General features: G+C 40.3%; 1 protein-coding gene across 2 annotated transcripts; it reads right to left on the bottom strand.

Moving 5' to 3' along the window:
* Window positions 1-18,777: 18,777 nt before the first annotated feature.
* Window positions 18,778-27,788, bottom strand: sdsl (serine dehydratase-like). Of its 2 annotated transcripts, XM_078289375.1 has the most exons (10): window positions 27,660-27,788; window positions 26,464-26,487; window positions 26,014-26,166; window positions 25,807-25,843; window positions 25,220-25,359; window positions 24,927-25,015; window positions 24,098-24,331; window positions 22,848-22,978; window positions 21,029-21,115; window positions 18,778-19,220 (listed from the first exon to the last, which is right to left on the bottom strand). In XM_078289375.1, exons 3-10 carry the CDS (start codon window positions 26,158-26,160, stop codon window positions 19,117-19,119), a joined length of 969 nt encoding a protein of 322 aa, XP_078145501.1. In that variant the 5' UTR covers window positions 26,161-26,166; window positions 26,464-26,487; window positions 27,660-27,788; the 3' UTR covers window positions 18,778-19,116. The 2 variants fall into 2 exon arrangements, with proteins under 2 accessions (XP_078145501.1, XP_071770387.1); XM_071914286.2 differs by lacking the exon at window positions 26,464-26,487.
* Between the last annotated feature and the right edge of the window lie 37,325 nt (window positions 27,789-65,113).

The following is a 65,113-nucleotide window of genomic DNA, read 5'->3' as shown; positions in this document are numbered from 1 at the left end:
ATGTTTACTATTATGTATTTTACTATTCTTGTCTTATTGTCTTTCTGTAAAGCACCTTGTGAAATCTGCTTTTGGATAAGTGCTATATAAATAAAGTGTATTATTATTTTTATTTTTATTATTTCCCTAGTATAGCAGTGTCAGCACATGCTAATGAATACAGATGCAGCTGTACTGGAGCTGGATATGAACTTTAAACATTAAATGATTGAGAAGTTGCACTCTGTAATTGCACCTTTTAAACAACATAATTACTTGCAAATATTGACTCACCCAGACAGTCTAAAAAAATCATAAGAACTATATTGTTTCTTTACTCTAGCATGACAGATAAAAGCAACCTGTTACATTTTTCTCCAGACAGTCCATCATGTCTGTACAATCTCCCCATCACAAGCCCAGATAGAAACACATCGTCCCACCGGTGCTGACAGCCCGGCCTCTGGATGCACTAAGTGCTGCCCGAGTCCTGGCAGCGCTGTATAAATCTCAGAGCAGCCGAACAGCATCCAAGCAGTCACCGGTGAAATATCGCTGACAGGGGCTGCCATCATCCAGGCCTTTTCAGAGACTGGCACTTTGCTGACTAATGCGGTGGGAAGTTGAAGCTGGAGAGTGGGGGGTGCGGGGTGAGATGATGGTGAGACAGTTGGTGAAGAGGCAGGGTGTGACTGAATAATTCAGGGGGAAAAGGGTTTCCTCTGAGGGTGCATTCACACCAAGCACATTTGGAGCGGTTTATTTAACTCTGGAGAGTTTACTTCTTTAGTTTGTTTTTTTGACCAGGTGAGAACAATGCCATTCAAACTCAGGTGGCACCAAATAACGGCACTGAGACACCTGAAAATGTGAGTCTCTGTCCACTAATAAAAGAACTGTGGCGCAGTTTGTTAGGAGTGAGAACATAATCTGAACCAACAACAGGAAACAACCCCAAAACACATGACTTTATGAGTATGAGATGCTCATATGTAGCTATTTCTTCATGTGTTCATACCAGGTAAGAACACATGAAGAAATAGCTACATATGAGCAAGAATGACAGCAAAGAAAGCAGACAAGTCCATCATGCTTAGCTAAAGTTACAGGGACTTCAAACCAGGCAGGATGACAGGTGACCAAAACTCTGTCCAATAAATGAGCTATGTGACTTTTGTTTACAAGCCCTCGTTCACTTGTAATTGGCCAGTGTAAACCTTAATGAACCAAACACAAATATACAACAAAGTCAACTTTTCCACTATGGTTCAGACCAAAACTAACTAAAACAAACTGCAAGTGAACCTGGGGTTCAGTTTTGAACGTTTTTCGAAATCCCTCCTATACTTTAGACTCATGATGAACAATGTGTTTTTGAATTTCACTTTGATAAGTGTGATTAACATAGCCCCAAGGCCCTAGGCAAGTGGGTGGTCTATTTGCCTAGTTTACATTGGGACAGTTCACATCACTGTGCTGTTTTCTAGAGGTGAACCTTGCTGTCCTCTATTCCTCATGTCCTCTTATTTTGACTCATTCTCCAAAACCCTCCAAAAATGTTGTATGAAAGAACACTTAAGATTTATTGTAGTGGCACCTTTTGTACAACAGCTAATTATAATTTAGTGAGAAGAGGAATATCAGGAGGTGTAAATCATATTAACTTTATTTCTCATTGAGAAAGTCTCACTCAGATAAAGCCAAATGTTATTTAGAATTCTTGGTTGATTTCCTTTTCTTTTCCTAACAAAAACACAGTGCTGTACGAATATTAGATCAACGTCCTATATCTCGCATGAGATGCAAATGGAATTTGAGGTTAACCAACTGGGTGGGATTTTGCTTTTCATGGTTGTTCCATCGAGATTTATTGAGTGGCATTCTGACTATTAAGGATTTTGAATAACCAGCACATAAATTACTACATTGTAGATGGAGTTATGGTGGTATATATATATATATATATATATATATATATATATGTGTGTGTGTGTGTGTGTGTGTGTGTGTGTGTGTGTGTGGTGGTTGCTGATCACAAGCCTCCCGAAGACTGTATCCTGCAGAGTAAAATCAAGATATTAAAACCTATATATCATACAATCTGGAGTGAGGCAGACTGATTGCAGCACTGACATTGGGGATATATTCCACTAATGCAAATTTGCATAGGAATTAGCATAGAAAACAGTGATGTCTGCATAAACACAAACACAGTGATATTTCACTTTGATATCACTACTTGGTGTGACTTTGTTAGCCATCCACCTCTTGTTCCAAAGAGTGTGTCTTCACACCGGTACTCATGCTTTTCTCTCTGTTTACTCAAATAAAGTAAGAACACACAAAGACTGTGTTGGTATTTGTGTTAGAATATATACTTTTCAGACCCTGATTCATTTTAAGCTGAATTTTCAAGATATTCATTTGATTTGCAATATTATAGCACCATATCTGGCTCAATGTTTCTGATATGTTAAAGAAAAGTATTGGCATTGTTCAATCTTTGTTCAATTGTTTTAGTTTTATAATTTGATCTTCAGAGGTTTTTCACTGTTTAGATCAAGGGTCATTTTATGATTTAATAGGTTTTCGTTTCAGATTTTCATTTCGCTTGGTTTCTACCCAGTAGGTATAAAATACAAATGTATAACTATCACATTCAATGTTATTTTCAATGTTATTTCTGTTGAGAGCATTGATTCAAATGCTATTTGTCCAGCAACTTACAACCAGTTATCTTAGTTATTATCCGAAAAGGGAAATGTACAGGTTGTTTCGATTGATTATGTTTTGATAATGAAAAACATAGACAGATGTCTGTCAGCAAGATATTTGATGGACTTTCACACTAAATCCTTAGTTTGTAAACTAAATCCTAGGATCCTTTAGTGGAAAGTAACATTGAACTTTATATCTAACAACATATGTATGATATGCACTGCAAGTAATGCATCATTTAAAATGAAAAATGTTCTTAAAGAGGTTGACCTGTAGATGGAATATGTATGTAGATGGATTTTTGGATTTTCTGATGGCTTTTTGGAATTCCTAATCCAAAATAACTCAAAATATCTACTCTATTCTCAGTGTTTATTAAAATGTACAAATATAAATAGATTTTATGGCCTGAAAATATATTTAAATCTCATATCAATCTGTCATATGCCAGCAATTATCAAACCATTATCACATAGAGATGTTAAATTTAAGGATTTAAGGAAATTACTTCAATCCAATAAATCAGTATGAAGTACACACATTAAAGCCAGGAGTGGGGCGACGTGTTATTCTCAGCCACATCTGATGAATGCTAGAGATTTTTTTTGCTTCACAACCATAGAAAAAATGATAATCAATTATCACTTTTCTCCCAATTATCAATATTGATATCAGACCTCAAAAAAATCTGCTTTGGTCAGCCCTATGCACCAGTGTTATTTCATGCATCATTTACCATAACCATATAATATTCCCTGGAAATGGCAGAGCATTGCAGAAAACAGACTTTCACTCTGGGTGAGAGGGCAAAACTGGTCATTTACTGTATGAGTGCGCTATAATATTTGCCTATTGGTACTGTGAACCCATGGACTCCATAAAAGATCATTCAAATCAATAAAAACAAAGATTACAATATGAGTCTTTTCAGTGACATTTACACTAATGCATTCCATTATTGTATTCAAACTGTGAAAGTAACTGTGCATAAGTGGGTTTTGCTGGAGGAATTTGAATTGGAAACACCAATACAGTTACAGCAAGGAATATACATAAGCATAGAAGCTGCATACAACCTACAAAGTTACATAAGAAGAGAAAGGTGAAGAATGAAAGCAGTTAGTCCTTAAGGCAATTTAGGAGACAGATGGCCAGGGAAAATAATCCACACAGTCAAACCAAAACACAAGCCTACATATACCTAAAGCCTGTATTGTACAGCAAATCCTATGCAAAACTTAGTGCTAACAACAGCAGCCCTACCTTAATTTCTCTAACAGGCAACCCATAGGCTACTGAATGATAACCCAAACCCATTCAAATCATACTATCATGGTCTGTAACTATGATTTCACACTCTTCCTTCAAATCAGCCTGGGTTACTAAGCTAATATTTGGACCGAATGAATATTCTCCTCGGTTTATGCTCTCCATAAACCAAGTTGTAAAGTATGAACAACACGCTGCGATAGGCTACATTCACCGTGAACCAAATGTCAGTCAGAGTTTGACATAATAAGCAGTGGAAACACAAGCAGCAAGTACAGAAATGACACTGTATCAGTGCCATGCTGTTTGAATCGCGGAGCTGTCCTTTCAGCACCGCGGCAGAAACACACTGAACAAACGCCGCTTTCAGATTCCTCTATTTTCTATCTACTCTAACCGACAGCAAAGGCAATTCACCGTTTTAAAAAAACTTTTAAACATTGCAGCAAAGAAAGCACCCTCCGTGTGAAATCGTTTGCACTTGTTTAAGGTAAAAAATGACACCTAGGACACGTACTGTTTCCAGTTGAAGTTAATTACAAGGAAAGGAGAAGCGTTATTGGCCTACTTACCATCAATCGCCATGATGTTCTGTTTTGGATTCAACCAAAGCGGGCGGTGAAGAAGGGGGATGGGCGCACTGCAAGGGTGAGGGAGGGGGGTGGGGATGATGTAACATGGTACAGTCCATAAGATTGTGAAGGAAGCTTAGGCTTCTGTATGATGCTCACTATCAGAGACAAAGCTTATATTATATTTTGTTGCTCTTAATTATGAGAACATATCTAGCCTCTACAACAGTCTTAAATTAAAAACACATCAAACAAATTTGTGACTGGTTAACTTTATTTTCATTTCACTAAGGAAAACCTTTTTTTTGTGATCAAGTTTTTATTTAATGTCTTTACTGGGTGTAACGATAATAAATCATATACACATACCTGCATGTATCACATTCATATGTGTCCATAAATTACATCTCCATAACGCATTGCTGCGGACAGTGTAGTTAAAGAGAAAAAAAAAGGAAAGAGAGAAGTCCGGTTACTCTTACCACCCACATTCCCCATCTTTACCCACTCATCCCTATTTCAACTGTACCCCAACCTAACCTTTTATTCTACCCTCCCCTCCACTTTGGATAACTCCCTATACATGCCTACGTAATACATAAGCATAAAAAGCATAGGAAAGAAAAAATAAAGAAAATTGAAAAAATAAAAAATAAAAATAAAATAAATAAATATATAATTAAATCAACTACTAATAATAATAATACTACTAATAATAGGACTACTAATAATATTGATTATATACACACATATACTGTACAGTATATATACATGTACATACACATGCCTACACATACCCATATACATATGCATATACATACACATACATCTATACATACACACATAACTCTCCGAAAAATACATTTAGCATGAGAAATAAAAAAAAAAGAAAGAAAAGTGCATTTAACAAGACCACAGAGCTGATACAGAGCATCTCTTTTTGAGCCAAACCTATATGTTGTGTATGTGTGTGTGTGAGTCTGTGTGACCATGCATATAGCGAACCAAACATTATTGGCCAACCTGATTCCTATAGACAGATTTGACCTTCTCCATTGCCTTGGACAAAACCTCAACTTTATTTGCCATGGCCCCATTTGACCAGGCAATAGAAAGCTCCAGAGAGATTATGTCATAAAACAGTACAATCCAATGAGTGATATGGAGTGTATGTGAGGGTTTCCACCTCCTTATTAGCATTTTCTTTGCAGCTGTCAGACCTAGAAGCAATAATCTTCTCTGAGAAAAATTAAGAGACAGTGAAGAATCATCATTTAAAAGTAAAATAATCGGAGTACAAGGTACACAGATTCCAATTATACCTCCCATCAGGGATGCCACTGAGACCAGAAAAACTCCACATCTGGACATTGCCACATTGTATGCAAGTAGGTTCACAATTCTCTATTATTACACAGAGGGCAAATGGGTGTAGAACAAAGTTGAAGTTGACAGCGCTTCCTGGGAGTGAAGTATAGTCTATGGATAAATTTGTAGTGAATCATTTGATGGTTTAAATTTTGTGATGAAACTGAGATATTTTCCCATACTCTCTTCCAATTAATAACTTGCTCCCAATCATGTAAGTCAACATTCCAAACTTTGGTCACACCCATTGGAGGACTTGTAGCTTCCTGTAACTTTTTATACAGATTGGATAAAAAAAAACCCACATTTAGGTTTGATACATAAAAGCTTAAGAAGCGGGTGTATAGAAAGAGGATTATTGCATGGGACTCCATAATTCTGAAAAGCAGCTCTCAGTTTTAAATACAAATAAAACTATGTTCTGGATAAATGATATGCGCTTTTAAGATCTTCAAATGATCTTAAGCCTCCATCATCCATAATGTGAGAGAGTGCAGATACCAGATCTAGACCATGTAGGAAAGGCAATAGGTTTCCCACCTAAACAGAGGAATATATTTTGGAATATTGGCATCTGAGTGTGCCACTGCATCTCCCAGTTACCTAATTTTTCCACTTGTTGCCAAGTCTGTATGGAATGGGCAATAATAGGGCCAAATTTTGTTTGACAATATTTGGGGGATAAGCCACAAAATACTTGTTCCTCCAATTTATAAGGAGTAACCATACTATGTTCAATCTGGAGCCAAGGCATGTTCACATCTTCAGAAAACCAATTTTTAAGAGGGTGGAGCATAAATAATAGATAATAGGAACTAAAATTGGGTAAGCCAAATCCTCCCAAATGTTTGCCCTGTTGAAGTATTGTGTTTTTAAGTCTCGGTCGTTCCCCTCTCCAGAGAAACTTAGATAAAAGGCTTTGAATCCTGTCCCAGTACCGAGGAGGTGTGGGTAAAGGAAGCATACTGGATAGGAATATTCATATAAATAACCGATATTCGACTACCTAATGATAATGATTTATGATTGAGCCATCTTTCCAGATCTTTTGAGATAGAGTCATATAAGCAATTGTAATTCTTGCTAACAATTTTATCGAGAGTAGAGAAAATATCTATACCAAGGTATTTGAATTGAGAAACTATTGGTATTTCTGTATGCAAATCTGAGTAACCCAATGCATTATTCGAAAGTAAAAGTGCAGATTTGTTCAGATATGCTGTATAGCCTGAAAACCTACTAAACAATGAAAATATTTCATTACTATATGACAACTCATGTACTGCATTATTCAGATATAATAAAATATCATCCGCATATAATGAGATAACATGGCGTGTGTTCCCCACGACTATAGGACCTATATTTTGAGATTGGCAAACTTTTTGAGCCAGGGGTTCCAATGATATGGCAAATAAGAGTGGAGAGAGGGGACAGCCTTGACGTGACCCTCTGCCTACAGGAAACGGGGAGGAGCAATGGTTTCCAGTCAACACTATAGCTGAGGGGTTACTATACAGAACTTTTAACATATGTATAAATTGTCCACCAAAACCCATATGTTCCAATGTAAACCACAGAAAACTCCATTCAAGACGATCAAACGCCTTTTCCACATCAATCGATAATATCGCAGGCAGAGAAGACATATTAGGTGCGGCATGTATAATATGGAGTAATCTTCTTACATTGTCTGATGCTAATCTATTTTTAACAAAACCTGTTTGATCAAGGTGAATGATCTTAGATATTAGTGAGGCTAATCTATTAACTTGGGTTTTGGCAAACAATTTAACATCAGAATTTAATAGTGATACTGGTCTGTAGCTCGTGCAAAGTGTGGGGTCTTTATCTACCTTACATAAAAGTGATATGATAGCTGTATTGACGTCTCTATTAAAAAAAGCCTTCTGGAGAGATGTATCAATCAAATCGAACATAATTGGTCCTATATCAGACCAGAACGCAAGATAAAATTCTGGCGAAATGCCATCTAATCCAGGCGATTTGCCTCTTCCCATTTGTTTCAGTGATTCAAATAATTCATTTAGTGTTATTTTTGTATCTAAGGAGTTGGCCTCGTCTGTTGAGAGCTGAGGTAAAGTCAAATCTTCAGAAAATGAATGAGTTCGGCTGAGTCATCTGTCTCACTTAGGTATAATTTTTGGTAAAATTTCTTAATTTCTTACTGAAGATATAACAGACAGACGATCGTTATTGTGGAGTTTACTGGCCAGTAAAAAACTAGGTTTGCTGCCATCGAAATAGTGGGATTGCCTAATTCTATGTATTAAAAATTCGGACCTCTGTCTGAGGAGAGAGTTTAGTTTTGATTTAATCATAGATAGCTCTTTCTCCCTTTCAACAGAAAAGTTATTGTGCTGCTGACGAATTAATGAAGAATGACAATGTTCAAAGTTATTTATCTCCTCAAGTTGTGTTCTATTTTGACCAGAAGCAAAAGCAATTGAATTGTTCCGTATAAAACCTTTTGTAGCATCCCACAGGATTCTAGCGTCAGAAACAGAGCCTTTATTAATGGATAAGAATTCCCTTAGCCCTTTTCTAAATTGATTACCAAAGTCAATGTTTTGCAGAAGACCAATATTAAACCGCCAGCGTGTTGCACGACTGGGAGATGCAGTTAGCAATAAAACACACAGATTAGCATGGTGGTCAGACAGTGACTATTTCTGCTTTATGCACTCGATGTACCAATTGAGAAGAGATTAGAATATAATCTATCCTCGAGAAGGAACGATGTTTACCAGAATAGAATGTATATTCTCTTGTAGTAGGATTATGTGTTCTCCATATATTCGAAAGGGCATAATCAGAAACTAACTTCGGCAGGGCAAGAGTATTTGAGGATACATTATTAGTCTTAGTTGTTTTATCCATTAAGGGATCCATAACTCTATTGAAATCACCCCCTAAAAAAACTTTAAATTGGTTGATTTTGTGAAGAATTTGATATAGAGAGGAGAAAAAAGAACTATCATATATATTGGGTGCATATATTGTATCTTTATTTTGATTTTTACCCCTTCAATAATAGTTTTCACATAAGCAATCCTTCCCTCCTGATCACTGCCTTTTCCTACAATATTAATTTTAAGATTGGAACGAAATAAAATAACTACTCCCTTTGTTTTATTACTAGCTGATGAGTATGATGCTACTTTAAAGATACTATTTTCAACTTTAGTTACATCTTGCTGCATTAAATGAGTTTCTTGTAGTAATGCAATATCTACCTTTTTTTTATTTAAAACATCTAAACAACTGCAGCGCTTCTTTGCTTCATTAATGCCCTGTACATTCCATGAAAGAATAGATAAACCTGCCACCATTAAACTACTTTAATATAATGGAGTAAATAGTAGTATTGTAACATAATAAGAAAAAAAATTAATAAATAAAAAAAATACATGAAGCACAACCCAACCTACTACCAGCAAACACCCAACCTCCCCTGCCCTCCCTGTCCTCCAGCCGGTTGCTTCCCCCTGAACCATACCAAACACTCTCCCTTGACTCCACCCCCCTTCACCACCCTAACACAAGAAGCCGAAAGTCAGAATTTATGTAATCAAAATCATTAGTTACCCCATCTTGTTGACTCCTTTTACTCCACATCACTTGCAGAGCTGTGACAGACAAGAACAATCCCCTTCACACGGTTCCTCATTCTTAACTCCCCACAACCGATTACAATAACCCTTATTGATTATGGAACATAATAATAACAACAACAATTATTATTATTGTTATTATCACTATTATAATCCCAATAACAAACAAGGTAATATGTAGGCCTATTTATTTTCCATCCCAACCTTTGTAAACCGTAAAAAGTGAGAACCCATATATTATAGTCAACTGTGCAGTCAGCAAACGACCAACTAGTCAGCTGCATAGAGTCACTTAATTGTCTCTCATATTTAATCATAGCCTAATCATTTGTGGGTATCTCTCATACCTGGTCGCCTGCCATAAGACAGTAGGCTATTCAAGCAGTAGTAGTAGCTTGTTTAAAGCTGGGAAGATAAACAAGTCTCGTCCGCTTCTATGCAAACAGCCTACTAGCCTGTTGATGTTGATTCTGTAGGGGAGCTGGAGTTAGTGAGAGAAGGCCTCACTTGCCTCCTCGAAACAATGCAGTTTGCACAGAGTGAAAGAGAGAAGTTTACAGATATCAATTATTTTTCTCATATCCACACACCTACAAGGGTGCACACGCACACACACACACATACACACACATACAGTACACACACTAAGATGGATATATTTTAATAAATAGCTAGGTTTTTTAACAGACTTCCATAGCCTCTGCTGTGCGAGTGAAGGAAAAAGTTTTGTTGTTGAAAGTGACCAGCATTTTGGCAGGGTGAATAATGCCGTATCTCAGATTAGCTTTACGTAGGAGTGTTTTGATCTCATTGACGTGTTTTTAATCGTTTTTTTTAATACAATGGAGTTCTATGGCTACTGGGACATGGCTTCATTGGGCATCGGCTACATGGATGAGACTTGTTGGCAAAACAAAATCATTGCTGATTTTGTTATTTTCATAGGATTTGTTGACGGTAAGAAATGCATTAAAAAACACCAGCGTTATCCTTTAAGGAATATCTTCTACTTTCTGTGGTAAATCCAATATAGGATGTTCATGTTTGCAAGCATTCAAAACCTAGAATCAACACCTAAAAATGAATTTAAACAGCATATCCCACTCAAACAGAGCCACACAACCTAATTGGGCAACAAGACTATTAACATAAAAATAGTTTGCATAACTTATCTCTCGTCTCTTACCTTTTCTCTTGTGAACTACTTTTCTAACTTGTTATCAACTAATTGATAGGATTTTAGAAATCTTATAAATCACAGTTTCAAAAACACTGTTTAGTGTTTTAGCATTTGAAAATACAAAATACCTGTATTTAAATTTCTTACAATTCTTCCCTCCAGAATTGTATTGTTTTATTTTAATGATTTTTGTTGACAGGGTGTAAGTAGTAGAGTAGTGGAACAATGACATGATTGTTCTATGGTCACAGGAGTATTGTCAAGGCACTGTGGCCCTGATGTTTGTATTTCTCCCAGTTGGTTGCTTGTAAATTTGGTCATCTAGGAATTTACTACAAGACAGTGACATCTCATATAATGATGACCCTTGCTAGGCTAATCCTTTAGCTCAGACCCTGCTGATGGAGTCCATGGACCCTCTACAGTTTGCAGTTTGCACAGCACCATCATATACTGCTCCAGAGAGCTTTCTCCCATCTAGACAAGTAAGAATCATGTTCAACTTCTCCAGTGCTTTTAACAGCATCCAACCCCATCTGCTTGGTACGAAGCTCAGAGCAATGCAGATGGCCAACTGGATCAGTATCCTGGAATAGAGATTACCTCACCGGCAGGCTGCAGTTTGTTCTTGTTCACTCCACACCTCGGATTTCAGATTCAACTCTGGATCATGTCACCTCTAGAAGTTTCTGATGACACCTCTATTGTGGGAAGCATCAGTGAGGGTAATGAAGAGCAGGACAGGAGACTGATGGAGAGCTTTGTTTGGGGCAAGGAGAACCATCTGCAGCTCAACGTCAGTAAGACAAAACAGCTTGTAGTGGATTTCCAATTGATTCCTGTCAATGCTCAGGTATTTCAATGTGTACAACAGACTACTTCACATAGTCTACCAGTCAGAAGAAGCAAATGCATTGTTCTTCACTGTGGCGTATTGGGCAGCATCAAGGTGAACAAACTGATCTGCATTTTTGTATGTGACCTGTACACATTTCTGTACATATTTCTGTAAATAAGGCAATACATGTGTGGACACATTTCTGTATGTATGCTACTTCCATCTATCTAACTGTGATAATGTAAATAGCTTACAATGCACATTTACACATCTGCAAATTGCATGGTTACACATTTTTGCACGCATGTCTGACATCTGTATATCTGATAATGTGAACAGCTCATGATGCGTATATATTTATTTGTTGTGGTATTCTCAACATGTACAGGTTCTCTTGTAATTCCTTGTTTTATTATCTTCAGTACTCCGTATTTATTCTATTCTGATCTATATCATTCTCTGTGCTGCTGCAATGACCCAATTTCCCCACAGGGATCATTAAACTTTCATTTATTTCTATCTAATCAAATTCTAATTAAGATTATCCTACTGTTGCACTCATTGTAAGTCACTCTGAAAGCGACTATTGCCTATTTGCATATAGCTCTCAGCTAAATGCCTAAAATGTAAATGTACAGTATGTTGCATCAAATATTTCAGTGCATTTTAACCCTCTCAAAACATGCAGCTGTTTGTATAGATGTTATTGAGAATGTGTTGTTACAATAGAATTATAAGATCCATTAAGTTTCATTTTGAGATTCAATTTAGCCTCCCCTGCCGTCATCAAGTTGCCATGGATACATACAGCAGCTGCTGTGCTCTACCCTGCAATTCCCTGTCAAAAGCATGGGCACATGTCAACCAATCATGGCATTTGTGACACACTGTCTCCGTATCCTCCTGGCTCTTTTTCCCTCTCTAATTTTAGAAACCCAATTTTCTGTCAAACAGAGCTGCATTTAAATTGGCCCGCATTTGAATTGGTTTATACATAGTAGACGGTGTACTTTGTAATACACTGAAACACATCCGATATCTGAGACAGTGCTTTGGTAATGTAATCCTCTCCACCCCAAACCTAACTTGGCAACATAGAAGCCGTCTAGCAAAAAGGGGAGGTGGTGGGTGTTCAAAGCTTTAAAAGGCTGGGGGAGGGAAAAGGAAAACATATGCCAAGGCAGTATCTTCTGCAATTTCTTCACCTTGTGAGTACAACACAACAGTGTGATATTCCTGTACAAACCAGGCTTTGGCTTAACAGAAACAGAAAGTGGAAGAACTGATATGCTGAGAACTAGTGTGACTAGCCAACTTGCTGAAGGTCAAGGTTTCTAAGCTAGTGCCTTGGTAGCACTTTGTTGCGGTTTTACAGCCATCCTCGTATACTTCTCATAAATATATTACAGCTAAGCCCAAGACAGAAGTCCTTGCTGTAGCCCAAGTAGCATGAGAGCCAAAAATGACTGATAATGTAGGATTGTTTCCACATGTAAACTGTCTTGTCTTTAGCTCTAGTCTCTCCTTGAGTTGTAGCTTGAGAAGAGTCCGCTCAGTTAATCTGATTTAAACCAGTTGGTTTTGATAGCTAGCTGGCCAGCAAGCTAATTTGCAAAACAACTAATCAGCCATATAATATCAGCTACTGTGCAAAACAAATGATCGGACAACAACATAGTGATGGTAAACTGAACAGATGTTATGATTTGCTCGCTAACAGGCTGATATCATCTCGACACAAAATTGCTCAGATGTATCAAGTGATGAAATTAATTACACCTAGCCAAATGCGCAGCTCAATTAGCCACCATGTAGCATGCTAGTATTAACATATGTAAATACTTACAAAGTAACATAGTAGGCTATTTATTCATACACAAATTATCAATGGAAAAGAAAAGAAAATGTCCAAGATTTATGTTACTACTCAGACCTTTAAATCAAACTTTATACAGGAGGAGTATGGACAGGGTTTCTCACAGTCAGCTGTCCTGACCTATTTGGAAACCGGTGATAAACTGATAATGGTGACTTTGTCTTGTCCAGATGTGGTGAGCTGTGCCCCAGGAAGGACAGGTAAGCTATCCAGAATCTAAAATCTGGTAACCAACCCTTTAAGCCTTGAGGACACATTGGGCAGAAACCAAAATAATCACAAATATGTATTTTTCATGGGTTGAATGATACAAAACAATAAGTATGATTGGATTCACTGGATGTGATTTCAAAGACAGTATAACACACCCATGAAAAAAACTCAAATAACATCATTTGGAATACGGTACATTTTAGGAAGAGAGCTGGCAATAGCATGTGGGCTGTATACTGTTCAATATGCATAAAAGCATGTGTGTGCACATGCAGTAAATACGCACACGTATGCACACATGCATGCCTAGGCGCACTCCCACCCATCCACCTACCCACAAACACACACACACACATGCACACACACATGCACAAACACTGTTTCTCTTTCTCTTCCCCATCCATTCTTGTTTACTTTATTTGGTCCTATTTTTAGCTGCAGCGCTCTGCTCAAATGCCCTCTGCTGGGCTCATCAAAGCCATTCCTTCCTGTTGTCATAGAAATGGGCTGGTGTGTCCATTAGCCTCTCCGTCTGCAGGCTGCTCCAATCAAACTCACCAGAGGAGGGAGCGCAGTGGCGCGTCACTCTGACCGCCACCAACATTTCAGATAGATGATATAGGCCATAGAGAGCAGAATAGATACATGCTCATGATGTCAGCACACCCCATAGTACATAAACACACCTGCTATTTCACCTTCAGTCCTTTTTATATCAAAATGTTCATCTGAATGGAGCGGGGGGACGTTGTGTGACAGTGCTACATGAGAGAACAGCTTTCAAGATCACAGTTCAATCATGACCAACCTGTTTGACCTTGTAGTGTGAACAGTGCTTGTGTTCCTGGGAATTGCCCAGTTCCCCCAGCCCTCTGCTGTGACGATACCACTGGGAAATGTGTTTATTCAGAGGAGCTGGTTTGTGAGTGACTATCATGCATCCTAATTTATACATTTGTTTCCAACCACACATTGTGATTGGACAGGAGGCGTTTCATGAGTACAACATTTAACTTAGTCACTCCGTGCCATGCAATCAAGGATGTTTATTGCTTAGCAACGAGGGACTACTCCTTTATTGGCAGAGGGCCAAAATAAAATTATTAAATTAAAACCCAAAGCTTGTGTCATTGCTGAATGATACAATGTTGTATGAAAGCAACGTTTTCATGATTGTGTTTTCAAATAAGCTATGGCTCATGGTTGATGGCTGATGTTTTGGAAATAAATGTAGTTGAGCTAAAAAGGTATTTATTGAGTAAATGTGAACTAAGTCCTCACAATACTGGACCCTGATTGGCTGACAGCAGCAGGTTCTCTAATTCAAATGAGATAAACCTGCTGAGTGGAGGCTTTCCAGTTCAAATGCTGCAAACCTGGCCTGATTGGACAGATTTTAGTCATTAGTGAGGGAGCCAATCAGGACCAAGTCCAGCTGTGAAGCGTTTACTGGAGTCTGAAACTGCCTGTAAAAAAGGGGTAGTGGTTTAAAGGGTAGTGTTTTAGATCAATTCTAATGAATGAAAACCTGTAAGTAGCGCTGACATGAACACCATTTTCTGTTTGTACTGGGTGTGTATAATCTAATATCTAATGACATTATTTTCTGTGGGTTATGGAGGCGAAGCGTATCAACAGGTTGTTAAATGCAACTCTCGCCACCCCTGATTTCCATGGCTCAGTGGAAACAGTGAGGAGCTGTTTCCATAGTAATAGGCTCCTACATGACACACACAGACTGTACACACACACACACGCACATGCATGCACACGCACACACACAAGGGCGGATATTTTATTTCACTGTTGGGGGGGACAATAAACAGAAAAATTTCTCAAGAGCAATTCCTGAAGGGGACACCAAAGGTGCCGCCAAAAGTACTGTTGTATTAAATGTATATAGAGGTCCATTATGAAACATTTCCATAAGCACTTCATTCCTTTCTTATGAAGATTTTATCAAATTGCCTTTGATATTACTGGGGTCTTTCTACTTGGCGTTTCGGTGCACTGAAAAATGATCGGATGTCTGTTTTTCTTTTCTCTGCCATTTTAACTGACTGGCTGGCTGACAAATAGGCACACACACACACACACACGCACACACACACACACACACACACACACACACACACACACACCCCCACACACACACACACACAGCATGCAGGTTATTTACAGTAGTAGGTGAGATGCAACACCCATTAACTGAACTAAAGCTAATATATGCCTAATTAGATTTAGTTTTCCCGAAAAAGCAGATCTCTAATGTTTTGCTGTCAATGTGTAAAAGTCCAGAACGCTATGAAGCCTGCCAGAAACTTACTTCAGGGTCTTTTTTAAGAATTAAGTCTTCATTTATTTCCAAAATTATAAACAAAATTACATAGTGGCAGCCATTTTACATGCAGTAAGAAAAAAAGAATATACTTAGAACCTAATTACGTAGGGTAAGTTAATCTTAAATATTATATTATAGAAATAATACTGTTACCATCTACCAAAGATAATTTTGGTATGAAAACCCGCATTTTCATTTAACCAAGTATCCTGTATCATAAATACATGTCTGGCATTTGTAACAAACCAAACCGCTTGAAAATCGGTCGAAAATTCAGTGAGTTATGATGATTTTAATTGTGGATAGACCTCCTGCCTCCATAGACATACGGTACATGCATTAGGAGACGCGGCAGCTCCGTACCAACACGTTGACGCACAAGATTCAACCGCGAGGTAATGGAGCGAACAAAATGTAGTCTAGGTTACAATTGTGAATGTGTTTTATTCTATTGAGTGGTAGCCTAGAAGTAAAGAAAAATGTCTGACACATCCTTTGTTTTAAGTTAACCTTTGCGAAGTAGCTACTTACTGGAGGTCTGCCACCACTGACACACTTCCAGAGATCCTCCACAGACACTCGTACCGAGGGCTAATGTGTGTGGGGGTTCGGGGAGGCAGGTAGGCAGTGGACCAAGCCACTGTGAGGTATATGGGGGGGGGGGGGGGGCGCAATCTTTAGAAACTTAAAAACGCATTGTTTTGTGTCTATAATTAGCACAAGTGCTTTCAATGCATATTATTATATTATTTAAAATTATATAGTTATGTTTACAATGATATATTGAGGGGGACAACTCTCTGTTTTTCCCAGGACGGGGGGGTCCGGACCCCCCTGTCCCCCCCGTAATTTCCGCCCATGCACACACACACACACACACACACACACACACACACACACACATACTCATATACTGTACAGTATATGTAGCTGACATAATGTAACACCCGTTATCAAATAAAAAGTCCTTCATTGATTTCACATAGAACTTATTGCTGCTGCTGTACTGTCACATGAATTCCTTGTAACTCTGATATTGGTATTTTTCTGTCTTTTTTTTTTTCAAGATTACATAGTCATTTATCTGCTGAGTAGAAACCCCAAAGCTTCTGAAACCATTAAAAAAAAATTAGAACTGCAAAATGCATGGCTTCAAATCTGACCACAAAAGGACCAAGTCTTTTGGTCTTCAAAAAACCATAGTCTTGAAAAATATTTTGTTATGCCTTAGACTGTCAGAGCTGCCCCACAGTCCTATTAATTTGAGAGTGGAAGCATACGATCACATCAATGATTTTTCAAAAATGTGGTTGGAAGCAGGAAAAGCTTATTTCCATCAAATGTTCAATATCTGGCCCAGCCTCAATGAATGTACAGTATATTAAATATATATTGTATAGAAGCGTGGACCATGACACCACCATGTGGGGAAACCTAGTAAGTGAATGATAACACTTAATAGTGAGTTGAGTAGGTGCCACTTACTCACTTACACAGACCTGAACAGAGATTGTAGGAGAGCAATCTGTGTTGGTTTTAATGATTAGTGTATTATTTAGTATGGTACTTAGTATGCCATATATCTCTCATTCATGTCTAGCTGAGTATGCATGCTCCTTTTCAGCAATTTGCAGTTTACACACATTCACACTTAATGACTTTAATAACAATTTATAACTGGAGGATTTTATAAGAGGAGTTTTCTAAGAAATTTTATTGCATTTTTACATTTTATGCATTATCCAGAGTGACACAGTGCAACATTAAAATAAACTTCAATTCCTAGATCATCACCATTACAAGCAACCAATAGTAAGGAGTGGAAAGGTTAGAACTACTTGACAATATACCTGTAACCCTGGAATGATCATGTAAGGAAGAAGAAATAAGAGCAATAAGACTTAACAAGAGAGAAGTATTTTTCTTCATTTAAAAAAAATCTGAGATAAGAGCGTATTAGAGTGAGAAGTGATATGATTCAGTGACGAGAGGGTGACGAGAGGTGCTTCTTGAAAAGCTGAGTTTTCAACCAGCATATTCAGATTACTAAATACGAAGGAATATAATCAGGTTAGTAAATGGTTAAGTAAGTGAAAAGTAGCCTAAATAAGTATATAGGCACAAAAATAGGTAAGTAAGTCAGTAAGGAGATGTGGGTGAGCAAGTAGGCAGCTATGCAAGTAATAAAATAATACATAAATTAGGCAGGGAAGTAAAAAGGTTAAAAAGTAATTAAGTTGGTAGGTAAGTAAGTAAACTGGTAAATAGCCTATAAGTAAGAGGTAGCCTATGTAGGTAAGATGCTAAGCAGGTAAGTTATTCAGATACTACATGTGATGTTCATGTAGTGTAAAAAAACTATGTATCAGGCACTTCAGGTTCTTTTTGACTGCTGACTTGAGAGGACTGGGTGAAAAACTGAAGGCAAGAAGACAACTTTCCGTTGGAATTGGAGTGGCAGCTATCAAATCATCACTGTGTTTGCAGATAACACTTGGTCATAAGTAAGCAGAAAATGTACTTATTTTTCTCACAGATTGTAACTAAGAGGAGTTTAGCTATGTCTGCTAGCCATTCTATTGGCTATCTTAACTAACATGGCACAACAAGGTTCATGTTAGCTTGTTAAGTTAACACTGATACAATGTCTAAAGAAGATAAATAGTATAGGCAAGAAAGAACTGTCAAAAACTAAGTATGTAAGTATGTAATAAACCTGAAATTAAGAAATGAGTTATCAGGTATGTAAGCAAGAAATAATGTATGTAAGTCAGCAGGTGAGTAAGGGAGCAGTTAAGTAGGTAGGTAATTTAGAAATGAATCAACACAATGACTGAAATACAACTCAATATAGAATATTATTTAATTCATTAGACCAATCTAAAGACGTTTGCTTATAAAAGAGACTATAGAATTTTGTTATCATTTTTCATTCCAGTGTTTCAAATTAATTCCATTGATCCATGTATTCATTCATCTATCCATCCATCATTCCAGGAATTAAAGCAGTGATTTTTCCTTTTGAGCTGTTACAACCCAACATTCTTCACATACATAGAAAAGTATGCATACTATGGACCCACATGCATGCACATACACAAAAACACACACACATGCACACACTAGTTCAAGTGTGTAGTTTATGTCTAAGGTTAGCAAGTTGTTCCATGTTGATGCTGCTGCCACCACACACTATCACCAACAGGGGGCCTAAGGGAGTCGGCAGACGACCTAAAAAGGAGGGATGTAAATTAAGCTGAGCATTTGTTGTCATCTCCACAACAAGATCACCAATAACAAGTTTCACCTCATTATAATAAGTGACTGACGATGTTTCAAAAAATCACTATGACTATGGGTACAACAGTGATGTGTCAAAGTATGAGGCAAAGCTGTGTATTGTTGGCATCACCAAAGTACCTATTACTTACAATTAAAGGTGCTAATTGTAGAATTTAAACATCAATAAATCATTACCACAAAAATTTTGTTCATTAGTATGATTATGTAAACAAACAAGACCATCGCTGAGAAGATTGTCAGCCTCTACCAGCCTCTAGACTGCATTTTACATTGTGAGCCACTGGGTCAGATTTGGAGGGAAATCTGCTGGATTGCTTTACGGCACAAAACAGGAAGAGGGCGCTGTTCTTCCAGAGCAAACTGAGCTAAAGCTTTCAGAGTTTCTGGCAACAGCAGATGGTGGAAGGAGTGAAAAGCAGATGGAAAAATCACTTCCAACATGTTTACCCTCTAAAGACAAACAGAAAATATTTCACCAAAGAAGCAAAATCCTCTTTGTGACAGGAAGCAACAGGCTTTATGGGAAATGTGGTATTAATTTTGAGAAACACTAGCACTAACAATACCACTGGCATATGAGATAGCGGCTACCAGCCGTCTCCACCATGGTCTCATTTGTTTATGGTGATCAAAACCAAGGTATCACCGTTAATTTGAGAATGATATATTAATGTTTAAAAATGCTAAACATAGCAACTTTAAGAACATCCTTATTATGGCTTTTATACAACGGTTACCAACACCTGTACTGTCAGAAACGTTTCCTACAAAGATATATACATGCATAACAATAAAAAACAGGAGAAAACAAAGATCGCTAACAGCTGCCTGGTTACAACAGTTAATACAGCAGCCATTAAAGCATGGCTATGGTAATTCTCAGCATTGTTGGGATGCATCTTTGACCAATCAGATTGCTTGGCTGAAACTACCTGTTGTATACAAGTTTATTCAGGTCTCGAACATGGCCAGACAGCTGACAAAAGAGTTGTAAATTATGTTACAAGAATTACTCCAGTAGTTGTGGAGAAACTGCCTACTACTTCTGCCATCGAGCTATGCCATCATATGACAAATTAAGATGAGATGAGACAAACTTGAACAGGGTTTCCACACTCACTTAGACATCAAATTCCACGACTTTCAAGGTCTTGTTTGGTGAAATTCAAGGACTCAAAATTGGCATGTTTTGGGGGTAAGACATCAATGGTCAAGATTAGACATCATAGAGGAGTAATTTTTTTACTCATGATCTCATCAAGTCAAGAAATCATGGTGAAATAACATGAAATTGCTACTATATCAATGCCAATATCCATCATAGGGTTTTCCTCAGTATGTGCATATTGATTAATTTGGTTGCTATATTTTGAAGAAAAATCAAGTACTTTCAAGGCTAAACATTCATATTCAAAAGCTTCTAAGGCCTTATTTTATTTTTCTCAAATCCACAAACTCTCAAGGATGTTCAAGGCCCGTGGGAACCTTTCTTTAATGATCCCAGTGTGGAATTTGGGTTGTTGCAGCTGCTAATAGTAATGGGATACAGCAAAGAAAACAGAATATAAAGTAGAATAGAGCAAATGATGGGTATTAAACATAATACAACTACAATTACTACGACAATTACAACACTAGAACGTATCAAGTAAGTAATCATGAGATGGATTTCCATACTTTACTAGTACATACAGGATAGAGCCAACAAGGTGATGACTGTATAATAGAGCAGTTACCTTCATCCTGTAATCTGCATATGACTCCGCTGTAGACGGCTGCTAGCACTGCTCCACACGCCAACTCCACCAACACTCGCTCCTCATCTAGGAGAACACACACACACACACACACACACACACAGGTCAGTGGCACACACTCATCTAAAGGGAAGACACAGATTAACAGGTAGGTTTGGGAACTTGTACGACAATGTGCACATAAATTTTAATGGTTGAAATGGAGGCAAAGACCCACCCAACCATTATAAAGGTTTATCGTATAGATTAAGACTAAAGAGTAACTAAACCCCAAACCCAAATCTGTGTAAAGCCTGACATCTAATGGGAAAAAACATGTTACTGAAATTGTTATCTGCTACTGGCTGATCTTTGGTGCTAGGTGATGTCACCACCTAGAAGGTGAGATGCAGATGGCAATTTCAGTAACATGCTTTTTCCCACTAGGTGTCAGGCTTTACACAGATTTGGGTCTGGGGTTTAGTTACTCTTTAAAAAACAACACCGCACTCTCAAGCATGCAAACACTCAGGGGCGGAAATTACGGGGGGGACAGGGGGGTCCGGACCCCCCCTTCCTGGGACTAACAGAGAGTTGTCCCCCTCAATATATCATTGTAAACATAACTATATAATTTTAAATAATATAATAATATGCATTGAAAGCACTTGTGCTAATTATAGACGCAAAACAATGCGTTTTTAAGTTTCGAAAGATTGCGTCCCCCCCTCATACGCCTCACAGTGGTTTGGTCCACTGCCTACCTGCCTCCCCGAACCCCCCCACACACACATTAGCCCTCGGTACGAGTGTCTGTGGAGGATCTCTGGAAGTGTGTCAGTGGTGGCAGACCTCCAGTAAGAAGCTACTTTGCAAAGGTTAACTTAAAACAAAGGATGTGTCAGACATTTTTCTTTACTTCTACCACTCAATAGAATAAAACACATTCACAATTGTAACCAGACTACATTTTGTTGGCTCCATTACCTCGCGGTTGAATCTTGTGCGTCAACGTGTTGGTACGGAGCAGCCGCGTCTCCTAATGCATGTATGTCTATGGAGGCAGGAGGTCTATCCACAATTAAAATCATCATAACTCGCTGAATTTTCGACCGATTTTCAAGCGGTTTGGTTTGTTACAAATGCCAGACATGTATTTATGATACAGGATACTTGGTTAAATTAAAATGCCGGTTTTCATACCAAAATACTTTATCTTTTGTAGATGGTAACAGTAATATTTCTATAATATAATATTTAAGATTAACTTACCCTACGTAATTAGGTTCTAAGTATATTATTTTTTTCTTACTGCATGTAAAATGGCTGCCACTATGTTATTTTGTTCATAATTTTGGAAATAAATGAAGACTTAATTAATAAAAAAGACATAATTACAACAAACATTATGTTAAAATATAAGTAAGTTTCTGGCAGGCTTCATAGCGTTCTGGACTTTTACACATTGACAGCAAAACATTAGAGATCTGCTTTTTCGGGAAAACTAAATCTAATTAGGCATATATTAGCTTTAGTTCAAAAACAGACATCCGATCATTTTTCAGTGCACCGAAACGCCAAGTAAAAAGACCCCAGTAATATCAAAGGCAATTTGATAAAATCTTAATAAGAAAGGAATGAAGTGCTTATGGAAATGTTTCATAATGGACCTCTATATACATTTAATACAACAGTACTTTTGGCGGCACCTTTGGTGTCCCCTTCAGGAATTGCTCTTGAGAAATTTTTCTGTTTATTGTCCCCCCCAACAGTGAAATGAAATATCCGCCCTTGCAAACACTCACATACACATACTCACCTAGGAATGTTTCGACAGCATGTAGAGCCTGCTGGTCAGTGACCAGTTCAGATATGATGATCAGGTCAGAGGACTGGCTGTATTCAAATGCTTTTGTGCAAACTGTCTTTGCTCCAAGACATTTAGCCTCACTGTGGAAAAACGGATTGGAGGAAGAGGTGAAGGTGAGGTCAGCACCTTACTGCACAATGCTGTAGCATCAAGACAGTTTTAGCCAGTGTCTGTAGTATCGGGTTCGGTGCCAATGCAGCTTCCATGTACTCATATTTGGATCAGCAAAATGAAGCTGTCCAGATATCAATACTTTAATGGCATGTGCTTTGGTGCATTATAAAACCTTTTCTGTTGGGAGGAAAAACGGCTCCTCACACATGAAAATGCTGAAATGCTGCTGATTTGTGAAGTTTGCAGGCATAGCAGTTATTATTTAGAAGAGCCTTGAATACGCTATTATATTTGCTAATATGCTAACTATTCTGAATAAACTGTTTTAATCTGTTAACTTATTCTGAATAAACTGTTTTAATTTGTTTACCAATTCTGAATAAACTGTTTTAATCTGTTAACCTATTCTGAATAAACTGTTTTAATTTGTTTACCTATTCTGAATAAACTGTTCTAATCTGTTAACCTATTCTGAATAAACTGTTGTAATGTGTTTAGCTATTCTGAATAAACTGTTCTAATCTGTTAACCTATTCTGAATAAACTGTTCTAATCTGTTAACCTATTCTGAATAAACTGTTGTAATGTGTTTAGCTATTCTGAATAAACTGTTCTAATCTGTTAACCTATTCTGAATAAACTGTTCTAATCTGACTGTTCTAATCTGTTAACCTATTCTGAATAAACTGTTCTAATCTGTTAACCTATTCTGAATAGACTGTTAACTGTTAAACTGTTAACTGTTTTAAACAGTTTGTTGGCAGATATACTTGTTTGAGGATGGGTATACAATGCTCTGTGTATAATTAATAATTTGATTAAATGAATATATTTGCATAATTGATGCACTTGTTCCTGTAATTGTTTCATAATATTTGACGGCATGAATGACTGTAAATTGTGTAGTACTTAGATCGGTACTTGTTCCGTCTGATCTACTTAATAAAATACTCATATTAGTTCTGAAAAATTGTCATCAGTCCACTTCTGGTGTAAATTTAACAAATAATTGTATATAATATATGATCAAGTATGGAAGAAAGCAGGAAAGAAAGAAAAACATTATAATTCCTTTAACCTCTGACCTGGTGATATCATCCAAGGTGACCACCCTCCCCGCCTTCAACGCGGCATTCAAACAGTCGGCCCCCACAGTCTCCATGGCGACGATGGGTACGTCCGTCCAGCCCACGTCCTTCAGGCCCTGGGCGACCCCGCAGAGGAGCCCTCCTCCCCCCACAGACACCAGGACAGCTCCGGGCTTCACACTGGGACCCATGGAGGCCGCAACCTCTGTGATCACACTGGCATGGCCCTGCCTGGGGTGTGTGTGTGTGTGTGTGTGTGTGTGTGTGTGTGGTGTGTGTGTGGAGAGAGAGAGAGAGAGAGAGAGAGACAGAGGGAGGGTTTGGATGTGTCTTTTGGTGATGAAGATGAACACGCAAGGGTGGAAGTCGAATTGCACTCACTCTTACTTTGTTATTGTACTTTGCTACAGTTTAAATCATTCCAGCAGAACCTGGTCAATTGTAATCGTGTTGAAGGACCAGTAGATTTTTACACCAGTACTTTTACTTCTACTTAAGTCAAGACAAATTTCTGTAAAGTGACAGTAGTTGTTCTTCAGCAGGATATTTTGACACTCTTTCCACCCTGGTAGAAATCAAAGCAAATCAAACTTAATCTTCTGCCTTTTTCATCCTTTGAATGGTGTTTAATCTCTAATAGAGTGAAAATGGATTACATCTCAATCATTTGTGAACAATGACACCAAACTCGTGGTCTAAGTTATTATATATTGTTCAGTATAAGTGATGGATCAGATAGGTGGGCTACTTCAATTTTGGCACTCAGATTTAGTATCAGCAGTGAGTGTGTGTATGTGTGTGTGTGTCTGTCTGTCTGTCTGTCTACCATAGCAGTGGGTGGTCAAATGGAGGAACATAGGTTAGTCCTTCAGTCTCTACCAGTCTGAGAGCCTCAGCATTGGCATCATCCCACACCTACACAAAAAGAAGAATATGATTTGACTTTTAATCCCTTGTGCCCAAGACATGATCTTCTCGCATCTTTTTTCCTAAAGCAAGGAATCAAAAACAGATTTTCTGTTTGCACAGCCATGGTTAGACAAGATCTGATCTCTGTGCCACAAAGTGATGAATAAAAACAGCCCAAAGTGACCAATAGTATATAACATTATCCCTCACCTTGCCTTTAATCTTGACAGTAGCTCCTTGATCCTGGAGTTTCTGAACCACCAGCTGAGGGGAGGAGGAGGGAACTACAATGGTGGCTGGTAAACCCATTTTTCTGGCTACATAGGCTGCAGCCATACCTGCATTACCACCTAGAAACACATTATGGGATAACATAAGATAACACTTTATTTGGATTGTCCAATGTTGATACTCAACCATCAGGTGAGAAAAAGTAGATGTTCAATAAAGGGTCACTTGCCTATTTGCTCTCTACAATGTAATCTAGACACTGAATAACTAGTTTTCTATCTAAATATAGTGGGACTAAAGTGGGACTAATATTACATAATCTATTATATTAGATGCTACAGGAACATGGGACCAAAACAAAAAGTTAGTTATGAATAATTTGGGGCCCATTGTAATCTCTCTACAATTTGTGACCCAGTCTTCGCAAACCACTGACCTACCTTAAATGGGACAATAACACATTAAATAGAGATGTTACAACAGATATAATAAAACTATGACATAATTGATATTCACTTGTAGCATATTGTAGTGTATTGTGCATTTTAGTGTGCTGTGTATGTCACCTGAAGAGCAGACAACTCCTTTAGACTGTTTGGCAACCTGCAGATTGGAGGAGACTTACTGGATTTGTGTATTGATGAAAAACTACTGACTACAGCTTTATTTTGGCTTGAGGTTCATGATTCCTTCATATGAGCAAGTCAGTCATTTTTGGATTGACTTTTATAAAGGTAAAACACAACGACACATGAAAAAATCTATGGTCCTACCTGCTGGCACAGGTGTCCAATCCCGCGGATCTTGAAGGAGCCGGAGGGCTGAGAGCTCTCCATCTTCAGGTAGACGGCGGTTCCAGCCCGCTTGGACATGCTGAGGCTCTCCAGCAGAGGCGTATTCAGGTGGAAATGCTCCAGCATGGTTCACTGAATGGTAAAGTGCAAGTGAACAAGGCAACAAAATGGTTAAAATATGGGAATTTACTGTAATACCCAATTTGAGAAATGCGACGTTTAGGGACCATCAGCTACTGATGGTTAAAATAGGGTAGGCCTATTCGATATTAAAGTTTATCAACTGACAGTAGAATAATATCATAAAGTAATGATATCAAGTTATTGTCTAAATTAATGATAAAAAGCAAATACTAATTAAAATCTCTTGCAAAATGAGATCTGAAACAAATTAGGGAATATTACTGAGAAAAATGTTGTCATACTTACCATGCAATTCAATGGACTGACCATCTATTTGTTTATTTACATATAATTGTATTAGTATATATATATATATATATATATATATATATATATATATATATATACATATATATATATATATATATAGAGAGAGAGAGAGAGAGAGAGATATGATTAGCATGTTATGAATTTTGTCCACATTGCCCAACCCAAGGTTAAAGTGATATATTTTATTATGTTGTTTGGCATGTTATGTGAATAGTTAGTATTTTTTTGTTTCTAATTTCACTCTTTGTTTAACTTTTAGTTGTCACACATTTGTTTTTAATAAATGCATTAAAACATGCCTGACACGTTTTCTCCTCTTCATTCTGCTTTTACAGCACAAAGTATCTCTGTGTTGCTTAATTTATAAAAATAAAACAACAGCCAGCAAAAACTACTCTTGTTACAGGGTCCATTATGCAGGTTTTCATTCCAACCAAACACTACAGCACAGCAAAACCTGCAGACTCTGGACCATGGTTGAGGAACCACATCACAGTTATGTAATCCTATATGACTAACAACAAGAACCTTATCACCTTATCTTATTAGGGCTAAATCTTATCAAAGGGTCCTTAACATGCCAAAAAAAACATGCTTCTGGTACATTCGGCATATAAATAATCCACCAAGCAGCAGTTTATTTCAATAGATATCAACTTTTAGAATAGGTTCAACACTGCTCGCTACAGCCCTCCAAAATGTATTTTGGTGGAAGAAGATTGTGGGAATAACAGACGAACCCGTTATAAAAGTTGACATTTTATTAAAATAGGCGCTGCTTGGTGTATTCAATGTGTGCAGAATTGAAGAGTGGTTCCTAACAATACATAAAAGATCTTACGTTACCTATGTCCTACATCAAACTGACTTTTAAGTGGAGTTTGGCGTGACGGTTTCTCCATGCAAGAGAACAGAATCGAATCGGGGCTGCTGTAATCCTCAACATAACCTTTGTCCTGAAATAAACCTAAGTGTGTTCATCAAGCTGGTTGACCAAGTCAGAACAACTGTAAATGGTGATTCGTTGTACTCAACAGGCAACAACAGAAACGCTGCAAATCCATATGCTTCATAGGCAAAACGTAATTTTAATGTTTACATATCTTGTTATTGTAATGTACATCACTGTCATCGTGAAACATGGAATTTTAAGGTATTAAATGTTGACTTACATTTGAATAAAATGTCTTGTTGAGTGCGTCTCTGGCCATCAAATGATGAACTGGTCGAGTAAATACAGAATGGACCGTATTTTTAGGCTACTTTACACTGTAGCGTACATGACAGTAGAATGTAGCAGAATGGCTAGTGTCGAGCTAGCCAGAATAAAACACTGGCACTTCCGATTATAACTTTCAAAATAAAAGCTGTAATGACAACGCTTTGCCGTTTTTAGAATAAAACATGTACCAAATTGAAAATGAGGAATAGATTATACTGACAGCAGACAGGAGTTGAAGTTTCCAAGTCCAGTTTTTTTTTTTTTTTCATTAGTCTGCATTTGCAATCGGGGAAGAATAATTTCATTTGGAAAGTAAAATGATAAATAAAAAATTAAAAAAAATAATAGCCTACTAGTAAATAAATTCAAGAAAAAAGGAAAAACAGAAAAAAACGACTTTGACAGCAGACAGGAGTTGAACTTTCCAAGTCCAGCTTTTTTTCCCCTCACATCTCCATCAACAGCGGCATTTCATGTCCAAATACTGTCAGAAAAGTCATGGAAAGACAACAACATTACATTTGCAATAGGACAAGAATCATTTTATTTGGAAATATTAACGCCCAGTGGGCTCAGCCGTGATATGAGCCATGATATAAATATGAATTTCATAATCCTACAGTCCTACAATCCTACTCTACCATCAACATGGCCTGTCCCAGGCATCAAAGATGTAAGGCAGCCATTTAATAGGGACAAATCCTGCCCTGTGATTGGTCAAGCTCACAGTCTTATGAATGACAAAAGAGGCTGGAGTCTGAGCAGAGGAGGGAGGGATGGAGGCTGGAGTCTGGGCAGAGGAGGGAGGGACGGAGGCTGGAGTCTGGGGAGAGGATGGAAGGACGGAGGCTGGAGTCTGGGCAGAGGAGGGAAGGACGGAGGCTGGAGTCTGGGGAGAGGGTGGAGGGATGGAGGCTGGAGTCTGGGGAGAGGGTGGAGGGATGGAGGCTGGAGTCTGGACAGAAGGTGGAGATATGACTGATGGATCTAAAACAATGGGACAAAATAAACATAAACAGTCTGTTATGAACCCACAGCATCCACAGCACATTATAAAATAGAAAGCTTAATGATGCGTCACTAGTGGAGCAAATGATTCAAATTCCATACCATGTTGCAATGATGTTGATCTCTGCTGAGAGGCCCAGGATGGGACCAGATCAAGCAGCTGTGGTGGGACAGGCACAGGGACTTTTCCCAGGGCTAAAGACAAAAAACATGAAACCGCAATCCTGTCTCAGTCAATTTAAAACTGTTGCCACATACTAATCAATTTCTCTTAAATGATTTGACTTAAAAGCAGCACATAAACTTAAGAATAATCAGTAGGGCATTATTAGATTTTTAAAAGCTTAAAAACAGGTTAAGTAGAGGGATAATTACCATGTGCAAACTAAATAGAATAGTGGGTGTGACATGCAATCTCACATTCCCTAAAATCTTATTTGGGAGTCCATTATCTGCTTTGAAATATAGGTTTCAAATTCAATTTCAATTATAGCTGCTGTGCAGCGGTGAGTCGGGGCCGGGCATTTTGAGGAGGAAGAGGAAGAAGAAGAAGAAGAAGAGGAGGAAGGGGAAGAAGAGGAGGAGGAAGAGGAAAAAGAGGAAGAGGAAGAAGACAAATGACAAATACATGAGAGTCCGTCAGCAGAACAGTCCAGCCCATAATTATCATTAAAATATCTTTGAAATCATGCGTCTCTAATTCACACAGCAAAATGTATGATTAGGCATAAGCATATGCATACTGCATCACCTGGGACTCAAACTCACAATCTTTGCCACCAATGGCAAGTCCCTATTGAGTTGAGCTACCTGAGAAGCAGGGAAATATGCGGTGGCTTCACACTATGACTTAGCCAACCACCAGGGCGCCCAATAACAGCTGTCCATGCATGTAAAGGCAGATTTCAAACTAGTGTCAAAAATTCAGCATTCAAGATAAAAGTCTGAGAATTTGTGTTCTCTCTAGACAACATAGAGATGTTTGTATGTTATTTTAACAAAGATTGATTGCTCCATAAGCCAAAAACTGATGTTTAAAGATGCTCTATTTCCATTGACTGCAATAGTTTACATGAGGGCAGAATTCAAAATACTATCAAAAATTCAGTTTTTGAGATAAAATTCTGAAATTTAATACACTTTATCTACCATGACTGGAAAATTTTGTCATTTATTTTCATGAACATTGGAGATTTATTTAGCGAGAATTTGCAGTAGCTGTTTACAGTACTGTTCACAGTAAAACTTTTTGATGTACTGTGGGCTCAATTTTTGATAATTCAAAAATCTGGCTGGATTGTTTTTGAGAAAAACAGAGTGATGGACTTCATAATTCCTGCCAACTTGAAGCATCTGAACATTTCTGCTCACTTGGGCCTACATTTTGGTGAAACTTGAAAAGCCATAGCATGTACGACTGATTTGTTATGAATTTTCAAAGTTTTAAACTTTAGATGGTTGCTGTAGGAGCCATGTATGCGTTTGTGTTGTGCTCACACTGCTTCACCGTCACTTACGGTAATTTGGGGCATGACGTGGGGGGGGGGGGGTGTTGGTAGCGAAAAGATATCACCTGTTTGTTAGTCAGTCTGGTTAGGCAGAGAGGGGGTGAGTGGGGAGTCCTTATTTTCTGTTGACCGTACGTTTTACGCTTTGTTTCTATACCAAAACCGGCATTGTTTCAAGTATGCATACCGGATTGTTTGATGCTACGGACTGCACAAAATAAACATTCAAAACTCAGCCGCGGAGTCAAGGTGTTTGATTGGAGCCAACGAGTCGGACAGATAGCCTCCCCTACTTAGCCTCTCAGTGGCTAATAAACTTTTTACGATAGCCGCTACAGTTGCTGTAGTGCCACCATCAGGACTATTGACCCCCAAAGCCAGTTGAGGAAGTTTGGCATGGGGCTGGACTTATGTGCAAAGTTTGGTTTATTTTCATGCATGGGAAGACAGATTTCCTTGTAGGAAGAAGAAGAAGAAGAAGAAGAAGAAGAAGAAGAAGAAGAAGAAGAAGAAGAAGAAGAAGAATATAGCGATTGAGGGGTCCAAGCACAATTTGATGAGACAGACAGATAGACAAAACATTACAGAAGGTAGAAAGACACACACAAAAACTGACGTTGTGAATTTCGGACATGCAGTCTAACACCAGCTTTTGTGTTGGACCGTGACTTCTGTCAAGTTAATCTGGATGGATGGAAAGTAATTGGCCAGAATGTAAAATTGTTTGCTAAAATTATTTGAATAGCAGTGATATAAAGGGTACTGTACTTCCTACATCACACAGTACTGACCTTCTGGCTTTTTCAGTGCCTTGGTTGACCCTGGCTTCAAAGTTAGAGCTGTTAAAGGAACTGAATTTTGTTGCCTCCAAAGACACTTGACATACCCACTGAGCCAGTGAGGGAATGACACTACTTTTGCGTTTCTCACAGTATGACTTTAAGAGAGCACGGTTTGAAAAGCCAGTGCATTTTAGAGATCTTTTTTTTGTCTAATGTCCATTCTTGGACATTGCCACTGAATCTGCTTGAACAGAGGAAGCAATGAAAAAGGTTTACAATTAAATTGAACTCAATTTGTCAAAATGGTAACCTGCAATACTATTCTCTGCTAACTGATTTATAATTATCTACTGCAAACATAGGGCGAACCTACAAACAGGGAAAACTTTCCAAATCACAAGTTTTCTGCTGAGAAGAACTAGTGTCAGCCACGGAATTTGAACTCATAATCTTTTGTATGGTAGACCTATTCATTAACCATTAGGCTACTGAGTACACTGGGGGACATGGAGGGAGCACAAAAAAAGTAGGGCCAAGTTACGAGAATGTCCAACCTGTATTTCGAGCCTTAGAAAGAGTATTTTAACTGTATCAGTGCGCTACATAATTTAAACATGGCTTTGCCGATATGATCTTGAGAGTCCAGACATCATTTGTCTTTAGTTTGATAAAGTTTGATCAAACTATCTTGAACATATCACATTATCAATTTATCAAACTATTTGCAGCTAGACATTGCGATTTACCATACGCTCAGTTTTCAAGATATAATTACAACTTTTTGTCTCCTTACTAATTAAGGTATGCTGATTTCAAAAATAATGTTTTTTTTCTGTAACGTACGGTGGGATCACAATCAGTTTTTGCTATAAACAGAGGGGGGCGACTTCAGAATCGGGGGTAGGTACCAGTATACGAAACATTTATCTCACTTCAGCCGACATGTCCTGAAAATTTCAGCTCTCTAGGACAAACGGTTGATTTTTTATGAATTTTTGAAGTTGTGACTTTAATACCTATGAATATTTGAGTATTATGCAATAAGCCACACCCACTTTAATCAATAATGACCAAATTTCATGGATCGACATGCATGGACAACATCCTAGAACATGTGTAAAAAATGTAATAAATATAGCCGCAAGCGGCGATTGAGGGGTCCAAGCACAATTTGATAAGACAGACAGATAGACAAAGCATTACAGAAGGCAGAAAGACACACAAAAACTGACATGTTGTGAAGATCAAACCTGCAGTCTATCACCGGCTTTTGTGTTGGCCCGTGACTTCTGTCAAGTTCATCATTTCATTGCAACCACATTATTGAAGTTATTCACAATGGCCAGACTTTATATTGGAACACATACCGCCTGTTCTTGACAACTAATGACTTCAGAAAGGACAAGCCTGGATTTGAACCCACAACTTTCCACATGAGAGGCAGACACTTTACCTAATGAGCTAATCTCCTGTTACAGGGATACAGAGGGGAAAATAACTAAGGGAGTATAAGGAAGTATTGTGATACTGCAGCCTATGATTGACAGCGCTAATCACTTTATAAAACATTGTAATACTCTCCATTAACGAATAAAACAATACTAAATCACATGGGCCAGACAGCCACTGCTGCACTGCTCTCTATGGGTTGAAAGGTCTGGCCACACCCCAATCAGTGATGCCATTCAGGTATTTTGCCATTGACAGATGATGTCAAACACCTGCCTTGAGTTTTCTACACTCTGTGATTTAGTGTTGATTTACTTTTCATGAAACTTCAAAAAAGTCACAGTTTATCAGGGACTTGAACTCACAACCTTGTGGTCCAAAGACCTGGGGCCGGTTGCACCAGCTGGACGTACACCCGGTCGTAAGACTAGGCTGGACGTAAAATGCGCCTTAAGCACTACGTAGAATTAATACCTGTTGCACCATCTAGGCGTAGTGCTACATCTGAGACTAAATCTTACGCCTAATCAAAGGTAGATGTAAAGTGAGAAGTCTTGACTAGTTTCCAAGGTGACAATAAAAAAGTTGATACAATGGTGCGTCTAATATACAGGCTACACGATCAGCGGGCTTTCAGGCGTGAAAGAGTAATGAGACTGCACCAATCCTCTGGCTATATATGGAGATAGAGAACTTATAGATAGTATTCGATTAGCGTCATCACGGTCGCTGCGGCCATATTGTTGACATAATAATAATAATAATAATAATAATAACCTTTATTTGTATAGCACCTTTCATACACAACATGCAGCTCAAAGTGCTTTACATCAATAAAAGGCAGATAAAAGACAGATAAAAAGATAAAATTCATATAAAAGAACAAGCAAGATGCATTGCATTAAAAGAATCAAATCAAGTAAAATAGAAAGATAGAAGAACACAACAAATACTCCCGCTTTTAGATGCACATTGTGAGTGAACCCATATGTTTTTCTTTAATTTACTTTTCCCCTGTCCTTCCTGATTCTACTCTTGATCCGATATTTACGTCAGATCTCACTGCCTCAGGCAGACGAGAATCATAGATTCTCCTCTTGGTCAAAAACCTCACCATCCACAGATGGATGAGAATCCATCTGATTCTACTCTTGATCCGATATTTACGTCAGATCTCACTGCCTAAGGCAGACGAGAATCATAGATTCTCCTCTTGGTCAAAAACCTCACCATCCACAGATGGATGAGAATCATACAGGGTAAAGCTCTGTCCCCCCCGCATATAGTGTTCACTTGTGCAAGTAAGCATTACCCGGACAAGACCAATGAAAATTCGTACTTGCCCGTGTCAGCTCTGTTGGGATCCTGAACAGAAACAGTTAAAATGAAGGCTACTTAAAAGCTGAAAAGATAAGTTTTTAGCAGTCGTTTGAAAATGCTTACAGAGCCCGCCTCTCTAATATTCTTTGGGAGGGTGTTCCACAGTTTAGGAGCATAGTTAAAAAAGGCTGCATCCCCAATCTTCTTTTGAGTGGGGTTTTGTACTTCTAAAAAACCAGCAGTAGAAGACCTGAGGGCTCTTGATGGAATGTAGAACAGCAGGGATTCTGTAATGTAGGCCGGTCCTAAGCCATTAAGAGCTTTGTATACAAGTAAAAGAACTTTAAAATCAATTCTAAAGGACACTGGGAGCCAGTGCAATGCAGCTAAAACTGGAGTGATATGCTCTCGCTTCCTTGTTTTTGTTAAAAGCCTAGCTGCAGAGTTTTGGATAAGCTGAAGCCTCTCAATAGACTTTTTTGGGAGGCCGGTAAAAAGGGCGTTGCAGTAGTCCAGTTTACTTGTAACAAACGCGTGAGTTAGCTTTTCAGCATCTTTCTGGGTTAGGAAGGGCCGCACCTTGGCAATATTTCTAAGATGAAAGAATGCTGTTCTGGTCACCTTGTTTATATGTGAATTAAAACTTAGATCAGAATCTAAGATAACACCCAGGCTTGTTACTTCTGATTTGATCGAGGGATTCAGGTTCCCAAGTCTTGTGGAGAGTTCTTCTCTTTTGGCTTTGGGGCCGACCAAAAGTATTTCTCTCTTATCTTCATTCAGTTTTAAGAAATTTGTGTTCATCCAATCATTGATAGCCAATAGACAAGTAGTGAGGGAGCTTAAGGCATCTGCATGATTTGGCTCTACAGAAATGTATAATTGTGTATCATCAGCATAGCTATGGAAATTGACATTATGTTCTCTGATAATATCACCTAATGGAAGCATGTACAGTGAGAAAAGCAGGGGACCAAGACAGCTTCCTTGTGCAACACCAGAAGTTAGATCATGTTTCTCTGATACATGATCTCCAAGACAGATGAAAAATACATAGCGCTGCAGCTGTCAACTATAGTGACAGCAGCGCTAATAGGAAGCTAGCCACTGTTAGCGTTATCTCTGTTGTCTATTACCTTTTCTGTTGCGTTAGGATCTATTACAAAATAGCGATGTGTCCTGCATTATACACAGCTGTAGTAATAACAACAATAAAACCCCCGGGGTTAGTTTGTATACCTCCCTGCTGTCTGCAGACGTGAAGGGAGAGAGGATCTGCAGCGCAGGAGAGATGTGTGGATAGTTAGCAGAAACAGGCCAAACTTTCAGCCAGCTCCTCACAGCAAAGTCTGTTCACCTCATTTTACCACAGGTAACAGTGAACTTCTCCAGCTTCTCCACCTCCTTCTCTGACTTTTATTCCTTATGGCGGATCGCAAACAGGTACACCACACAACTGTTCACTGTTAACTTAATAGCTAAGTTAACATTATTGGTGTTGGATCACTCATGACCAATCAATTTACAAACTCTTCTTCACTTAGCTAACGTTAATGTCTACCTGTGGTAAAATGAGGTGAAGAGACTTAGCTGTGAGGAGCTGGAAGCTGAAAGTTTCACCTGTTTCTCCTAACTATCCACACATCTCTCCTGCGCTGCAGATCCACAGTCTCTCTCCCTTCACGTCTGCGGACAGCAGGGAGGCATACAAAGCTGTTGTTGTTACTACAGCTATGTATAACGTAGGACACCATCGCTATTTTGTAATAGATCCTAACGCAACAGAAACGGTAATAAACAATAGAGATAACGCTAATGGTGGCTAGCTTCCTATTAGCGCTGCTGTCACCTAGGCTGTCACTAGTTGACAGCTGCAGAGCTATGTCAACAATATGGCCGCGGCGACCGTGATGACGCTAATCGAATACTATCAATTGAGAGATTTTGTTTCTGGGCTGAATTGTTTGAATTAATTGACGAGTTATCACCGCAGTTGCAACATGTAACGGATAGGAACGGGGCGCTGTCCCCAGCACTGCAGGTGCTAATTTCTCTTCGATTTTATGCCAGTGGATCTTTCCAAAATACAGTCGCTGATATGGTGAATGTAAGCAGAAGTACAGCAGTTTCTCTGGCCCTTCAAGATCGGGCTCACCAGTATGTTCGTCTACCCACCCAGCAGGAGGCCACACACACCAAGGAGAGATTTCGCAGAGACTCCGGCATACCCGGTATTTTTGGTTGTATTGATGGTACTCATGTGCGCATCCAGGCACCATCTAAAAACGAGTACCTTTTTGTGAACAGGAAAGGCTTTCACTCAATTAATGTTCAGGTTGTGTGCGATGCAGACATGAAATTAATTGATGTGGTGGCGCGGTGGTATGGGTCTGCCCATGATGCACGCATCTTGAGGGACAGCGCACTGGCAAGAGTGTGTGAGGAGGGACGGCTCTCTGGCATAATGCTTGGAGACAGTGGCTACCCTTTAAAGAAGTGGCTGATGACACCTGTCATGGTACCCCGGATGGAGCAGGAAAGGCAGTACAACTATGTGCACTCACGGACGAGGTCTATCATTGAGCGCTGTATAGGAGTGCTCAAGCGCAGGTGTGTGTGGCTTATGTTTAGGTTAAATATGAAACATGTCCACCCCCTGTTTATTTTAGCCTACACTTAAACTGGTATAGGTTATCAGAGAGTAATGTTATGGGATGATGCATAGCTACTGCATATAGGCACACTAATGACTTTTTTTTTTAGATTCAACTGCTTGCACTGTGAAATCAGGATGGAGCCAGAGAGGGCATGCACCATCATTTGTGCAGCAGCTGTGCTGCACAACATTTGCATAGCCAAGAGAGTGCCTCTCCCAGTGGAGGATTTGGGACCAGTGGAGGCAGAGGTGGAACATATCAGAGAACAAGCCGCAGAGGAGGATGTGACAGCTCGTCTCATCAGAAGCAATATAATTCGGCTGATCAGCCTATAAAAGAACGTGGCTAAATCCGGCCTGTCTTTTCCCTAAATCAACCCATGCTCCAAATGAAGAAACAGCAACTTGTATGTTCTGGCGAAAAAATACATGTAAACAGCTTGTAAATAAATTATTTATTGATTAAATTGTGTATGTTGAGAAATAAAATAAGATTGCTGATGTAGATGTTTAAAAATTTTGATTTAGATGTATGGGATTTATTCAGGGATTTATATTTATTTAGATGTATGGGATATATGGGATTATTTAGATGTTCATAAACACACTGTCATTCTCGATTGTGTAGCTAGCCCTTCGCTCTAATAGCTGGATTTCTAAGGCAAGTTTCTGTTTCTCAAGCTCAAGCTTCTCCTTTTCCACCCGTAACTTCTCCGTCTCCATCTCCACTCTCATAATTTCTTTCTCCAGTAACACAGATTGGAGGTCTGGATCTCTTGCCCTTCGAGCAGGTACAGTTGCCGTGTTTTCCGGAGCTGTCCGCGGTGCAGTTGCCGTGTTTTCCGCTGCCTGCGGTGCTGAAGGCGGGTTGGGATCCTCTGCAAGAGATTCTTCATTAAAATAAAACTTGCTTCATAAATTTACACCCAGTGGAAACAGGTTTATTACTATGACTATTTATTACTAATTTTAAGAGGCCATGTTACCTTCATGACTGGTGTCTGATGAACTTGCATTTGATGTGGAAGAAAAACTTTCTCCAGCTTCAACTGCTTTTCTTCCATTAGGTCTATATAGCTGGCAGTAGTGTCACAGCCTCTTAGCCCGTTGAAAGCTGGCGAGTCGTCTCCAAACACATCCATGATGATAGTGCTGTATGGTGAGATTTTAGGAGGGGGTCCCCCATCCGTTGGGGGGTTTTTGAGCAGGCTAGAGTCTCTCCTGGCTGCCTGAAGAAGGTCTTTCCATTTTTTCTTCACTTCGTCGACTGTCCAACTTCCTAATCCACCCTCTGCTTCATTGACTGCCGCTGTTATCTTCTGCCAGACGTCTTGTTTTTTCTTATTAGCTATGGCATTGTTTTGTTTGCATACTAAAATATGCATATACTTACTGTACAGTTCAATAATTTTTCTTGTTTCGCAATCAGAGTAATTTAATTTTCGTTTATTCGGCTCAGCAGTCATTTTTAATCTAATCGTTGGCGCAAGTAAATGTAAGTTTGTAACCATAGCAACGTGAATGGAGTGGCAACTATCACTGGTCTACTAGTCTACTAGACTACTACTCGTAGTTTTAGATGGTGCAACTGGTGTAAATATTTATCACCCGGCGTAGGGCTTACATCCAACTTTTTTATGTCCAGCTGGTGCAACCGGCCCCTGAGCTTTACCACTCTGCCAACTTCCACTTTGCTATGTGCCATAGTGGGGAAAACTGAGTAGTGGGTGGAGTTTGCAACCCACCTGCCAATTTTTGGTGTTTCTAGGTCTGGCGGTTTTTGCTGCACAAACACTTTTAGCAGAGAATAATAATAATAATAAAAATAAATTTTTACAGGGTCACAATAGGCAACCTTCGACTTAATATGACCTCAATAAGCACTTGAAAACATACCACATGCATGAATTGCTACATTGTTGGCAAGTAGGACTTGGCCACCTGGGGATTCAAACGCTGGACCTTTGTATCCCCAGAGAAGGTGACTTACTGCCTGCGCCACTAGGGAGAGATGGTTTCCACACACCTTCTCACAAGTTGAGGCAATGACATCATGTGCAAAACTGGGGTATTTTTGTCTATTTAAACTTAAAACGCTTACAAAAGTCAAAATGTTAGTGATAAAATTCAGAAAAAAATCACACATCATTCTGCTGGTTTCAGGTGTATTGTCAAATATTTTGGTGAAGTTTGATCAAATATTTGGCGAAATAGAAAATGATGTGCATACAGTACTAATTACAGTAAGATATTGAATATCACTGAGGACTCACAGTTTGACCGATCTGAACCCCATTTGACACATTTGATATCTACCTATCTAGAGAATGTCTGTGTCAATTTTGGTAGCATATGAATGAAGACTTGTGGAGATATAGATGTTAATTGATTTTGCATATTTTGAAAAATATAGAGTGACGGACTTCTGAATTGACCATAGGTTGGAGTGAGGGAAACTTTTGTCACAATTCAGTGGATGTGCTGAAAAAATTTCAGCTCTGTAGGACATATGGGTGATTTATTTCGATTTTTTGAATTTTGGAATGTGAATTGTCACTTTAATCAATCATTACCAAATGTTATGCATCGACTGAGTCATGACCCTAGATCATGCGAACCGAATTTCGTACGAATCCATGTAGCCGATTACGAGATATAAACTTTTTGCATTTGTAGCGCCCACTAGTGGTAGAGCTGAAAATGCTTTTGGGGGTGTGTTCACGCAACACTTCTCAACATGTGTTTAAAATTTTGGCTTAATTAGATGAATGGTTAATGAGTTATGGGCAATTTAGTGTTATGGCGTGTTTCGTTAAAAGTTTATTGGTCGATAAAAGCCAAACCATTAGACCTATCAATAACCTTTAAGCAACTTTGAAAGAGGACGGTCCCAAGATTCTGCACACATAAGTTTTGTGTGAATTGGATGAACGGCCTAGGAGGAGTAGCGAAAAAAGAGTTTCGGACAAAATTCAAAATGGCGGAAAAGCTTTACACCAAGCTTTAAGCATTACACCATATCATGCAAGTCAGTGTATTTCAATGTAATATTGTATGAACAATGACCAATAATGCCACTTTACTCTGTCTCTACAGGAATGTTCTGCCGCTTATGTAGGCAACATAAGCAGGCACCAAAGAGAGGAGGGGCCAAGCGGCCATTCATCGAGACAGGCTGCCAACTCTACAGAGTTGACTATTTAGATAAGCATATGACGACGGAGCACCACAAACAGAGTGTGAAGTCACATGCCTTACTGGCACAAGGTGAAGTTCCTTCAATTAGATATCATAATAGGACGTTATTTTAATTGATACAGATGTCTCAGGTATAACCTGCTTTTTGTTGCAATAAACCATCAAAGATAACAGATATTTGTACCTGCTTTGCATAGGTTCTTCAGTTCTGGTTGCCTTTGACCCGGTCATAATTTTAGAGCATGAGGCAATCATTGGGGGGTTCAAATGCCTCTACTACTTAACGAAGAGAGAGCAAGCACACCATACAAATTATCCAGCTCTTCTCGATCTAGCTGAGTTGCTGGGGTGTGACTACTTTAAAAATCTGAAGGTAAATAATTATCATGCTACTGTGTTATTGTTCATATTTGCATTTCATCACTGCAAATCAGCTCACCTCAAAATCTCATAATATTTAATCTATATTTAGTCTAATTTACTTTTAGATCAGAAAAAAGACCAACTACCGGTCTCATTTAATAATTGATGAGATGTTGGAGATTTTGGCCACAGTGGTTGAGGAGCCAATCCTCCGAGACATCCACTCCTCCGTGGCTATCGGGCTGGAGGTGGATGAAAGCACAGATGTCTCTGTGAAGCGGGTTAGGTGGCAGCTGGATCTGCATGTCCGGTATTATTCAATTGAGAGGACAATGATTAATGACTGAATCTGAGTAATACGTCTATGTTTAAGATCTGGTGAATGTCGCTGATGGGAAGGCAGCTACTGTTGTGGCAGCTATAAAGGAAGTGCTGCACAAAAAGAAAGTTCCAACCCAAAAGCTCTATGGATTAGGAACGGATGGAGCTGCTGTAATGACTGGTATGAACTCGCAACATAAGCAAGTAGAATGAATTGGGTTGGGGTTTTTTTTACTGCATGTTTTTGTTTTTAGTTGCTCAGTCAAAGACCTGAACATGAATTGGTTATTGCATGTCTTGATTTGATTTTTTTTCTTTTCTTGTAACAGGGAGGTTGAATGGTGTAGCGAAGCAGCTGCAGGATGACTTCCCCTGGTTGCTGCCAGTTGCGTGTGCTGCCCATCGCCTCGCCCTGGCATGTAGGGATGCCTCATCTGAGGTTCCCTATATGGCTACCTTCAGGGACCACTTGCAGCAGCTCCATCTCTATTTTCACAACAGCGCCAACAGAATGGCTGTTCTGAAAGCTGCAGCAGAGTCCTTAGGCCTTGAGGACTTAAAAGTGACATCACAGAAAAACATACTTGTAGCTTATAACAGCAATTCTGGCCATTATTATGTACTACAGATGCGCTTTCTGCATTATTATTAATCTTTTATCTCATGACTGAAATATTTTTCAGCAAGTGAAGGACACGTGCTGGCTGTCTCAGCACCTGGCAGTCATCACTTTGCAAAGGAACCTCAGTGCAGTCCTGGCTGCCTTGACTGAGGAGACTGAGGTCAATAAGTGGCCAGTAGCCAAGGGCCTGTATGGATTCTGCTGCACCTACCGCTTTGTCGCAGCAGTCTATCTGCAGGCTGATGTACTGCCCACGGGTCGCGTTAACCTAATATTTTCCGTCATTGATGGACTTTTTTTAACAATGACGGAAAAATCTGAAGGCCGTCCGTCATTTTGACAGATTACACTTAGGGCGATCTACCCTAACGTTAAGTAATTCACACGCAACACTGTCAATAACCACATGTAGACCACCTGTAGTAGACCCCCCTGTCCAGTTGGTGGCGAGTGTGCATATTAATTAGCTATTGTTTACTCATCTTGTCTTTGATCTCACTCTCCTTGGAGCGCGTCTGTGACCACTATGGGTCACAGAGGGGTGCAGCAGCCGCGCCCCTGGTGTAGAAGGAACGCATGCTGCGGGATTTCCTCCCGGTGAAGCGAGTGCTTGCAGGATCGGGAAATCCCACGTTCAGAGAGCCGAATTCTGATCACTTCCCTGGGAGAAATGTTCCCCGACTTCAAAACTCTGAAGTGGCGCTGGTAATTCCAGTCTCCAGTGTGGCAGCAGAGCGCGGGTTCAGCCTTCAGAACAAAATTAGTACGGCCATGACAAGCCGTCTGTCCGAGGCAAAGACGCAAAACCTAATGACAGTCGCCTCTGCAGCAATCTCCCTTGATGCGTTTGATTACACTCAAGCGAGCACCCAGTTTAAGTCCATGCAGACCAGGAGGAAGGTTTTAGTTCAGGCTAGGCTACAGCAGGTCAATTGAGTTCAATTTAATTTCTTGTCTAATTCCGTAAAATTGAATCGTTCATATTTGCCTGTTTAGGACGGTCAGTGTCTCCGTTTGTTCATCTTTTCTCTCTTACTAGTGCAGTGACTGTTCGCGCCGCTGCTGCACAGAGCGCTGTTCGCTTGTTTATTAAAAGTTTATTAATATTGAACGCGTCGCGTGTCCAAATTGCACAAAATCCGACACTGCACGTCCTTGGGTCCCCAGCAATGCACCCGCCAAGTGTCAAGTAGATTGGACGAATGGTTCTCGAGATAAGCGAAGGACAGACAGACAGACAGACAGAGATTCCTTGCTTTATAGTAGCCTATGATAAATGCATAATCTAAGTTTGTTCTTCTGTATATTAAATGTTATTGTGATCGATTGTTTTTGAAAATTAAATGCTATTAAATAGGCTATGTCTCATTATCATAAAAAAAAATTAAAATTAAAATGACGGGTAATAATAGATTATGACGGAATTTTTACGGCCCTGTCCGTCAAAATGACGGACAACGAGAAAGTCTAACGCAACCACTGGTACTGCCACATCTTGCTTGACTCTCCAAGATTTTTCAGAAATAAAATGTTAACTTTCTGGCCATCAAAGAGCAGGTACATTCTAAGAATCTATCACTTTTAACATGTTTCTCTCATAATTTTAAAGTAATAGAACCAATGGTAGCCTATTCAATCATTATTGATTGCATTCAAGAAAAAAGCTAAGCACTGTGTGACTGCCTTTATTAGGTCCCAGTGACAATGGCATGCCTGAGGACCATCAGAGATGCAGGTGATGCACAGCCCCCTGGCTCATTCTTGGCCCGGCTCCATGATGACCTGGATGACCCTGCGGGATTAGGTGCCTTTAACATCACCCATGAGGAGGAGAGGGAGAGGAGAGGCAGAGGCCAGGTGGAGCAGACTAGGGAGGTGCTCTGGTCCCGGTTCAGGACACAGGTACATTTGTTTTGGATGGCTGTTAAGTAAGTACTATTATCAGTCTGGGAAAACAAAACAAAATAACGGGTAGCCATCCCTTGAGCTCCGGAGGAAACAGCATGGCATTCTATTTGTGTATAAAGCTTTAATTGCAAAACTTCCACTATATCTATCCAAACTCATCTCTATTAGCTCATCTGGTTATCTTACAAGATCCCTGCAGTCTTCCACTGCGCTCACCTTGTCCACTCCTAGATTTAGAACGGAGTGGGGTAGTTCAGCGTTCAGGATATGGGGTCCTCTGATTTGGGATGAATTTGAGACTGTAGAGCTTCCCATTGTGCTACCTATTGGACTCATGAAAGAGCTCCTTTTGGACACTTATGGAAAAGTTACCTGTAAATGTTTTGAGTAATTGTCTATTGTATTTTCTTGTATTTTTGTATTTCTTTTTTAAATTTTTCTTCTGTCTGTCCTGTTTACTTGTCACTCTTTTCAGCTATGTAACAATTTATATATGTTTTATATCACTTTATTTATTTTCCTTATTGTATGTGTATTTTGGGCACTTCTGGAAAAGAGACCCAGGTCTCAGTTTGTCTCCCTGTGGAAGTAAAGGTTTCAATCAATCAATCAATCAATCAATCAAACTAGTTACTAATTTTCTTTTTTGTGCCATGTTTAGGTAATGGGGCTTTATCTGGATGGCCTCCAGGACAGCCTGGACAGAAGGTTCCAGAACCTGGACATCATGGGAGCCTTTCACGTGCTGGGACCCCAAGCGGCCAAGGAGGATGATGCCGTCAATATAGGAAATCTCAAGACCCTGTCCACAAAATTCCTGCAACAGCCTGAAAATCCTGTACTGCAAGAATGGCCGTCCTACAAGCAGCATTTGCTGACTGGAGCATTACAGGTAAAATATGAAAGTCACGATTAATAGGGGAGTTCTGCAGAAAGATGAATGAGGAACCCAGATTAATGTTGTCCCACTGTCTGTGTTTAATGTGTTTCAGGATATGGACCAGCTCACCATAATGGGGAAACTGGCATCCCAGTATGATGAATGGGGACAGCTCTACCCTTGCCTGAGCCAGCTGGCGGCCATTGCCCTCACAGTGCCCATCTCCAGTGTGAACTGTGAGAGAGACTTCTCAACTATGAATAGGGTAAGACATTTAATTAATAGTAATATCTGAAATCAGAGATTCTTTGGTTTCTCTCAATCTCCCACACCCCACTCATTTTTGTTATTGTTTCTATTTGTAGGTGAAGACAGACCTGAGAAACAGGCTGCAGGGGGACCATCTGGCATTGTGCATGCTACTGAGCATCAACGGGCCACCTCTGGGCGAGTTTCCCTATGACAGCGCCTTAGAGCTCTTCTTTAAAAAACCAAGAAAAATGAAGTGCTCTCAGCCAGGCTGCAAACTTTGCCACTGAGGCTGATATACAGTGCCCTCTGTAAGTAGTGGGTCAAAGAGGCATTATGTATGAATAAATATGTTGTAAATATGTAAATATGTAAATAAATATGTTCTAAAGTTTGTTTTGCAGTCAAGTGTCACTTTATTTCATATTTTTTAATGGCCTATTAATAGGCCTATTAATGGCCTATTGATATTCACTCTGATATTCACTATTAGTGTTTCTGCTTTTTTGTTAGATGTGTGGTATATTACATTGAATAATCTGCATGTGTTATTAGATGCATGTCTTCCTTTGATAAATCCAGTTTGATCAGGATGAATTATAAATGAGGTGATGGTTTCAATTCTCGTGGCAAGGGCTTTGCTGATTATCTTTATGTCTGTGTTTAGAAGTGATAGGGGGCGGTAGCTAGATGGGAGTGTGGGGTCCTTATCCGGTTTTAGGAGTACATTAGGATTCTGGAATTGTGTTTAATTTCAATACTCATTCTGAGGAATAGTGGTGAGAGGATATGCCAAAAGTGTTTATAAAACTCAGCAGGGAAGCCATCGGGCCCAGTAGCTTTGTTGTTTGGTATTTGATGTAAGGCCTTGTTGAACTCTTCTGCTGTTAGTGGTGTATCCAATATTTCAGTTTGTTCTGTGGTTAGTTTTGGAAGGTCTAGTTTATCAAGAATGAATGTCTTCTCTTTCATATTCTGAGGTGTACAGTACATTGAAAAAATCTCTAAAGGTGTTATTTATGTCTCTTCCCTGCTGAGTCTATAATTACCGGGATTATTAATATTTCTTTGTTTCGTTTTAGCTGATTTGCAAGATATTTTCCTGACTTGTTGCTGTATTCAAAACTGTTGTGTCTGAGTCTCTGTATCATGAATTTAGTTTTTTTGTTAATGAGGTCATTCAGTTGAAATTTGTACTTTCTTAGTTGGGTCTGAGTATCCTCCGTGGGATTGTTAGCATGAGTGTTTTCCAAGTTTTTGATTTTATGTTCCAAGTAATTTTCAAGTTGTATATCCATTTTTTTCTTATATGAGGAGTATGAGATTATTTTGCCCCTCAATACTGCTTTCCCTGTTTCCCATAAAAGTGTTGGAGAGGTTTCTGGAGAATCATTTATTTCCATAAAGGATGCCCACTCTCGATATCTTGATCCTTGACCCGATCCGCAACCCCTCCCAAAAAAAAAAGATTCAGGAAGTCAGGTAATTTTCCAAAGACTCAGTGTCACTAAGGTAGCCTAATACTTAGTGCTGCACTGCGCAGTGTGCGCAGAATATAATGTATGGATGGCGGTATAAACCAGCTGGAGATTGTTTACTTTGTTAATTAAATTTAAAACCCATTGAAATTTAGTCTAGAATTACATTGTGTGTGTATACTGTGTGTGTAGCCCATTTGACCCGCCCGACCCGTTCTCAATACATCATCATTCGACCCTAACCCGCCCCACCCGCGGGACCCGTAGGTTTCAGATTGATCCGCGCATCACTAACCCCTAGACACTTTCTGTACATATATATGGTCTTGTAGACGAAGAGAAATGACAAAACTTTTAAAGTAACAATTGGTGACATTTTTATATTAAATGTCTGTTTTGCTACTCTCTATCACTGATTGATAAAACACAATACAGTGATTCAACCTATATCCAATTCATGAAAGCTTTTCCATTTGCTGTTCTAAACACGCTGTGCCTGGTGGGACATCCAGGAAATCATGTTTATTTCACTCTTCTCCATTTCAACATGTCTTTTACATATTTTCATACCTTTTTACTTCTTAGTATTATTACATTTTAGTACATTTCTAACATTATTACTTACTTACTTTCTGTTTCTTTTTTACTGAATATATACCTACTCTTCATACTCCTTGCACCTTTCAGCTGTTACAAAATAGCCTTCCTACTAACTATCACTCCTGATGCCCCAGACCCTAACCTAACCCTAACCCGGAGGGGCATCAGGAGTGATAGGCTTTTACACATAAGCCTTCCTACTCTTCATAGTATTCATAGTCCTTCCACCTTTTACACATAAGCCCTCCTACGCTTAATAGTATTCATACTCTTTCCACCTTCCTGCTGTTACACATAAGCCTTCCTACATATTTTCTTACTTTTGTACTTGTTACTAATTTTAGTACATTTCTAACATTATTACTTTGACACTCATTACAGCTCCTTCACAAAAGTGTTTTAAACTGCCACATTTCTCACGGTTTTAACATTACATACACATATTCAGTGTTGGGGAAAGTTACTTTTGAAACGAACTAGTTACTTTACTTCGTTACTTGGCCTAAATAGTAACTAGTTACGTTACTAAGTTAGTCTTTATTAAAAGTAACGCGTTAGAGTACTTTCACCTCATTCAGTATCTCACTATAGGAGATGTGGCCCACTCCCAAATTGCATGCTCCGAAGCCCATAAGACCTTGACCCGAGACGGGTTGACACCACAAGCCCTCCCCATGGGCTAGCACGCAATTAACATGAACCCACACTCAGGACTGATTGAGCCAGTGAAGGCTCCGTCACGTCCAGGCGGTAAAACCGAATGAATGTGTGTGGGGATGCCCAACTAGCAGCGGCACAGATGTCCCTCACAGAAATGTCCCTGAACAGGGCCCATGAGGTGGCCATACTCCTGGTGGAGTGAGCCCGTAGGCTCTCCGGGGGCTGCAGTCCACGACTCTCATAAGCCAGAATTATAGCCTCTACCACCCAGTGTGACAGGCGCTGGCAAGTCAGAGCCCTCCCTCTGTGAGAGGGGGCCCAGGATACAAAGAGCTGGTTACTCTTTCTAAGTCCCTTAGTCCTGTCCACATAGATACGTAAAGCTCTCACAGGACAGAGTGAATTAAGCCGCTTCTCACTCTTCTCCGCAAAAGGCAGAGGGTGAAAAGCAAGCAGCACCAGCGTGGGGCAGCTGTAGGCAGAATCGCTAACCTTAGGCACGAAAGCCGGGTTAGGGTGCAGCATTACCTTCCCATAGTCCGGGGAGAACTGCAAGCAGGATGCGTGCACAGATAGCACATGTAATTCACTTATCCGTTTGGCTGACGTCAGAGCCAGCAACAGGATAGTTTTTAGAGAAAGCAACTTTAAATCAGCACAATCCAAGGGCTTGAAAGGCAACCCTGAGAGCGCCTCCAAAACAGCTGGCAAGTCCCATGACAGAACTAAAGGATTGCGCGCGGGCCACAGCCGGCGGGCTCCCTTCATAAACCTCTTTATCAGAGAATGCTGTTCAACCGGCGCATTCCCAAAACCCACATGGCAGGCTGAAATCGCAGCCAAATAGACCTTAATGGTGGAAAAAGCTTTACCATTGTCCAGTAAATCCTGCAGAAAGCATAATACATCCGGGACAGAACTCTGGAACGAAATGATGGCTCTAGCCTCACACCATCTCTCAAATACGCGCCACTTATTATCATATAATGATTGTGTAGATGGCGCCCTCGCGCTTTGAATAGTCTCAATCACCCTCAACGGGAGATCCGACTCATTCAGATTTACCCTCTCACGTACCAAGCCCAGAGAGCCAGTCTTTCGGGGTGTGGGTGAAAAATCTGTCCGTGCGCCTGTGACACGAAGTCTGCGCGTAACGGCAGCGGCCATGGCTGGCTGTGAAGGAGCTGCACCAGCTCCGCCATCCACGGTCTGCTGGGCCAATACGGGGCTATCAGAATCAAAGACAGCCGCTGCTCTCTCACTCCGATTAGTATCGGAGTGATGAGGCTGAGCGGGGGGAATGCGTACAGCAGCGCATTTGGCCATGGGTGAGCCAATGCGTCCGCTCCTAGTGGTGCGTCTCAGTTTCTTCATGAAAAGAACAGAGGACACTGCGCTGTGAAGAGATCTACGGACGCTCGGCCAAATCTCTCCCACACCAGGCGAAGCACTTCAGGGATGAGCCTCCACTCGCCGTAGAGAGGATTTCCTCTGGAGAGTAAATCCACCCCGCTGTTCAATACGCCGGGGACGTGCGCCGTGCGTAATGACAGTAGGCGCTCGCTGCTCCACAATATCAGACTCTGGGCCAGTCTGTGTAACTTTACGGAGCGCGTGCCTCCTTGCCGGTTTATATAAGCCACGGCTGTTGTGTTGTCCGTCCTGACCAACACATGACACTTTCCCAGGAGTGGCAGGAAATGTTTGAGCGCCAGGAAAACAGCCAACAGCTCCAGGTAATTTATATGAGCATGACGGAGCCTTGGGGGCCAGGTCCCGTTTACTGACCTCCCCTCGAATACTGCTCCCCACCCTGTCAGTGAAGCATCCGTTGTCACTGTTTTCCTCATAACTACCGTTCCCAAGGGGACACTGGTAGTGAACACTTCCGGGTCTCTCCAATGACGGAGAGCCAGGAGGCATCCCGGGGAAACCCCCACCATACGTCTGAGGTGACGTTGTACATCCAGACGCAGTGAGGATACCCAGCATTGGAAATCCCTCATTCTCAGCAGCCCCTGAGGAACGACAGAAATGGTTGACGCCATCGGCCCTGTCAGGCAGAGGCAGGCTCATAGCGAGATAGAGTTTCCCCGGCGAAACAGAGCCAGGTCCTGGCGAAATTTCTCCACCCGAACTTGTGACAGAAAAGCCCGAAAAGAAACAGAGTCTATTTCAAGGCCCAAATACTGTGTCTCTCTCTGCTTCCTCCCTGCTGGGAGCGCAGAGGTGAAAGTCGTCCAGATATGCCAGCACTCTGAGGCCCATGGCTCGTATCGGATTCAGAGCTGCTTCCACACACTTGCTGAAGACTCTTGGGGCGAGTGACAGCCCAAGTGGCAGGGTCTGATATTCGTAGACTACACCCTTGAAGGCGAACCTGAGATATTTTCTGTGTGCTTATGCTTATGTGAAAATAAGCATCCTGCAGATCCACTGATGTGAACCAGTCGCCTGGTCGAATCGAGCAGAACAGAACATTGTGTGTGAGCATCCTGAATTTGTATTTCCGGAGGTGTGAATTGAGGAAACGTAAGTCCAGAATTGGACGTAATGAACCTCCCTTTTTCGGGACAAGGAAGTACCAGGAGTAAAAACCCAGACTCCTCTCCTCCTCCGGCACAATTTGCCCCTTGGCTTAAGAGAGAAGAAATTTCACTCTCTAAAGCCTCTGCGGCTTTCCCCGTGGCTTCTGAGAACAGCACACCATTTAAAGACGGTGGTTTCGCTGCAAACTGGAGCCTGTATCCCCTGACAATGGTTGTAAACACCCAGGGGTGAGCTGTGCATACCTGGCGGCCTGAGGCTCAAAGCTGGAGCAGCTGCGCTCTCTTGTGGCGACAGACTGTCCTGCACTTTTTGGTTTTCTCTTTTCTTTTCTTTTTGAACTGCTCGCTGCGCCCTCGGCTTTATGAACGAGCCTGGCTGCGTCAGCGGCTTCTTTATTGAAAAACCATGTAAAGTGCTTGGTGTGAGCACTACGTGACACTTTCCCACTTCCCTCTGAACTGTCCCCGCAGGGTGTTGAGGAGGGGTATGCAGGGGTTAAAGTGGGCCGGAACGATCCGGAACGATCCGGAACGGCGTTCCGGCACCTTCGATTAATAAGTAAATAAATCTGATTGGCAGTTTCATACATAATAATGTCAAGCGAGTTCACAGGGCTGCCATCTCTCACGCATTGACCGTGAGACTCACGCAATTGACATTTTTCACACGCTCTCACGCCACAAGTCCATTTTCTCACACAGTGAAAAACAAATTCATAACTGATAACGTCGCGGCGCAAAAAGAGACACTGACAGCGCACGGACAGACAAGACAGTCTGTCGCGCAACAGCCGCACCGTGCAGCAGCGAGTTATTCAGACCATCTGAATAGCGAGAAATATACACAAATCTATTATATTGTCATTTATTCCCATGCATGGTGCTCAGAGTAATGTCAGTCCGCGGCTCTTCTGCGTCTCTCCCTCTCCTCTCGCGTCGTGCGCACGCAGGCAGGAGTGAGAGTGAGTTACTATGGTTACGGGGACGCTCTGTCTGTCGCTCTGAAACTTTCTCGCGATTCCCAATAATAGGTTTTTAGGTTAGTATGCCTATGCAAAATCATGAATGTAAGCACCTCAATGCTGAAATCTAGTAATATAACATAATTTTGCATTTTTGCATACATTGCACGAAGTCAAAGGCTTTTCAAAATAAAAGTCCCGCGGTTGATTTTTCAATGCGAAGGCAAAATAACACGATGTCGTGGTTTATTTTATGAGGGGGACATTTTAAGCATCTTTTAATATTGGAGGGGACATGTCCCCCCTGTCCCCCGTGCTTCCTACGCCCATGATTCAGCAACAATATTATATCCTACTTTCTATGCCTGTTCATTATTATATTGATAACTGGAGAACTTGCTTTCCTGTATGATTTCACTGCAACAGTATCTATACACTCAGAGGATTCAAATCCTTGAATTATGTGGCCCCATGATGGACCACAGATGTGTGTGGCCCTAAATGAGCGCATAAACAATTTCACAAAACGCAGCTTTTTGGAGCTGGGAGCTACCACATTGATGACGTCGACCGCATGCACAGGTCGCGTCAGCGTCATCAGCATGGTACACTCACGGAGCAACATCTCAGTAAGCATTACTTGACTGACTGACTGACCGACTGACTGACTGCATGACCAGAATTTTCCGCGTGATGCCCTCGGCTGTGCTATGGGAAAAAGGGGTGTGAGGAAATGCCAGGCAACCATTAACAAGCGAGTGTGAGAGCAGGGTGGGGAGGGGCTCAACCAGAGTGACAGAAGGGATCAACAATGACAGATTTACTTGATTTGAATGAATAATAATAATAAAAAAAAAAAAGTCTTGCAGAGTTTTTTGTGTTCTCTCATGGACTGTGTCCCCCGATCTGTTTCCATCTAGTGGGCGGCACCACTCCGCGAAACGCTAAAATCGTAGGAGGCGCAGACGCCCCAGCAGGGATGTGGCCCTGGCAGGCCAGCCTGCACAGGAACGGAAAACACTTGTGGAGGATCCCTCATCAACAACCAGTGGGTTCCGACTGCTGCTCATTGCTTCGAAAGGTGAGATTTTATCAGATGGCACGGCTGGACAATACCCATGTCTGTACCACAGCGCCTGGGGCACCATAGTGGACGGAACAGGGCCCCAAAAGTGTCTTGACCGACTGAAATGCATTCTGTGTATATTTATAAATATGATAATACTTTATTTGAAGGGGGGTGAATAAGGCTGACATAACACTGTCATAACTATGTCATGACAACTGACATGAACATTAATTAAACTTTATTAATGTTTACGACTGTCATTAAGTGTCATTCGGTTGATAATGACACTTTCAATGCAAAGTTGACACTGTTCTAGATGTCTCTGTCATGACAACTTGACATTAACCAAAGGGACATAACCTGTCATAAATACGTCATGACAGATTCATTATCAAACACAAATTGGTTGTATGTGTTAACATTACATTAAACTGTCGTATATGACTGGCTGTCACGAGACCGTCATAACTGTGTTATGATTTCCCTGACCTCAAGTACAGTGGTAGAATTTGGACATTTCATAAAAATATCATAAAGTGTTATATGACATGCTGGGTTATTTTATCGACCAAAATGCTGGTTTGAGCCTGTTGGACTATTTCTCTGGGTTATTTCCACGGAGTTGGGTAGTTTTTGTGTAACCGAGCTGCTGGTTTAGTGGCTGGGTCAGCCTAGTGACAGGTGAAACATCGCAGACAGACCGCCCCCCTCTTCACATCTCTACCCAGCCGCCCACCTGCTGACTTGTCTGAAAAAAGTTTTGGTTTGTCAGCAAGTCGTCTTTTGGGCTCCTCTTCTGCAAGGAAGCAGTCCTCCTCGTCCTCCTGTGCACTTCAGGGGCAAAAGTAAAAGGTTTGTATCCACTTCTGTACCCATCTACAGCCAAAATTATCATTCCGTAACCAGAGTCAGAGGCGGATATGCACGAAGATGCCGAAATTATGCCAACTGCCAATTGTTAGCTAATGTTAGCGTTTGCTAGCATTAGCGATCATGCTAACCTTAGACTTTTCTTCATGTCCATGTTTCATTTAAGGGTCACACAAAAAAACTATCATTTTGGAGCAAGCGGGGGATGTTACACCAAACAAAATTGATCTAATGCTGCTTTATCACGATATATCATGCTAGTAGAGATGAAAGTCAAGCTAATAGACAAACCACTGCATGTAAGCTAGCTAACCAGCACAATGTCAACAACCTGACTTGTTTCTAATCAGATGTTTCGCAGGTCCTTGAGAAATACCATAGCTGGTTAGCTAGTTATAGATGTTGAAGCAGACTGCTAACTCCTTGCTTTTTAACTTTATGTTTACATTATCTCCTCCTTTCTTTTTCACTCTCTTCCATTCTCTCCATCATAGGTTGGAACAAACATGGTGGAGTACCTCCAACAGGCTGAGGTGTCAAGGCCATGATGTTATGGACTTTTTATGGGTTTGTTTAATGTTACTATTGATATTGTTATTGACTCCAGTTTAATAGTGTCTCTGGTATGGAATTTAAAACTTGTAAAAAATAATTTGGTAACACTTTATAATAACTGCACGCTATGAAGCATTATTTAAGTATTAGTAAATACTTAATTCATCATTTATAAAGCATTGTCCCTACATTAATACACATTAGTAAGTAATTCATAAACACAGTTATAAATGTTTTATTATTGATTAATAAGCTAATCTATAATGTGTTTAATGATTGTATTTTCATACTTTATAAATGATGGATTCACCATTTCTAAATTATGTATTATATCAATTACAAACCAGTTATTTAGGAGATGTTAATGGTTCATAAGATCATTTAGAAAGTGTAAGTTAATGATTGACAAACTATTTAGATGTACATTTATGCATGCATTTATCCATATAATGATTTAGACATGCACTAATGGTTAGTGAGTGTGTTAATAGATGTTTTATAAACACTTATTAATACTGCAATTCATGATTAATTCAGGTAGTTAGAAAGCATTTACTAGTTGTTAGTTAAGTATTTTGTGTGACCTCATCTAAAGTGAGGACTATCTATGCCTTAGAAAGCATTTACAAATGAGATTGAAAGGCTGGCAATACCTGAAGGACCATTCCAGCAGTACCTCAAGACTCACAAAAGTCTCAAAATTATTTTCTCAACAGAAAAAGGAAACAGACACAACACAAAGTGATATAGAAAATATACGTAACACTTTCTGGCAGATATAATACATTACAAGCTGGTTATAAGTCACTATAAGTGGTCATTGTTTGTGTAACCCTTTTGATGACACTTTTTCGGGCTCAACTTGAGATTACTGTCTCTCAGCTTCTGGAAAACCACCCGGAGCCTGCCAAGGGCTTCCTCTTCAGTGGGAGCGAAGACAAGGAGGTCGTCCAAATAGCAGAGCAGACTGGCGAAGTTGAGGTTGCCGAAGATGTTCAACATCATTCGCATAAAGGAAGCTGGACTGTTGCAGAGCCCTTGAGGCATTCTATTATACTCGTATAGGCCAACAGGTGTTGTGAAGGCGGTGTACTTTTTGTCTTCCTCACACATGGGAATGTTGTAAAACCCAGAGGTTAGGTCCATCGTGCTGAAGAAGGCATTGCCTCCGAGTGCTGCAAGACAGTCTGCTTGGTGAGGGAGCGGATGTGCATCCTTCAGAGTCCGAGCATTCAGCCACCTGAAGTCCGTACAAATCCTCAGTCCACCATCTTTCTTCCAGACCATCACGAGAGGAGATGCGTACTCGCTGATGGATTTGCGGATGATCCCCATCTCCTCCATGTCTGTGAGTACTTGCCAGAGCTGTTGGTAGTGGGCAGGGGGCACTCTCCTGTACGGCATGCGGAATGGGCGGTCATCTGTCAGGCGAATGCGGTGTACAAACCCTTCTGCTTCGCCACAGTCAAGCGAGTGTCTGGCGAAAATGTCCTCATACTCTTCAACAAGTTCAACAAGCTCTCTCTTAGAGCAGAAGCTGGCATGGCATGAGTCAATGTCAAGGTTGCTCAAACCCAGGTTGGAGAGCCTGCCTTTGAAGTCAGCATCCGTGGCAGTTGGCCTGATGACCTGTTCCAGCTTCCTGTTCTTCATCCTATAGGAGCCCTGCTGGATGTCGAGGTCTTCCACTGCAAGACAAGGTGATACATCAGCGACCTTGGAATTGCGCTTCAGAGTGATTGGTTTCGATGACAGATTAGTCATCTTCATGGGCACCCACCGATCTCCCCACATCGGTGTGATGACCCGTCCAACAAGGACGTCTCTCGGTCTGGTCTTAGAGGTGCAAGGCTCCACGAAGACTGTGCTGCGTGGAGACACTGGTACATTGCAGAGCAGCCTGCCCCACACTAGGTGTTCACGCTGAGGGAGTAGTGTAACAGCACGGGGCAGCTTCACAGTGCCGATCCTGTCGGGAACCTCATCTCCCCTCCATCTGGTGGTGCATGACATTATATCCAAGAAATGCTCATAATCAAGAAGTGAATGCTTGCACCCTGCAGATATGAGCTTCCAGTAATCAACATTGCCTTTCATGACGCGCATTAGGTGTTTGAGGACGTTTGAGCCGATGATGAGCTCATCGTGCTGACCCGATACCACTAAAACAGGGACAATGCATTTCGCTCCATAGATGGTCAGTGTCAAGTCATATATACATTTGGGGTGGGTCTGCTTTCATCCACAGCCAACTAGCACAATTCGTTCCGCTGGTTGAGGTTCTCCCACAAGAGCTCCAGCTTCTCTCAGTATACATTCTGCCTCCTCATTTAGAGTGCAAGCCATGGATCCCGAATCTATCATGCCCCTCAGCTCAACCTTGTCATTCACTGCGACCTGGGTGTAGAACAACTCACTGAAAGCAGGCACCTCTGCTGATCCTTGGACCACGACTTGGTATCCTTCTGGCAAGGCTGAACAGGTGTTAACATAGAGAAGCTCAAGATTTGACTCATCTTCACTGAGGGTTTTTTGTCCACCTCCCACACTGCCCCTCTCATAGTGTGGGTGTTCTAGTTTTCCGAAGGCCGATCCCGACTGGCGTCGGCCTGACCCATTTGTCTCTGTCCACGACTGTTGCAGTCCCTCTTCCAATGACCAGGAGTGAAGCATGAGAGACATAGATTCTCTTTCCTGCAGTGCATGAGTGTGGAATGGCTGGTATCACCGCAGACCCGGCAGTTCCTCCTCTAAAAAGGCCCTGGAGCAAACTGTTGTGATGGGGCCGGTGCAGGGGCTGCAACCTGCACATTCTGATGTGTCATCATGCGATCCAAGAGATTGAGTAGAGTATGCAAGCCATTCACATCAATGGCTGGAGTGGGGGCTGGAACTGGTTGGCAATGAACTGACTCATGACCAGGCCGAGCAGCTGAAGGAGACGCTGGCGACTGTGAGAGCTGAGTGGTGGGCACTGGTACTGGACGGGGGGGTAATGGCACCTGGGAAAGATGTGGAGTGAGAGCAGCGGTCAGAGCTGGAATAAATTGGGCTGCTGTCGGTGAAAGCTGTGGAGTGAGGGCTGAGACTGGCGCTGTGCTAAATGCTGCTACAGGTGAGGCCTGCGAAGCGAACCATGGAACAGAAGAGAGCTGTGAGATGGGACTGACCTGTACTGGCTGTGATGTCTCCACTACCTGTGGCATGACTGTCTGGGTGTGGCTGACCGCATGTCTCTGTGGGGCTTGAGAACCGGCCTGAGTGCACGTCCTGAGTTCCCGCTGGAAGTTGTCAATGCGTACTTGAACCTCACTGGTTGTCCACTCTTCAGCTGCCTTAATGCTGAGCCTGTTGAAGAGGATGGGGTCCGGACAATACTTGATGAACATCATCGACACTTCACGTCCTGGATCCTCAACACTACGTCCCTGCCTCCTTAAGCACTCATCCGCTATGCCAATAGCATTGTTTAGTCTAATCCAGTACTCCATTACTCCTTCACTTTGCAGTGGCTTGGTGTTATAGAAGTCAGCCATCGGCATGGAGGAGTAAGACAACTCACCGAAGTGCTGTTTCAGGATGTCAAAGTTTGCAATTCACAGGGGGGGGCCTGGACACGAGTGGAACAAAACCTGGGGGTTGAAAAACCCCCAGGTGAAAAACCATCCTCTCCCAAAGCCCACATTGGAGTAAACCTCCCCTTCAGGAACTCCAGTCCCCTCTGAACTAGCTGCTGGTTCCACGACAAATACAAATACACAAGAATAGAAAATCACAAATATATACAAACACACATTATACATCAACTTACACTTTAGTATCTTCACTTGACCTCTTAAAAATCTTGATTGTACTGATCAATTGTAGAATCATATACAAAATGTCCCACACGACTGAAAGTGACCAACTTGGAACAAAGGTGAGTACGATGAGCTCCCCACGGCGATCGAGATGACATCAATGCTTGTTGAATCCCGAAGGTCACGGCACCAATGTAACCCATGTGACGCCTAATGAAGGTGATTCTGCGTTGTGTTCTGGCGTTGTTGCAATAAAGAGGCAGGAGGCAGTACTGGGTCTCTGGTTCTTTAGTGAAGATCTGTGGTGATACAAATGCACAAAAGCATCAGCTGTGTGTATGTGACAGACTTGGCTCCCCTCCTGTCGGCAGGAAAAGGCTTTTTCTCTTTTTGGAACTCTAAGTTACAATATGATATAATCTAATAGCTAATTTGACACAATAAAGTTCAATTGCATAGGCTGTACAATATGAATCACATAAAAATACTAAGTATGACCATGAATAGTCAGAAATATAGGATAGAAAAATATGAAAAATAACAAATTAAAATAAACAATTAGACAATGAGCGATGAGATTCAATTAGGTAACCAGAAAACCCACATTTCAGTACTTTAACCAATATAAAAATAGAAAATCACAGTATCAATTCTCATTAACATTTCAAGTTTAGATGCACTAAAATTACATTAACAGGCAGCGCTGTAGTGTTACCATAGCAACCACACCAGCTAGACTCAACTTATATAGCTAAACTGGTGTGAAAGAACTATAAGGCTATGAGGCTATAGCCTTTCATTGCACAGTAAATAGACTCAGAAACTAACATTTTCAAAAGAAACATTTAAACACAGGTAAACATCTCCATACCTGTGGTGATACAAATGCACAAAAGCATCAGCTGTGTGTATGTGACAGACTTGGCTCCCCTGATAGAAAGAACAGAATTAATACAATTAACGAGAAAAGACGGAGTTTGTTATGCTAGCTAGGAGGCGAACTCAGCATTCTAACATTAGCCCATTTTCTCCAAGACGAAACTCATTAAGAACATGGGTTAGCGATCTCAGATCTCGACAGGATTTACACAGAGTGAATTGGATATTATATAGAACAAGATACAACAATTAGATCACGTTCAAATCACAAATTACAACTTCTATAAACATTTATCAGGCGGAATTTGACTCGACGCAACCCACCTCCTGTCAGCAGGAAAAGGCTTTGACCTGCGCGCGCGCACACACGCATGCACATACACTACATACCTACGTAGCCCCGCTGAACGCGTTCACACACACAAACCCCAAAACACACACAGGCAGGAGATTCAGACCTACAAGGAGAGAATTAATGAAAGGGAATGTTTTGGTGAAATTCATAAAGCTATGTTTATATTAACCTGTTACATTTGCTTTAAGTAAAGTGAAAAAAAATATCATTAAATCTATGCAAGAACACACAAAACGTAAAATTAATTTATTTGTTTAACGGGTCATAACAGAAATTGAGTATTGCAATTTGACAATTAAATAAGTAAATCTCTCTGAATTAATAAATGGCGGTGCCTCCACTTAGTAGTGTTTAAAGAATTTAAACAATATCTACTAAGAATTTCAATTACTACAATTAACCAGAACTCAATGTCCCCCTTTGAAATATGTGACTGTACAAAATTACCACAACTCAACACCAGATACTTTAAATGCAAATTGCCAATTGCCTTTAGTTATGCAACTAGCAAGATGTGAAATATAAAAACAAAAAATAAAAAACAACAACTTCCAATTATTAAATACCCAGATATTCCAATATCAATCTTTTACATTCCACAGAGGCAAAGTGTGTACCTTAAAATTAACTGACCAATCTTACGTTCTTTAGCTTATTCTCAAAATGAAATACAGCAATTGTGGATACACACACACTCAATAACAGCCTTTGGATTAATAGTAGGCCTACTAAAATAAATAAAAATGTCCAAATTAAACAGTCGTTGCTGGGGTGCGTAGAGGCCTTTAAGTTGAAGATATTGCGTCCACTTCACTTGCTCCGAGCAAGGCAAAAACAAAAATAACGCAGTGCAAGTGCATAGACAGTACTCATGACTTGATGACAGAGTTTGTGATGTGTAGACCTGATGAGGGCGATGCAGGAAAATGGCGAGTGAGGCTGACTGCAGGCAGATCCAAACAGGTCTGTTGTACTTCTGGCCCACGGAGGATTTCCTGGTCCTTTCTCTCCCTATGCGGTACAACAGTCCAGTTCCTATATGCATAAAATCCAACTAAAAATCAAGTACATAACACAACGATGTATCATAAGCTATTATTATCATACAGGCTATCTGATAGCTCGTTCACATAAACAAATGGCCAAAGCGATTGCTATGCTAATAACGCTAACTGCGATTAGCATTTCTTTAGGTTTAAACCATAACATTTAGCTACAGTACCACACTTAAAATAATAAAGTCATGCTTTACATTAACAGCATTCACACAGGTCTAACATGTCGTCAACCCAGTTAGGAATATTATGATGGTGTTTTCAGGACGGATAGTCCTTTCTCTGCTGCTTCCACATGTTCTCCCCTGCGCTCCCGCCCTCATCTGACTCCTCTCTCTCTCTCCTTCAAGAGTACTTTCTAACTTTACAGTTACAGCAAAAGGTTGAAGACTGGGAGTGTGAGGCTGTCTCAGGGTCATCTCCAGGTTTTGAGTTCAGACTGAACTGAATGACCATCCCATGGTGTTGGATAATGAACGGCCGGTTCGAAGGATTTCCGGGCTAAACATAGCTCAGGCGAACTACTGGCTTCACAGTTTGTCTGGACGTGCATCTCTATGACGCCCATGTCTATAATGCATTATAAAGATACTTATAATGCACTATGATCCTTGCGAAAAAAAATAGTATTATGATACTTGACCTTATAAGTCACTACAAAATGCTTTATAATGTGTTATGATTATTGTTATAAAGCATTATGAATATTTATGAGTGCTTATAACTATAATTATACAGTGCTATAAGCAGATTATAACGCATTATAAGTATGTTTATAATGCATTATAGACATGGGCGTCATAGAAAGTGTTACCAATATGTATATTTTCTATATCACTTTGTGTTGTGTCTGTTTCCTTTTTCTGTTGAGAAAATAATTTTGAGACTTTTGTGAGTCTTGAGGTACTGCTGGAATGGTCCTTCAAGTATTGCCAGCCTTTCAATCCCATTTGTAAAGGCTTTCTAAGACATAGATAGTCCTCACTTAAGATGAGGTCACACAAAATACTTAACTAACAACTAGTAAATGCTTTCTAACTACCTGAATTAATCATGAATTGCAGTATTAATAAGTGTTTATAAAACATCTATTAACACACTAACCATTAGTGCATGTCTAAATCATTATATGGATAAATGCATGCATAAATGTACATCTAAATAGTTTGTCAATCATTAACTTACATTTTCTAAATGATCTTATGAACCATTAACAACTCCTAAATAACTGTTTTGTAATTGATATAATACATAATTTAGAAATGGTGAATCCATCATTTATAAATTATGAAAATACAATCATTAAACACATTATAGATTAGCTTATTAATCAAGAGTAAAACATTTATAACTGTGTTTATGAATTACTTACTAATGTGTATTAATGTAGGAACAATGCTTTATAAATGATGAATGAAGTAATACTTAAATAATGCTTCATAGCGTGCAGTTAAAATGCAGTGTTTATAAATAAATTAGCTGTTGATTGTTGGTATTGGTGATTGTTATTATATCCCCGAAACATTTCGGGGATATTATGGATTCACCCCATCCGCCACCACGTCCGTTATTATTATTGTTTTTCTCTTTGGGCTCAATCTCCCGTGAGATGGTAAATGCTAGAGCCATGAAACTTTGCACCATGGTCTAGTATGGCTTCAATTAGACCCACATGAAATATGACCCCCATCGGCCTGATGGTGGCGCTATAATTTAAGTTTCCGTTTGTCCGATGTACATGAAACTTGGTACACATGTCCACCTAACCGTACTCTACAAATTTGCCATAAGGACCCTCAAGGTTCACCTGGAAAATCTTTTAGATAGTTTGAATTATTTGAAAAACGTTTTAACATCTCCTCCTACACCATTTGACCGATTACCACCAAAATCCATCAGTAGCATCAGTGGTCCTACGCTCTTTAAATTTTGTTCATATATTGTTGATATCTACTGTAGTTTTGAAGATATTAACTCTTAAAGTTGTGAAGGAGGCGTGGCCTATAAGCTAAATTGTGATAACTTTGTGATAGATGGTCCAATCATCATGAAACTTGGACAACATGTTCACATATAATGAATGAACATGTGTGCAAAGCCATTCAAATATTGACCAATAGGGGGCGCCACAAAGGCCAAAAAACTGTATCTCCTAATCCAATAGGTGAAATTGCACGAAATTCGGTACACATGCTCTAGGACCATGTCCTAGTCAAAATCTGAAGTTTGGTCATCATTAGTGAAAGTGGGTGTGGCCTATGACATTGTGTCTTATAACTCAAACAGAATTTCACCAATCGCTAGGAAACTTGGCAATCACGTTCCAAACTTTATGTGGAACATGCACACCAATTTCCATACAGATCCCACCAGATTTTGCCCAACAGCAGCATTTTGAGTGTACAGCTAAGCCAATACAAAATTGAATATTAACCCTTTATACTCTGCAATAGAAATGGTCCGCCAGAGCCTACACTGGAATTTTTGCTTACTGTGATGTCATTTTTTGAGTATCTTCAAATGTTTCATATCCCTAAAATCTGCACAACCCAAGCTAAAAGGCTATGTAAATCAATAAACCATAATAACTGGAAAAAAAATATTGAAATTGTGCCATAAATTAAAAATTGGACATGTTTTTTGACCAACATTTGCTAAATACACACACTAAACATATTTAGCCACAGAAATTCTAAATGTAAGAAACATGAACAAAATATTTCTCAACACTGTACATCTTTCAGTTTTTGAGATATGCTCTTTTTTGTGAGCAGAGTGCAAAGGTGTTTTTGTCGGTTTTGGCCCTCCCACCCCAGCGAAGAGGTTAACCGATGTCTGGAAGACACCTGCCCGCTCCCTGTTTCCTCTCTGCCCGAGAGAGACACATTAGCATTTGGCTAGCCAATATTAGCAGCTGGCCAGCCAATATTAGTAGTGGCTAGTCAACTGCTAATGTTTTTACAGACATCGGTTATCCTCTTCGCCGGGGTGAGAGGGTCGGCGGCAGGAGACGTGTCGGGGATAGCGCAGCTGAAAACGGAGCTGAGAGTGGAGCTCGCCGACAATCGGGCTTCCTCCTCGGTCAGACACTCGGAACATTAGCACCCTAAACCAAGGCCGGGTGTGCCGGACCTTTTCACCAGCAGACACGGGCGTGGTACAATGTGATGACGTCATCAATGACATATACGGAAATGGATGCAACATTAGATCTCTAGAACATACCTAATCTGCAACTCAATAGATTTTACCTCTCGTAACTTGACATACAACTTTACAACATTCCGCAGTTCGGTTAGAGTGAAAGACAAAGAAAAGTTGCAGTGAAGACAGAAGTCTTAGCTTTCAGATGCAAAAAGAATTATGATGCTAGCTATTATGGTTTCGATTTTAGAGCCATCTAGGGCGGCCTATCCGAGTTTAAAGGGTTAACTTGCTATTACATTATTCAGTATCAGAACTTGATAGCTTGGGGCCTGATGGCTCAACAGCTTAATATGACAAAACTGACAGTAATCTTAATGCAAACTTCCATGTTTCAGCTCTGGCTGCTGTACTGGCATGAACCCAGCCATCACCGCTAGCGGTTATAATTAATTAGTTAAATTTATTATTGAGAGTTAAAAAAAATCAGTTACGGTACATACCCTTTATTATTGGGGAGACAGTCCCTAGAGGATTATATCCATTCATTTTGGCGTGTTTAGGAGTAATAATAATATAATTAACTTTAGATTAGCCCAGAAGGAAAAATTGTATTATCTGGCGAAATAAAAAATAGTTGGGACATACAACCAATATAATTGGGAAGATTAACCCTGGAGTCTTATTGTGTGATTATTGAATGGCTTTTTATTACATTTGACTTAATGGGGCCTTTGAGGATCGGGGAATTTCGGGGATATACCCTTGCTGTCGGCCCCTGACAACATCCTAGTTTAACGGATAAATTCTGTGATTTTGGACCTATATATGATTTGTCTCTTCCATCCCTGTAGTACTTGGACCCACAAACAATATTGGCTTCAGAGTCAGCTGTTGGTTGAAACAGCGAGCTCCGTTGCCTCTTGCTGCTAACAATGAGTCCAAACTGTTTGACAATATCTCCAAAAAAGCCGTTTGTGGCTCCACAGGAGAGTTGAGAGGAAACATGACTAAGTTCCTACATTACACACTTTCACTCATCAGACCAGACAGAACTATTTTTCTCTGCCACAGCACAGACTGCTGTGGGGTGAAAGGTGGTTACTGGCGGAATGATCTAGTTTTGGACAGTCAGGTCAGATTGTAGACAGTAGAATTTGGTAGAAGACGATCCACTGAGTGGAAACGGTGCGGTTCCGGGCCGTGGATAGAAATACGTTGGTCGGTATCCATATCGTTTTCACAGACTGGCTTTTTTGGAGATATTTTGACAAACCCTGTTCAGACTCATTGTTAGCAATATTGGCTCTCCAGCTGACTGGAAAACCAATGTTCTCTGCGGGTCCAAGTACAAAAGGTATGTAAGAGAGATAAATTATATATAGGTCCAAAATAGCCAAACTTATCCTTTAAAGCTGCACTAGGCAAGATTTTTGTGTAAAAACACATTTATCAGCCTCACACACTACGACACACTTCCTGACCACAGACTGTAAAAAAAAGATGGACACAGGTCTACCTCCAAATTATCCCTACTAACCACTATCTAGACTACAAGTTCATTAACTGTAGATCACAGCACTTTTCTCAAGTTTAGGTATAGCTATAGTTACAAGAGCGTTAATATCAACAATGTGATTCTTCTTTATGTGATTCATGTCGTAAATACAATCTGCTCCCAAAATTGACATCCACAGCTTAACTTTGGTGAGTCTTTGCCAAGACCAATTTATTTAGCACTTATTTGTATAATTGTGTTAAATCAAAAGCATCCAGATGCATATCATAGGAGAGTGGCTGCATTCCTGCGTTTGTGGCCTCTGTTACGTCTCTCCCTGCGTAAATCAGGAAGTACAGGATCCAGTTCTCCAGCAACAGCCACAGATTGGAGCCTTCTTATAAGACAGGACTTGCTACTGAAGCTACTTGCTACTATCTTGCACCTTTTAGATCCTTTTATGACTCAAAAAGTCGATCTATTTTGCTCTCGTTTACCAAAAATTTAAACATAAAACATCCATTTACAGTCTCAAAATATATACATTCAAAATACAAACAAATTGCTAAGCTCCCACAGAGTCAGTACTCGCATCACAGACTTAGTGTTTAATCTGCATGCAAGATACCTTGCTGTGATTATGTCCATTATGTTGGTTTGACCGTAAAATGATTAAATAAACCTAATTTAAGCCAAGCCGGCTCTGTAGTCAGAGTCGGGACTGGGCTTCACAGCCCTGACCGTAGGACATGGACCCATGTCTACCTTTAACTCTGTAAAGATGTACAGATCATCTCTCTCTTCTTCTTCAGTTCCCCTCCCTTCACCTCAGAGGCTGCAGCAGGTGGATCTTCCCATCGTGTCTAACAGCCAGTGCAACACCAGCCATGATGGAAGGATCACAGACAACATGATCTGTGCCGGTCTTTCAGAGGGAGGAAAAGACTCCTGTCAGGTGAGCACAACGTTTTTAATAAACTCAACAGCTGGTAATGCACATATCCAAACCTGCATATTCTGTAATGTCATCTAGATCTGTAAATTATTATATTATATATTAGATAGTTTACAGTTTGTAGTTTATAATGAATAGGTTTTGTATAACATGTCTGTACCCCTGGACACTTTCTGTACATATGTAGGCCTATGGCCTTGTAGACCAAGAGAAATGACAAAACTTTTAAAGTAACAATTGGTGACATTTTCATATAAATAAATGTCTGTTTTGCTACTCTCTATCACTGATTGATAAAACACAACAGTGATCCAACCTATATCCAGTTCATAAAGCTTTTCCACTGTCTGTTCTAAACAGTCAGTGTCTGGTACAGAGCATGTGAGCGGAGCAGGGCAGTGAGAATTTCCGCTCCTCGCTCACGGAGCTGTCAGTTCTCTCCGCTCCTCCGCTCACTGCCGCTCACGGCTGCTCCGCTCCATACCGCTCCGCGCTCAACACAGATTTCAGCCCGCTCCGTTCCAATCACTCACCGCTCCACTCCAAAAAAGAAAAAAGCTGCGTTGTATTTTAATTATAGCTTAAACACTAGCCTGGCATCACCAGACTAATTCTGTGCAGATGCATTTCTGGGTCGGACACGGGCATGCTTCGACATGGTGTGAGCGGTACCGGAGCGAAATTGGAGCGGGGTGGAGCGGGAGATAAGGC

This window comes from Centroberyx gerrardi, chromosome 17 (assembly GCF_048128805.1).
Source record: "Centroberyx gerrardi isolate f3 chromosome 17, fCenGer3.hap1.cur.20231027, whole genome shotgun sequence".
Lineage (NCBI taxonomy): Eukaryota > Metazoa > Chordata > Actinopteri > Beryciformes > Berycidae > Centroberyx > Centroberyx gerrardi.
Note: the sequence above shows the minus strand (reverse complement) of the source record. Positions and strands in the feature narration are given on the sequence as shown.

Bases quoted from the DNA above. Each gene is read 5' to 3' on its own strand.
- sdsl (XM_078289375.1), bottom strand. From the start codon at position 26,160: ATGCTGGAGCATTTCCACCTGAATACGCCTCTGCTGGAGAGCCTCAGC. The intron at 25,016-25,219 runs GTGAGGGATAAT...CTTTTTGTGTAG, and splicing joins CTGTCAAGATTAAAGGCAAG to GTGTGGGATGATGCCAATGC. The intron at 19,221-21,028 runs GTAACTGCTCTA...CCTCCTTTTTAG, and splicing joins ATGCAGATTACAGGATGAAG to GTCGTCTGCCGACTCCCTTA.